The sequence below is a fragment of the Mesoplodon bidens genome, assembly GCF_964165515.1.
Source record: "Mesoplodon bidens genome assembly, chromosome: 5".
Lineage (NCBI taxonomy): Eukaryota > Metazoa > Chordata > Mammalia > Artiodactyla > Ziphiidae > Mesoplodon > Mesoplodon bidens.
The window spans coordinates 15,028,544-15,089,491 of NC_138161.1; the positions used below are offsets into that span (position 1 = coordinate 15,028,544).

A 60,948-nucleotide genomic window follows, 5' to 3' on the forward strand; every position below is an offset into this window, starting at 1 on the left:
AACCAATAACAAAGAAATAACTAGAAAGTCAACAAATACTTTTTTTTTCTTTTGTGGTATGCAGGCCTCTCACTGCTGTGGCCTCTTCCGTTGCAGAGCACAGGCTCCGGATGCGCAGGCTCAGTGGCCATGGCTCATGGACCCAGCTTCATCTTCCCAGACCGGGGAACAAACCCATGTCCCCTGCATCGACAGGTGGACTCTCAACCACTGCGCCACCAGGGAAGCCCAACAAATACTTTTAAATTAAACAACACATTTCTAAATAACCCATGGGTTAGAGAGGAAGTCTCAAAGTAAATTAAACATATTTTGAAATAAACAAAAGTGGAAATACAATATACCAAAATTTTGGAACACAGCTATTATAATACTTAGAGGGCATTTTTTACCATTAAATGAATATTTTACCAATGAAGAAAGCTCTAAAATGAGAAATCAATGTTTTCACTTTAGGAAACTATAGAAAAATGGGAAATTTACCCCAAACAGGCAGAAGGAAGGAAGTGATAAAAATCTGAGCAGGAATCAGTGAAATTGAAAACAGAAATACAATAGAGAAAATCAATGAAACAAAAATCTGGTACACAGAAAACATAAAGTAAACTGATAAATATCTAGGCATGCTAAACAAGGGAGGAGAAAGAGGGAGAAGACACAAATACAAAAATGAGAAATGAAAGATAAGAAATCACTACTGATCTCACAGATATTAAAAGGGAAGGAGGACAGAGCACATTCCAACTCATTTTATAAGGCCAACATTTCCCTGATGTCAAAACTGAAGAGAGAGTACAATACAAAAAAACTAAATAACAATTCACCTCATGAAACTAGATGAAAAAATCCTCAACAAATTTTAGCAATCCATCAGTCTATAAAAATAATATTATCCCGGGGCTTCCCTGGTGGCACAGTGGTTGAGAATCTGCCTGCTAATGCAGGGGACACAGGTTCGAGCCCTGGTCTGGGAGGATCCCACGTGCCACGGAGCAACTAGGCACGTGAGCCACAACTACTGAGCCTGCACGTCTGGAGCCTGTGCTCTGCAACAAGAGAGGCCACGATAGTGAGACGCCCATGCACCGCGATGAAGAGTGGCCCCCGCTTGTTACAACTAGAGAAAGCCTTCTCACAGAAACGAAGACACAACACAGCAAAAATCAATAAATAAATTACTAAAAATAAAAAATAATAATAATAATATCCCATGACAAATCCCAGGAATGCAAAGCTGGTTCAATATTTGTAAGTTAATGAAAGCAATATTAGCAGGCAAGAGAAGGGGGAAAACCCCTCATGATCATTTTTATTGATACAGAAAATATTTTGACAAAATTCTGCATACATTAATAAAAAAGACTCAGTGAATTAGGAAGGAGATAGTTTCACCTTGAAAAATGTATCTATAAAAATCCTGATTAAAATCATACTTGAGGGCCTCCCTGGTGGTACAGTGGTTGAGAGTCTGCCTGCCGATGCAGGGGACACGGGTTTGTGCCTTGGTCTGGGAAGATCCCACATGCCGTGGAGTGGCTGGGCCCGTGAGCCATGGCCGCTGAGCCTGCGCATCCGGAGCCTGTGCTCCGTGACAGGAGAAGCCACAACAGTGACAGGCCTGTGTACCACACACACACACACACACAAAATCATACTTGATGGTGAAAGACTGAATGTTTTCTTCCTAAGATTAAGAACAAGGAAAAAAGTCCAGTTTCAGTACCCATATTTGATATCAAACAGGAAGACTTAGTCAGTAAAATATGGCAGATGAAATAAAAGTCATATGTGTTAGAAAAAAGTAATAAAACTGTCACTGTTCATATATTTCATAATTGTGTATGTTGAAAATCCTAAAGTATCTACAAAACAACTTCAGAATTAATAAGTGAGTGTAGAAAGATCACATAGATTTCAACGAGTGTAGAAAGATCATATAAATTGCAATGGTTAAACAAAAGCAAATAAATAAAAGAATCAAGTTATACTATAAATAAGTTATCATACAAATAAATTAAATATCATATTTCCCCAGATCTTTTTCATCAATTGTGCAGTACATCCAATTAAAAAGGTACTAACATACAAAGAAGTGAATTTGTTAAAAAAAAAAAACCCCCCCAAAAAATCTACTTAACTCATAAACTACCTTAAACTAGGAATGAGGAAAATTTTTAGAGATGTGGCCTGAGCTTATACTTTAGTGGCTCTACGAAAATGGATCCACTGTCTTACCTTTTTCTAATTGGCTAAATTTTGAAGGTGAGGTGAGGGCAATTGAAGTGTAGGGGACTAGCTACTTCACTTTCTACTATTTCCAATAGAGAAGAGTCTAGTGCCAGCATGATACAACAGCAGCAAAAGTACAAAAAGAGCAGGATATTATGTCCCAAGGTAAGAGTAAAGAATAACCCCAGATTCCCCGAGGACCTCAGAGTAATACAAGACTCTGTCCAAAAGCTTCTGGACCTCATGGAAAACAACAAACACAAAAACAAACACAAACAAATTTAATTTGAAGTTCATATTACCAATGAGCTGCCATGTCAATTACCCTGGTGGCCTTGGTTATAGCCTTAATGTCTTTGGAAGCCTGTGATGTAGCTGTGGCAATGACTCTGGCTATATTGACTATGGTAGATTCAGCTAGTGCTATGGTCCCTCTTTTTAGAGAATATATTTGCCCTCTGGGGTCCACTAAAAAATCTTTCAATCACTAAAACATTAGAAACTTTCTATCACTCTAACTGGGGAACTTCTTTTTTTTTCTTCCTGTCTTCAAAGTCAGGCACATTTTTAACCTTATTAACTGCAAAGGCTACTAATGTCACACACCTTTACAGAAGGCCATTTGAAGAAAGCAGAGCAAAAAGACACTCCTCTTAGAAGAATATCATCAAAGAAACTGGATTTCCTTTCAGAATGGCTGCACTTTGAAACTGTTGCTACTTCATTGATCCCCGTGTGACAGCTCTATGCCTGTTTCCTAATAAAGTTTCTTCATTGGCATTGCAATGTTGTTTTCATTTTTATTTGCTTCTGTTAAAGATTTTTATATACACCCAAGTATGGGGTTTTCTTTGCAAAACCTAAGTATAATTTTCTGAAACATACATTTATATGTTAATATTTATGTCTATAGATATGATTATTTTTATTATTAATACTTCTCTAAAAGTTATGCTCACAGAAGTGTTTAAAATGAACATGTATTCTATAATATCTTGCTCAGAAGGATGCTCTCTATCTGATTTGACATCCAAGAGAATCAACAAACAAATATTCCTCATATCCTCTGAAATTTTGCCCTCTCATCCCACAACTATAAAGTTTAATTTATCATTCCCCAGTCTTAGTATAAATATAGTATGACTGTTAATCTTCATTGCTATATAGGAGAGGGGTCTTCCTTTGTGAAACATTTTCTCCTTGACTTACCTACATCTCCTAAAGGGAGACATCTTTGTGTTCTGTGGTTTTGAGTGGTATTCGTCTTTCTAGGAGTTGAAGGTAGTTTCACTTGTTGAACCCTGCCTAAGGTCCCATTTCTATGCCACTACAATAAGTAGAGAGCATTTTGTCTTTATTGAAACTTTTTCTTATTCATACATTTGGATTTAGATGCTGAATCAATTTTCTGCTTATTTTTTACCCCTGGTATTTACCTCTTAATATATCCTTGACAGATTTCTGATATGCTCTGGTCCCTATATTCAACTTTCAATTGCTTTTGTTTTCTACTTCCCGCTTTAGGGATTTATGTAGCTATCCTCATTTTTTAAACAATTCTTTTTCCCTATTACAACTGTAAACTATGAACCACATCAAATTTCTACTGTACATCATCCTTGTTCTCACTTCTACCTTTACCACAAGAGTATCCACTTACCTATATCCTTATATTCCTTGCCTTACTTTCCCAGTGGTATCAGTTTTTTGAAACTACAACCCTTGCTGAAATCCAACTCTTTGCCTACTCTGCATACAGGGGATTTGGGCTAGAGAAATACAGCCTTGTTGAATTGTCTTATGTTAAATTGATTATATTAAATCTTATTTAAGCATTCTGCCTTCCCCAGAAATTCTTCCCTATTTTCCTATTAAATTCACTCTCCCACTCTCTAAAATAATTATTTCATTCCTTATCTTTTTATCAAACTTCTGACAAAATCTGCCTTACTCCTCATCCAATTATGGTTTGTTTCAAATGTCACAAAAATTAGGAACAATAGAGAATTAAACATCCACCCATCATCATTGCATTTGTTTCTTATTTCGGCTGTAACAGATTCTCACAAATTTAGTGGTTTAAAACAATGCAAATTATTATCTTGTAGTTTCTGTAAGTCAAAGGTACATGTACAGAGTAGCTCAGGTGTCTATCTGTATAGAGTCTTACAAGGCAGAAATGCATTCATTTTTGGAAATTCTGAGGATAAATTTGCTTCAAAACCCCTGGTTGTTGGCAGAATTCAGTTCCCTGTGGTTATAGGGTTTAAATCCCCATTTCATTTCTCAGCCTCTAGAAGCTGCAGGTATTCCTTAGCTCACAGATTCCATTCCTCCATCTGCAAAACTAGAAATGGCAGATCAAATCCTCTTCAGAAGTCTAATACTTGAGTTCCATTTCTGACCTGCCTCTTCTGCCTTTCTCTTTTGACATATCTCTCTGATTTCTCTGCCTTTCTCTCCTGCTTTTAAAAGTTCATGTGGCAGAGTAATATTCCATTGTATATATATACCACACCTTCTTTATCCATTCATCTGTTGATAGACATTTATGTTACTTCCATGTCCTGGCTATTGTAAATAGTGCTGCAATGAACCTTGGGGTATTGCTCAGCCATAACAAAGAATGAAATAATGCCATTTGTAGCAACATGGATGGACCTAGAGATTATCATACTAAGTGAAGTAAGCCAGACAGAGAAAAACAAATATCATATGATATCACATATGTGGAATCTAAAAAAAAATGATACAAATGAACTTATTTACAAAAGAGAAACAGACTCACAGACATCAAAAAGAAACTTATGGGTACAGAAGGAGAAAGAGGGTTGACGAGGGATAAATTAGGAGGTTGGGATTAACATATATGCTCTACTTTATATAAAATAGATAACCAGCAAAGACCTACTGTATAGCACAGGGAACTATACTCAATACTTTGTAATAACCTATAAGGGAAAATAATCTGAATTACTCTGCTGTGACATCTGAAACTAACACAGTATTATAAATCAACTATACTTCAATTAAAAAATACTGTCTCAGTGCTGAAAAATATTTGTTTCCATTAAAAAAATAGTTCATGTGTTTACATTGGGCTCACCCAGATAATCCAGCATAATATCCGTATTCTAAGGTCAGCTGAATAATAACTAATTATATCTGCAAAGGGAATTCCCTGGTGGTACAGTAGTTAGGATTCCGCTTCCACTGCCGGGGCCAGGGTTTGACCCCTGGTCAGGGAACTAAGATGCTACAAGCCACGGTGTGGCAAAAAAAAAAAAAAAAAAAAAAAAAAAAACCCAAAAATTATATGTGCAAAGTCCTTTCACAGCAGTACATAGATTCATCTTCAATTAAATAACCAGTAGAGAGAAAATGCTTATGGTATGTCTTTAGAATTCTTTCCACTACAATCATTTCTCAACATATAATCTACCTTCTATATATTACAGTGCGTGGACAATCTTAACCTCTCTAAAAGCTATTCTTCCACTTGTGCAGTGGATACCAAGGCTCCTTTGCTGGATTCTTTTTCTGTTTCCTACCTTTACATGCTGTAAGTCCCCAGGGCTGAACTCTTACCTACTCTCTCTCCAATTATTCCATGCAGTATCATGCTGTAAACACCTTTTTAATAATTGTCTCTCCAGTTTATATCTTCGTTCCTAACCTCTTCCTTGTAGCTTGATGTTACATATCCTACTATCTATTCAACATTTTAAAGACATCTCATGCATGCACATCATAACTCTTGATATTTTAACATTCTGCCCCCATCTAGGCTTCCCTTTAAATATAATGTCACAGACATTCAACAAATTCTTGTCTCAAACCAAGAATGTTACCCTTTATTCCATTTTTATTTCTACTCATCATCTAAATCCTACCCACCAGCAAGCCCTTATAGAGTCCACTACTATCTCTTTCCTGAATTACTGCAATACCTTGGACTCTTCTACTCTTGAGCTCTTACAATTCATGCATCACACAGTAAGTAGCAAGATGTCAATCAGATCACCTTCTTCTCTTAATTAAACATCTTTGATAGCTTTCCATTACACCTACAATTCCATTAAAAATCATTATCAAGCCTCAGAACACCCTGGATAATCTAACTCCTGCCTAACTTTCTGACTTTATCTCCCCACACTCTCTCCTTTATTAACTGTAATCTAGCCACAATAACTTTCTCACTGCTTCATTATGCAAAAATAATTCCCACCTTAGAACATTTAGATGGAAATTGCCTTCTGCGTAGCTTATTCTTTGACTTATACACTTAACAAATGTATCTCCTTTAATTCATCTTTGTGTTCAAATATCTCTTCAAAGGGACTTTTCTTGATCATCTTATGTTAGTGGCATTTCCCCCTATGCTGCCACTCTGTATATAATTACTTTCTTTATACACATTATCTCTATTACATAACGTAATTTTTTGCCTTCTCCCTGGAATGTAATACTAATGAGGACAGGCATTTATTTTTAAGCTTTGCCTTTGAACATAGAATATTGGCATAAAGGGAGCTCTAAATAAATAATTATTGGAAAACTGATGGAATCCAGTTGGGATCCTGTCATGTCACTAAGTTGTTAGTTCTCAACTCTTGTTAAATTCTAGAATCTTCTGGGAGCTTTTAAAAATATTGATGCTTTGACCTGATTCCAATTCAATAAGAATTTCTGGATATGGGGTTGGCCACTCCCACTCATGAGAGAATATAAAAAACACCATTGTAGATGGTGGAATTATGAGCTTCTATAAATCTACTATGATAGCCTGAGCCCTGTCTCTCCCTGTCTCTGCCCCTAACTATGGATTGATGGCCATCGTGGATATGGCTTCATCTTCCACTGTTCCTCTTTTTTTGAAAGATTTTTTTTCTTTCTATTCTGCTGAAAAGCTTATATTAAGAAGATCAGATCTTTTATTTCATTAGCACAATATTATTTATTCTACTGAGTTCTTCAATCTTTTCAATGTTATTTTCATTTTGGAATTATTTAATTTTAACTACTTTATTTGGAGCCCACTTTTGGCCACAAAAAATAAAAACTCAACAAAAAAAAACTTACCTTGGAAATAGCTTCCATATAAAGGATTGATTTCTCTTATTATTGTGGCTCATTAACATGGTACTAACTTCCTTATTTATGATAATAATCCTGATCATATTTCCTATAAGCTTATTTTGTTACCATTGCAAATTTGGTTTCTTGTCCATGCATTAAGATGAACATGTTTTATGTAAGTTTTGGAGTATCTAAGCAACATATTTTCATATTGAGCAATTACTTTTCCTCCAGGATTAATTTTCTTAGGAAGAATTCTTTAGAAATTGTTCTCAGAATAAGTTAGCTGAGACACTTTCTTGAAAGAGAGCTTGTGCTCCTCACACCCTTGACAGGTATTCTAATTTTAGGTATGTGGCTTGGAAAATGCCTTAAAACTTGAATTTAGTTACTTTCCTTGACTTTCACTACTGTGACTTAGATCTTCATAATTTCTCCTTCCTTTCTATAAATTACACAGAACTGCAGAGTCCAGTACTAATGCTAAGAAAACATTGTTATATAATTTGTTATTTTGGTCACTTTAACTAACACAGATTTTTCACTGGTCTTATCATTTTATGAAGAGTCCTGCCCTCACTATCTTGCCATATTTTTTGAAATTTTGTTGGGAATAATTGTCATCAAGTAAGGTCAAGCTCATTGCAGCTGTACACAACTAGAGAAAATTCATATAAATGTTGCTTTCCCCCTTAGCTTCTAATTATTGAAAATTCATTTATTTAATTAAATCATTAACAACTTAGTCTTTCAGAAAAAATATATTATCAACATAGAGATAAGAAAACAGAAATAGGGTAAGTATTTTCTAAAAGTCAGCTAACAAGGGTACAGCAGTAGCAAGAATTAGAAAGAATCTGGAACTGAGGAATGTCAATTATGAAATGCATTAAATAAAATAAATTGTAATAAAATTTAAACCAAGCTTAAAGTCATAAAGCAGCTAAATATTTTTGTTTATTTTTCTTGGGAAATTAATAAAAAATAACAGGATAATGCTGACTATTCTTTTCAAGGTTGAATTGTAAACACCCATTTGTAGATGGTGTCCTTTGAACTCAGAAGGTGCCTCTTTTCTTTTCTTTTTTTTTTAACATCTTTATTGGAGTATAATTGCTTTACAATGGTGTGTTAGTTTCTGCTTTATAACAATGTGAATCAGCTATACATATACATATATCCCCATATCTCCTCCCTCTTGTGTCTCCCTCCCACCCTCCCTATCCCACCCCTCTAGGTTGTCACAAGGTACCGAGCTGACCTCCCTGTGCTATGTGGCTCCTTCCCACTAGCTAGCTATTTTACTTTTGGTAGTGTAGATATGTTCATGCCACTCTCTCACTTCGTCCCAGCTTACCCTTTCCCCTCCCTGTGTCCTCAAGTCAATTCTCTACGTCTGCATCTTTATTCCTGTCCTGCCCCTAGGTTCTTCATAACCTTTTTTTTTTTTAGATTCCATATATATGTGTTAGCATATGGTATTTGTTTTTCTCCTTCTGACTTACTTCACTCTGTATGACAGACTCTAGGTCCATCCACCTCACTGCAAATAACTCAATTTCGTTTCGTTTTATGGCTGAGTAATATTCCATTGTATATATGTGCCAAATCTTCTTTATCCATTCATCTGTCAATGGACACTTAGGTTGCTTCCATGTCTTGGCTATTGTAAATAGAGCTGCAGTGAATATTGTGGTACATGACTCTTTTTGAATTATGGCTTTCTCAGGGTATATTCCCAGTAGTGGGATTGCTTGGTCATATGGTAATTCTATTTTTAGTTTTTTAAGGAGCCTCCATAATGTTCTCCACAGCTCATGCAGCTCAATATCAAAAAAACAAACAACCCAATCCAAGAATGGGCAGAAGACCTAAATAGATGTTTCTCCAAAGAAGATATACAGATTGCCAACAAACACATGGAAGGATGCTCAACATCACTAATCATTAGAGAAATGCAAATCAAAACTACCATGAGGTATCACCTAACACCAGTCAGAGTGACCATCATCAAAAAATCTACAAACAATAAATGCTGGAGAGGGTGTGGAAAAAAGGGAACCCACTTGCACTGTTGGTGGGAGTGTAAAGTGATACAGAAGGTGCATCTTCATCATCAAAACTGAACTCTAGCCTCTGTGATCTACTGTGGTAAACAACTATGGAAGTCTAGACTATGATTGTTCTTGATATATTGGTGGCCTGGATTTAAAATGGGCAGTTTACTGATTTAGGCTATGGTCACTAACTACTTTCTTGCTATGGAGCAAATAGTTTCTTTACATTGCATTCAAAATTTGTTGATCTCTCAGTGTTTTGGACCTTTATTATTGTAGTCTATTTCTTCCTTTGTTTCTTCAGTGTCAGGCAAATCATGAATAGTCTTGACCTCTTTATTACAATTGCTCTCCTGATAGTCTACAATGGACCACTAATGAAGCAATCACACTGCAGACTGCATTCTCAGGACATGTGAAATAGGAGAGCCTATTTCTCTTATTTAGAATTCTACCCCCTAGAGAGAATTTCTTATATCATTGCCACATTATTAACATTGTTCTAACTTTCTTATTCCATGGAGAAAATATCTGTGTGTGTTTGTAATAAAATTGCTTTATTGACATAGCAAAAGTGGCTTAAATTTTATTTATTTCTCTAAACAGAGTTTTTTCACTTAAGTTTTGCCAGTATTTTTACAGTAAACAATGTTTCCTTTTGAATTATATTTCTTAGTAATGATTCCTTATAAAAGACTTAAATAAAGCTTCCTTATAATATGTCCTACCTTCTTAAAGTGATACAATCTTCTCATAATTAAAATATTTCAGAACTGATTAAATATAGATTTTCCCCCAAATGACAAAGGTATTGCCCTTTCATTTTACAGATAAGAACTCTCACATATCTTCTTTTTCTTGTTGTTTCAGTTTGTGCACATTTAAGCATCTTTGAAGGTATCTAAGAAGGGAATCTTCCATGGTTCTGTTTTTATTCCTTTGACATAATTACTTTTGTGATCTGAGAGAGGAGTAAAACAGACAGGGATTATTACTCAATGCTTGTACCCTTTGAACAACATTTCCCCATTTTTCTCCAACCCCAGTCTCTGGTAACCACCATTCTACTATGTTTCTATGAATTCTGCTCTTTTAGATTCTACATATAAGTGAAATCATACAGTATTTATCTTTCTCTGCCCAGACCCTTCTTGCACTGTAATCTGTGTACCTCCCAAATTTAATTAGTCTGTATATAAACTCTGCTCCTACACTGATCTACATGTGCACATCGAGGATACATGTGGTTAAGTCTTGCCTCAGAGCATTAGATAAAGTCATTGCTTCTTTCTAGTTTCTGTCTGTCTCTTTGATGTTTAATGAATCTTACACATCCTTCACATCCAGTGTGCCCCACCCCTTCCAGAATTCTTTGATGAATGAACCTAGCCCATGGAAATCTTAAGCTCTTTTAAGCTGCTTTTGAAATAGGAGTCGTGACCTTTCATTTTACATTTCTCTATACTCCCTCATGTGACTCAATCTATTCCCCACCCTCAGCCCTGCCTCCAGGCTACAATACTCAGAAAATCATAGACACACAAGACACAGATATTTTTAGACCACAACTAAAGGGCAGGCTTTCTAAGACCATGAGTGGCCATTTATATCTTTCCCTTTTATCATATACTTTGTTCAAAGCAAAGTGAAATAACTTTAATATTCCAGTTATTCAATCAAATTTATCATTTGATTGAATGAATCTTCATTTCACCTGTACTGCTTTCTGTGTGCAACCTAAGCTTTAAAATCTTCCATTCTTTACATAACTAAATAACTGCTCTATTTTCTATTAAATAAAAATTTCGGACTTCTCATTTTAGCTCTGACATGGCAAGAGCTTGGAAATTGTCACTCTGGTCTTTACAACAAGATAAAGCTGCACAAACTAAAGATCAATGACTTTTCTAGAATCTAGCAGAAAACTGAGTTTTCAGGACAAACCACTCCTAAAATCTGGAGAAATGGGGGAATCTGTAGTCACAGCTGAGATCTGCTTACCAACAGGAGAAGCCTCTGGAGTCATAAACTGTTACAAATACTCAAGCTCTCATTGTGACAAGTTACTAGAGGCTGAATATGGATTCGTACAAAAGTGGGAAACTCTAAGGGGCTTTTGCCTTAGAGGGGCCCACATTTTTATGGGCTTTATCTACAGGAACTCTACCAGGTTCACATTGTGAAAATTTGAGAAAGATCCCTTCTTTGCTCTGGCAGTGGGAGAGGAAGAGCAAGCTTTGTGAAAGATACTCAGAGTTTTTCCCATAACTGGAAAGGTCTCAACTCAAGGGGAATGAGCAGAGCCTTGTCTCTGAGCCCTGGGAAAAGGACAAAGCCTGTAATTTCTACATCTCATGTGATAACTTGCTCAGATATTGTTCTTTTTTTGATTTGACATCCTATAAAAACAAAATATTTAGGCATAAACTAATTCTTATGAATATAATAACACTTCCTTTGTAAAGTTATTAGTTTAATATAATAACTACTTTACCCTCAGTGTATCAGGGAAAGAATATTTTTAAACATATATACTCTTTAGAGACTGTTACATTTATGAGCTTGTAAGGAAGAGATGTCTGTACCTTTTTGCTCGGTCTTTGTTCAATGTGCCCTCTACCAGGAGTCTCCTTAGAAAACAATGACAGGGATACATGTTGTTTGAATCTTTTCCCTCTCCCCATCCTCTGCTGCCAGACACACACACACTGCCCATTCCAGCAACTTCAGTCTTTGTTTTTTGTTTTTTTTTAAATATGGCCTTGTGTCTTTTTTTTTTTAAATATATATTTATTTATTTATTTTTGGCTACGTTGGTTGGGTCTTCGTTGCTGCACGTGGGCTTTCTCTAGTTGCAGCAAGCAGGACTACTCTTTGTTGCTGTGTGCAGGCTTCTCATTACGGTGGCTTCTCTTGTTGCAGAGCACAGGCTCTAGATGCGTGGGCTTCAGTAGGTGTGGCACATGAACTCAGTAGTTGTGGCTCATGGGCTCTAGAGCACAGGCTCAATAGTTGTGGCACACGGGCTTCGTTGCTCCACAGCATGTGGGATCTTCCCAGACCAGGGCTCAAACCAGTGCTCCCTGCCTTGGCAGGCGGATTCTTAACTACTGTACCACCAGGGAATTCCCAGCAGCTTCAATTTTTATAAAAGAAATAGAAAGCCTGGGTTTTCTTTTTCCATGTTCAGACTTTCCTTATTATTTTAACATTTTAATATGTAACTTTTCAGGTTTTACCCTACTTTTTTCATAAGTTAAAAGAAATTGAGGCTTGAATCAATATTTCTATAATTTTTCCAACTCAGGTTGAGTAGTATTTGTTCCTCATTTAAGTCTTGAGAGGGATTTTATTGCAGGATTTTTTTTGGGGGGGGTTGGCTTCCTTCAAACCTGAGACTGTTATGGATTTTTATCTCATATTCTCATAATTAGGGTCTTAAGATCCCTTTCATCTTTAAATTATACATGATGGGACTCCCAATATAACTCTCATTTGATTAGGTAAGTTGCACAAGTTTTCATGGATCTCCAGTGATTCTTACTAATACTTCAGTAATGTGTTAATAAACTAATAATTGTGCTGACTTTTTTGTGATTTAGTGAACGGAGAAATGATTTGGAGGATGAGTTTCATTGATTCAAGCTAGAAATCAAAATCTTCAATTCAGTTATTAGCAGTTACCTACATAACACTAAATCCAACCTGACAGGACATTTTAAATAATGGGACTTAAATTCCAGGAAATAAATAATAAGTAAAAAATCACACACCCAATACCTTTTTTTAAAGAAAGAATCTTTATATCTATCAGGTATATACTGAAATATTTATGGACCTAAATAGCAGGGCATCTCAAAATGATGCAACAATGAAGGAAGCATGTGAGGCTACGTTTGAAATACAATTGACCTTGACTTGGTAATTCATTAAAATGAATGAATAATTAGTGGGAGTTGTTTATATTGTACTACTATATTTCTGTATTTAATTTTTTTCCGTAACCATATTTTCAGAAACAAATGTTTTATTTTGTGAGAAGGACTCTAGGACTTAAGGAATGTGGAGAGATGTATTGAATAGAACCGTACTTCGTGTAACCCCTACCAAGATGGTATTTTAAACAAATTAGAGAAGGGCAGAGTTGAAGAAGTGAAGAGCACGTGCATTGTCATGGGGAGGGATAAGAAACATATTTTCCATAAGATAAAGAAGGAATTGGAGCTTTAGGATCATTGTTGGATTATTAGAGCGAATATAGTAAATGGACATCTTTAAATAATGAAAATGATTTTCATTTCATACTGCCATAAATTAAAAAAAATAGCAACACAGAACAAATGTTTAAAAGAAAATAATTGAAATGCAGATAAAATACTGTCATCTTGGCACATGCCCAAGAAGTCCCAGCTCAAACACTGTGCCCATATATGGGGTCTGGACTAGAAAGGAAAGCAGCTTGAGGAGATTTATTTCAAGAATGTCATGCAGAATACAGTAAACAGGAAATCAAATTCTAGAGGGACAAAGGGGATTCCTAAGGTGATAAAGACAATTCCCTTAATGCTAACTGATTATCAGATGAAAGAGCAGTAAGTATGGATTTGAACAGTGCAGAAGCTGCTGAAAAATGGCAGAATAAGTGGTGGTAGTAGCCAAATTTGATTATGTGGCCCAACAAGAACAAGAGCTGGACATCAAGAAGAATGAGAGATTGTGGCTTCTGGATGATTCTAAGTCCTTGTGGCATGTTCGAAATTCCATGGATAAAACGGGTTTTGTGCCTTCTAACTACATGGAAAGGAAAAACAGTGCTCGGAAAGCATTGATTGTAAAAAACTTAAAGGATACATTAGGCATTGGAAAAGTGAAAAGAAAACCTAGTGTGCCAGATTCTGCATCTCCTGCTGATGATAGCTTTGTTGACCCAGGGGAATGTCTGTATGACCTCAACGTGCCAGTTTATGTAAAATTTAACTACATGGCAGAGAGAGAGGATGAATTGTCATTGATAAAAGGGACAAAGATGATCATCATGGAGAAATGCAGTGATGGATGCTGGTGGGGTAGCTACAATGGACATGTTGGATGGTTCCCTTCAAACTACGTGACTGAGGAAGATGACAGTCCTTCGGGTGACCATGTGGGTTCTTTGTCAGAGAAATTAGCAACAGTTGTCAGTAACCTAAATACTTGGCAAGTGTTACATCTGGTACAGGCTCTTTACCATTCAGCTCATCCAGTGATGAAGAACTTAATTTTGAGAAAGGCGATGTAATGGATGTTATTGAAAAACTTGAAAATGACCCTGAGTGGTGGAAATGCAGGAAGATCAATAGAATGGTTGTTCTGGTGCTGAAAAACTATGTTACCATTATGCAGAATAATCCATTAACCTCAGGTTTGGAACCATCACCTCCACCGTGTGGTTACATTAGGCTTTCACTCACTGGAAGTTTGCTGGCAATCCATGGTATTATGGGAAAGTCACCAGGCACCAAGCAGAAATGGCATTAAATGAAAGAGGGCATGAAGTTGATTTCCTTGTTCATGATAGTGAATCTTCACCAAATGATTTTTCAGTATCACTAAAAGCACAAGGGTAAAACAAGCATTTTAAAGTCCAACTAAAAGAGACTGTCTACTGCATTGGGCAGCATAAATTCAGCACCATGGAAGAACTTGTAGAACATTATAAAAAGACATCACTTTTTACAAGTGAACAAGGAGAAAAATTATATCTTATCAAGCATTTATCATGATACTGCTGACCAGAAGTGACTGAGATAATTCGTCATGTAATTGAAGACAGAAAATATCAGTCCAGTCATGCTTGATTGGAAATTGCTGTTTCTAACTCTATATGAAAATTGACTATAATACATAAGTATTTTTATTATAACTCAGTCCACACATATATAATACAGATGCCAAACATCTGCATAGAGCAATTCCTTATCCTTGGTTTTCTGTTTTATTATGTTTTTGCTCTTTTTCTCTTTGCTTCTAATATTAAGGTTGTATATTTTGAAAACTAATACAGATCAAAAGTCTTTATATGGAAGAATTTCTTTATTGCCTTTCCTTTATTTCCTTGTAAGGGAACCACCTTAGTTACTCCTGCAATGGTTCTCTTCATATAAAATTATTATATCAATTATATCAATATATGGCATATGTTAAAATAAATTTCTTGGAGAGTTGTTTAAAAAAAAGAATGTCATGCATACTGATCATATGAGTGATGATAAAGAAGAAGAATGTGATTTGTGTTCACATTTTCAGGGCTCGAGGCCTGAATAAAGTTCCTGCTCATGATCTTATGAGCAGAGAAATAGACATATGTATGAGTAAAAGACAAGAAACTTTTACCTCAGAATATTTGCATCTACACTGCCACTTTGATTGCCAAATGAAGATACCTCGTTGACAGAATATTATGATTGATGTTTTCATCATGTAATTTCTACTTATAAATTATTTGTAGGGCTTCCCTGGTGGAGCAGTGGTTGGGAGTCTGCCTGCCAATGCAGGGGACACGGGTTCGTGTCCCGGTCCGGGATGATCCCACATGCCGCAGAGCAGCTGGGTCCGTGGGCCATGGCCACTGAACCTGCACGTCCGCAGCCTGTGTTCCACAACGGGAGAGACCACAACAGTGAGAGGCCCACGTACCGCAAAAAAAAAAAAAAAAAATTATTTGTAATTATGAAGAAATGCCTCAAAATTTACTTTCTGCACAGCGGATAATTGCATCTTAAATACAGAGTAAAGGAATCAAAGTGACTTTCCAAAGTTGGTCTTGGCACCAAAATATTTATTTTTTTAGAGTTTTCTTTTTATTGCTATAATTTGGTTGCATTCATGTGTTATCATTCTCAGATATTTACAAATATATTTTCCCTCCAATTGGCTGTTGACTGACTAGAATTCCAAGGAAATGGATTTTGTCATAATTACTTGGTAGTGAGAAATTTGGGGCCTGATACTGTTTATTTATTTAATTTTTAATAAAGTTAACTTAAAGGAGGATAGCACATTACATTTAAACAAGGAAAAATAATAAGTATGTCTTGTAAGTTTCATATTTCTCTCTAAAATCTGCACAAATGCTACTGATATTTAATAATATACCTTACGTTCATCCTTTCTAGTCCATTTTTCTTATTTCATACTATGACGGGATATTGTAAGAGCTTCTCCAGTGGTCCTCTTGCTTTCAAGAATTCATCATACAATCCACATTTAAGAGAAAATATATATTCCTAAAACATCGCTTCTCTGAGCCCATAGCCCAAAACAAAACTATAGAATATAAAGTATGGTCCACCCTGCAGGTAAGTTAAAATGTTTCCCAACCATCAATTATTCTTTATTTAAACTCTGTGCTCCAACCACAATGCTTTGCTCATTGAGGACACACCTTGCTTAACTTTGTATCTGATCATAAGCTAAAACCAGTTTCTGTGTTGGAAACTCCTCTTCTCACTTTGTAAAATTCTTATACACATCCTCTAGATGCAGATCATTTTACATTTCTACAGAATTCTTACTTGCAAGACATTGCAGTCACCATAATAGTTAATTCCTCTAAATTACCCTTGAAATCAGTATAAGTATCCATCACTTTATTCCTCCATATACTGCTTTATGGTATTTATAAGAAAAAACACATATGTCTTCATTCACATACACCAAATAACACACACATACATACAACATAAAGAGACAAGCACACAAGCACACACACAATTGAGAATACAATTAAGTTGTGGGATTTAAAGTCAATGGAGTCATCATTTATATATTTATCATCTTCCTTCCCGAAGGTTTATCATTGTTTCTTTCTCATAATATAATGTAAATATGAATATTTTATGGAGTATATTTGTTTTAATTGATTTTTTTACAATTTGAAGTATATAAATATTTATATCCCTTCATATAAATACTTCTCTATTTACAAAAAACTCATACAATATGAATTTGTGTTTCAGGAAAAAAGAAATTAAAAAAATATCAGCAAATACATATGTTGTTTCCTTTTACAAGGTATTGTGTTAGGTGTCAGCTTCATGTCTTTGAAGTGCTTTTAGACTAGTTCCAGTAACCAGTCAAAAGATGAAAAATTTTGTAAAAGGCAGGGTCAACTTAAAAGAGTAGATGTATGTTTGTAGGTGTTTGTGGACTAGAATTGTTGAAGAAAGCTATGAGGAGAGGGAGTTATTTTAGAGTGAGAAAGGATGTCTGATACAAAGCTTAGAGTGAGAAAGGCAACTGAAGTTTCAAGAAACAATTGGAGAGGGCTCAGCTAGGTAGAGTGGAGGTTTATTGCCACTTGTAGTGGCAAGAAACTGGAGGAAGTAGGCTTAGATTATTTTATGACAAGACTTGAATGTTATCTTTACACGTATGAAGGTGCTTAGAAGGTTATCATACAAATATGCAGCAAGAAAGAAAAGCCACATATTTGTGCATATTTCCTGTCTAAAAATATGTGTTCTCAATCATTTATGGATTATTTAATAATTTTACCCTAGTTTATTTCATCATAAATAATAAGGAAAAATCATCATTGAAAGAACCCTATCTGAGGCAAAATGGAGATATTGACAAAGATCAAAATCTCAAATTATCTAAAATAAGGGAGCCTGATCATTATGATGTAGGTATAGAAATATGTAAAAACATAAGCTTTGAAGATATGAAAATAATTATTAACACAAAGCCTGTTTCTGAAGGATGAAAATTCAATTCAATTCAAAGAAAAAATATATTTGTGCATCTCTGGAACTACCCTTTGTAAAGAAAGGTATGGCTTAATAGTACTGTGTTTCACCAAAGATGGATTTTCAAAGAGAATGACACTTGTGTGTTGTGGTTTACCACACCCACACGGAGGGAGTATAAGAGGCAGGGTGCAGCTGGTGATATTCATTCTCAGGAAAGTCACCTTCAACATCCAACCAAAGCTTCAACCCCTGACACAATGAGCTACCACTGCAGCAACTACTATGGCGGCCTTGGCTATGGCCTTGGTGGTTTTGGAGGCCTGGGCTATTATGGTCTTGGAGGATATGGTGGTTATGGCTGTGGCTACTTCGATCCTATTTTCTATAGAAGATACTGGTCCTCTGGATTTTTCTGAAAATGTTTTTCTGTTACTCACTCATTATTTTAAAATAATTTTAAATAAATTAGTCATTTTTTCCTTCAAAGCAAGCAGTGAAATTTTTGAGAGGCCACTGAAGATATTGCAATAAAGATTGACACTTTGAATCAATGGAGACATATGAATCTAAACCAGAGTTTCATCACTCATGCTGGACGTTCTCATTCCTGCAACATTACTGACATGTAGTAGCTTCTTTCTTAATCTATTCTGTGATAATTCTGGACATAGTTTCTTTTTAATAATCATTTTTCACAAGCATAAAAACTTGGGTTTATTTTCTTTCATTCATTTTGACATAATTGATTTTCAAGATTTGTAATAATAAAGTTTTTGCATCAAAGCTTTTTTCCAAGTGGAATTATTTACTTCCTACTATGTTCCCTTATACATGACACTCACTGATGTTTAAGATTATAACTTCTTCCAGTGATACACGTTTTGCTTAGTTCATGTTTCCATTTGATTGGAAATCTCACAGAACCAAATAGTTTTAGACCTTCTGATTCCAATGAAGATACTTTTTCTCTACAAAATTCAGCGGTCCATGGAACACCTGTTTTATTTTCAATATTGTATCAATAAGCTTGTATCATTAAACATATACATTTTGACATCTATTAAAATAAATTTTATTCTTCATTTATCTATCCATTTGGAATGAAACATGTTGAGGCAGGACCATCTTTCTGTTATTTTTGTATTCCATTCAATTTAGTAGACACTTTACTTTATTTCTATGGCATTCTAAAAGCAATGGTAACTACTGGGACTATTAAGATGAACAAGCTTAAATCCATTATTTCAAGAAAGATTAAATATTATGCAATTTTTGAGGAGAGAAAATACATGACAGAAAAGTCTGTTTTAATACAATAATTTTTAACCTTAACATTGGATGAAAACTCTTCACATATCTGTATAACTGAATCACTGTGCTGTACACCTGAAACTAACACAATATTGTAAATCAACTATACTTCAATAAAAAAAGAAGATATCTGTATTAAAAAAAAAGATGTGAGGCCTCAGTTAAGTACTGAAAGATGTATTTCATCTTTGGCAAATAAGAAGGTTGAAAGAAACAAGACGTGTCTATTAGCATGAGAAATGGTGTCCAGACAGGCATAAGCCATGCAACTTATGCTGTATAATTATGGTGTAGTATAACTTTCTTCATCAGTAAGTACACCATAAAATTTGTAATCCTTTGGATCATATTATAAAGCCTTCCACAATCTGACACCAAGATACCATCAAAGCTTAGGTTCTATAAAGGTTAAAGACTGTAATTTTTATAAAAAGAGATAGTAAGCATGCACAAAAATTTCCTTTATGCATTAATCAGGGAACCAAGAAAATGGCAAAACTGGTTCAAAAAAATATGTGAAAAAACAAGGTATTCATTAGCAGTGAACAAAAGAAATACTGAGATAGCTAAGTTAGACCAAAAAATGATTAATTTGCAAGTGGGCAATAAACAGTAATCTTTGTAGTTTTCTACGCTCATGAAAACAGCCTCATCATACTTCCTCAGTTTTATAGTTGGAAAATGCTGGGCCTTAATACATTATTCAAATAAAGTTTTATTCCACTAGAGTCAGATGACTTTCAGGTGAGTTATTTGGAAAATATCCTGTGATATACAGACACCTAGTTTCAGCTCTGGCATGTAAAGAGCTTGGAAGTCTTCACTGAGACTCAATTAATTTTCCTAGATTCTTCAGAGAACTAAAGTTACTGGGACAATTACCACTCCAAAACTAGAAAGACGTGTACCTTCAGAAAAACACAGCTACCAAAATCTGCTTACCTGGAGCAGAAGTTGAGCAAGTCATAAACTGATGGGAACAGTTAAATGGTGATATTTTTGTGAATTTCTATACAAACATAAATGAGAAACTGCTGGGGGAGCAGTGTGTGGAAGTCCTCATACTTTTTTTGAGTTTCCCTCCAAGAACCTCACCAGGTTTTCACTATGAAAATGGGAAAGATCTCTTCTTGATTCTAGAAGGGAGAGGGAAGAGTAACCATAGTTAAAATATGCCCAGAGTCTTCTGGATAAAAAAGGCCTAATCTCCAGGAGAAAAATAAACAAAAACTCAAAACCAAAAATTTTGCAAGAGTGTAATTCTGAAACTTTGCCCCAGATGAGGGAAAGAAATTCTCATGACTACAGCTTCCTCCAACCTTCTTGCCTTACCTAAAGTAGACTGAGGAGAACAAATAACAAGAAATAGATGAAGGAAATAGATCTAATTCCAAGGAAATAGATGGAGAATGCATCAGTCAAGGAAGAGAGTAGGGAGAAGTGGGAGGGAAACTATATACCTGAAGAAAAATTTAAGAAGGTCATACCACTAAGACCAGTCTCTGTAAAAATAATTGATACTTAATCAGAAGATTGTAGAATGATCCTTTTCCCCACGTCTTATCACCAAACTATTATTGGGTTGACCAAAAGGTTTGTTTGGGTTTTTCTGTAAGATGTTACAGAAAACAAACAAAACTTTTGGCCAACAAAATACATTGAAGGGCTTCAGTGTAATAAATTAAAATGGATTCAAATTGAAAGGGGTGTAATACACAGATTCTCTCTGAGGAGGGGTACATAGGGAAAACCAAGGTCTAGAAGGATGACATCACTTTTAATGTGAATGATATAAATGCACCAATGAAAATACGAAGATTGTCAACACAGATTAAAAGCAAACAAAAAAATAAAAAACAACACCCAAGACTCAACTGCATGTTATCTGCAAGGAAAAACCCACTTTCAGTATCAAGACTCAGATATAGTAAAAGTATGGAGAAAATACACTATGCAAACACAAATCTAAAGAATATTGGGGTTCCTGTATTAATTTCAGGCAAAAATACTTCAGAACAAGGAAAATGATCAAGAACAAAGAAGGCATAATTCTAAACTCTATGCACTTAACAAAAGAATGTGAAAATATATGAGGCAAAAGCCAATAAGATTTAAAAGGGAAATAGACAAATTAAGTAATGTAGCTGAGAATTTAACACCCTTCTCTCAATAACTGATAGATAAATCAAACAAAAAAAATCAATAAGGATATAGATGACATGTGTTTATATCTTTTCATAATCAGTTTGATACAATTCATATTCACAAAATATTCCAACCATTAAAAGCAGAATACATATTCTTTTAAAGCTTGCTAGGTGCATTCATCAAGATAAACCATATTCTGAGCCATTAAATACACTTTAATAAATTTAAAAGGATAGAAATCATAAAAAATTATGTTCTTAGACCACAAAGGAATTAAACTAAAAATCAATAGCAGAAAGATAACTGGAAAATCCCACATGTTTGGAAAGTAAACGGCATACTTCTAAACAAACATAAATTAAAAATATGTCTCAAGAGAATTTGAAAAGATATTTTAAACTTAATTAAAATGAAAATGCAACTTATTAAAAGGTGTGAAATCAGCAAAAGCAGTACTTAGAGGGAAATTTATAGCATTAAATTTATATGACAGAGGGCAAAAAAGGTCTAAATCAATAACCTTACTTCTACCTTAGGAAACTAGGGAAAGAAGAGCAATTTAAGGTCAAAGTAAGCAAAAGAAAATATAGAATAACATTGGAGCAGAAATCAATAAACTTGAAAATGGAGATCAACAAATCCAAAAACTAATTTTTTGAAAAGTTCAATAATTAATAGATTTCTAGCCAAGACAAAAAAAGATAAGACACACATTACTAACGTTAGAAATGAAATAGGGGTCATGACCACAGATCCAATGGATATTAAAATGATAGTAAGTGTTCTACAAACAATTCTACACCCATAAATTTAGATAAAATGGACAAATTACTTTAAGATACAAACTATCAAAACTCACACAAGGAGAAATAGATAATTAAATAGCCCTATATCTATTAAATTAATTAAAGCAATAATTAAAAACCTTCCAAAAGAGAAAACACCTGACCCAGTGCTTTTCCAGTTTCACTAGGGTATTCTAACAAACACGTAAGGAAAAAATATTACAAATTCTCCACAATCACTTCCAGAAAATAGTATCTGAGAAAACATTTACAAACTCATTCTGCTGGGGCATTATCCTCATATCAAAATCAGACAAGGGGCTTCCCTGGTGGCGCAGTGGTTGAGAGTCTGCCTGCTAATGCAGGGGACACGGGTTCGAGCCCTGGTCTGGGAAGATCCCACATGCCGCGGCGCAACTAGGCCCGTGAGCCACAACTGCTGAGCCTGCGCGTCTGGAGCCTGTGCTCCACAACAGGAGAGGCCGCGGTGGTGGGAGGCCCGCGCGCCGCGATGGGGAGTGGCCCCCGCTAGCCACGACTAGAGAAAGCCCTCGCACAGAAACGAAGACCCAACACAGCCAAAATTAAATAAACAAATAAATGAATAAATAAAAAGCTAAGCATTTGAAGCTCTTTTAAAAAAAAAAATCAGACAAGAATATTAGCAGAAAAGAAAATTATAAAACAATGTCTCTCATGGAATTTGTTGTAAGAATCCTCAAGCAAATCTAATCTAAAAATTTATTTTAAGAAAATGAATGAGGTAGAATACATTCTAAGTATGTAAGGCTGGTTTAACATTTGAAAATCAGTTTATGTAGTCCACCATATCAATGAACTGTTAACCAAAATTTCAGAAAAAAAGACTTGATTGAAATAAAGAGACATTTATTTTGGGTTGGTTAAGACTGTAGCCCGGTAACACAGGTTCAAGAAGCACTTGAATTGTGGTTCACTGGACTACAAAATAGAGGAAGCTTATAAGGGCAAAGACTGCAAGGCTCCAGTTACATGTTATTTGTCCAGAATTATGATTGGAGAGGCAAGAAGTAAGAGTGCTTGTTAAGCAAGGATTAGTTGGGGTCTGAAATGGTTGCATATTTGCAACAAGGTTATAGCTAACAGATGTTGTACTAAAAATGGCTGGTGGTTACCTTGGGTTTGGTACAGTTCAGAAAGTTCAAGTTCTCAGTGGTGCAGAAACGTACCTGAGACCAGAAACCCAGTGGCTGCCCGACTCAATTTTGTATGCCTGAGCTATGATTATCCCATTATGATTTAAATCTGTCATCAAAGCAAAAACAAATAAACAAAGAAGCAAAACCATATGCTCATGTAAATGGATGTGGGGCATGCAATTCTCAATTATGCTTAAAAACTCACCTCCAACTAGGAACAGAGTAAAACTTCTTCAACTTGAAAAATAACAGGTAAGGAAAAAAACCTCTACTGCTAACTTAATCTTTAGAAACTAGAGACTGTCAACTAAAAAATTATTTACAACCTAAAAACTGAGTTATGCTTTATTCAGCTGGAATTTTTAAGGCTTCAAGCCCGAGGGACAGCATCTCAAGTAACCCTGAGCGAACTGCTCTGAGGAGACGAAGGGGAGAACCAGGATACATAGGAGTTTTGCAATAAAGGGCATATAGTCTGAACATCAAAATATTATTGTTAATTAAAGAAAACCAGATATGTCAAGTTAAGGAATTTAGCACTTTGTATGGGAAGATGCAAGAGTCTGGGCTCACTGAAATCATTCGTTTGATATGAACCTCAGCTATCTGGGACCAGTATCCTGTGTTTTCACATCCTGAGTTCCCTCAGGGCTCACCAGCTCACCTTTTGCTGGTGGCTGCAACCTCTAATGACTGTGACGTCCTTTGTTTACTGATATTGAAATGGTTAGGTGTCATTTCCAGAGGCTCCGAGGAGCTTGGTCCTTTATGCCTCAGTGCAGAAAGAATTCAGTGAGTGGCAAAATCATAGATAAGTGATTTATTAGAATAGGACGCTTGTGAGTCTTACAAGTGGGTGAGCGACAAGGTGCTGCCCCCCGAAAACTTAGTGGGCTACAATTTTATAATCAAAGGAAGAGAGGGAAGGGGGCAAAGACCATTTTCTTCTTCATTCTTGAGTAGACATCATGCTTTCATCGTTAGCTCCTCCTCCAGATTGGGTTTCTTGTCCCTACATGGTCAGGCCAGGACTGTCATGGCACTATGGAAATTATTATTTTTTATGTGTGCAGAGAGCATGTCCTAAGGGTCATTAAATTACTGAGCTTACTGGGCAAGATGTAGGTCTCATGACACCATTGTTTTGCTATTTGGGAGCATGTCTCTTGTCTCTGTCGCATGGTTTTTGTTGCTAATCAAGCCTTCTTTGTTTTGTGGTTAAGTAAACCTGTTTTCTTGAGTAATCATCAATTACAGGGGTCTCCTACACTTTTTTCCTTACTTACAATCCCCTAGCGGGATTAACTATTTAAATACTTACTTTGTTCCTTTACTCTGTACATATCATATGGCAGGAAATATTCCATTTCTCAATATATTAATTCTAAGATTGGGTTATTTTATACAGATTGACTCAGTTGTTTTCCCTTTAGGAGATCAAATGGATCCACATTAGGTATGAATATTCACATGCTTTTTTCCTACAGCAATTAACTTTGATAAAAGTTTTGAGACACTTTCAAAATTGCCTTTGTTCAAATGAGTTATCCTCATTCATGTTGGTTCTAAATTACAGACTTGTAGTATGTTATTAAACTACTGCTATTTCCCCTAAGCTTAAACAAACAAACAGACTTTGTTAAATTTCTTGTGATATCTCAAAGAGACATGTTTCTCCCATTCCCCACCAATTCTGATCTTACTTTCATTCATTTCACAGGAGTATGGAATAAGTTACAAAATGGAATAGTAGTTTAGAGGGAATAAGTTATTACTAGGATGACTCTCACTTCAAGGATTAAAAGGATAAATAACACATATTCTCCTTAAATATCTCATTGGGAGATAACCTCCTGGTGTATTGGCAGTATATTTACTTAAATATAAAGACTGGGTAAGGCTGATCACATCCCCTCTTCTTGGATACCTCTGTGGGCTTTTCCATATCTACAGCAGGAGTCAGTGACAAACTTTTTCTGTAAAGGGCCAGACAGTAAATATTTTAGGTTTTTCTGGTCAAATATTCTCTAACACAGCTACTCAATCCTGTTGTTGTAGTAGGAAAGTAGTCACAGAAAATATACAAATGAAGAGTGTACTTGTTCGATAAAACTTTATTTACAATTACAAACACTGGCAGGATTTAGCCCATGGGCTATAGTTTTTATATTATCCGACCTAAAAGATAAAATAAAAATACTTTAATAGGCATGTAAGGTTTTTAGGAATAAAGGTTTTCTTTTTTTTACCTTATGTTATACCAATACCTCCCCACCCCCCTGCCGCTTTTGATTCCAACATCATTAAACTTTATTCTACATACAAAGTATTGTGGTTCTATAGCATGCTACTTAAAGTTCCTTCAGTATAGAAGGTCATTTTTCCTTTTTTCTTCTACCTGTTTAATTCTTAGTTTCTCTTTCTGAAAAAAACTTATGCAATCATGTTTATAGGAGATTTGCTGGTTTGAGCTTCTTAAGATATGAATGACTTCTGGGGTGACCAACCATCCCAATTTACTTGGGACTGAGGGTTTTCAGTGCCCAAACTGGCACAGTCCCAGGAAAACCAGGACAATTGATCACCCCAGCTGTTTCCACGTTCTGCTCTCTTAAATATTTAAATTTAACACTCTTATTAAATTTAAGAGATTTTATATTCTACCACAACTATGACAATATTGAATTATAAAACATATATTTCATTTTCTATTTATTTTCCATAATAGTGAATTCTATAAGTACAGTAAAAACTAGGTACTATTCATCATTTATTGTCCAAAAATATCATATAGTTCTTAAATATTGCATGACTATATATATACATATATATAAATTAGAATGAGGTTAATAGAAAGAGTGGAAAGAAGAAAAGAGGAAGGCAAAAGAAAAAAGGAAGGAAGGAAGGGATAGCTCTGTGTAAATAAAGTATACATAAAAAGTAATTTTTTCTTTAATAACTGAAAACCACAATACAATTATAAAATTATTTAGCCTTACAAATGTAAAGATAGATTTTGGTAGAAATCTTTAATTACTTGTAATTACTTGGAATTAAGGATTACAAGTAGTCTTTAATTACTTGTTATTACTTTTTGATATAAGAAATTGAAGTAGTATTGACAGAAGAATATGAAAATATACTACTTCTTGCTATTACCAGAACATAATTGTAAATATTAAATACTGGTCTTGTTGATTGCCCACTAAAATGCCAAGATCAAAATTCTCACCCATGAAATACATTTGTGTTACCAAAAGATTAAAACATGATGCAGAAAATAAATGGTAAAATGTAGCATCAGATAGTTTACAAAATTTGAATGAAATAAATGTTAAAAAGCATATATATTACTAAATAATTGCCCTCTTATGTTAAATTAATTATAATTTTATTAGCATTGCAACTTCAGTGACTAACAGGTCTAAGAGACGTCTTGAACATCGAAGAGATAGAAATCATTTGCATCATTTAATATGATGAAAAATTAGTGGCCAATAAAATAGATTGGGCTGTGGCTTCTGTGGCCAGGGGTGTTGCTAATCTGTGGATGTGGCAGCTTTTGTGAATAGGTGGTGGTGGATATGAATGCTGCCATCCAGCTTGTTATGGAAGACACCTCTGGTTTCTACTAAGTTTTAGGACCTAAGATTCTTGGGAGAATGATCTAACAACAAAATTAAACTTTTCAAGTGTTTCATCCTATCAATTCTATTTCCAACTTGTAACAAGCAGAGAAGATGAATTGCAAGTTTACAAACTTGTTGGCATAAGATTTAAGAGCTGTCTGTATATGTACAGCTGTTCAATAGCAATTTGGACTTATTCTATAAATATTGGGTATTTTAACACAACAGTTATCTCTCCTTGCACTCTCAAGATAATGATTTTTCATCTGAAATTCCTTTTGTGTATTTTATACTGGGAGAGATCTCTATAATCACTTTTCAATACGTGTGTTTAAGATGGCATTATAATATGGTTTTAACTTTCATCATTTATCTTAATAAATTTCCTTTGTTTTATGGTATTTGAAATGAAGGCAACTGTTTCTCTTCCTGAAGACAACATTTATTCCTATTATTAAATCAGTGGAAAACAAATAACACAAATTAAGTTTGAGAGGAAGAGATTGCTGATCTTTCCTGGTTTGCTTTTTTATTCTCTATTCTGTTTGTGAGTGAGAATCCAGACTTCCAGTCCTAAGTGTCATAAGTTATCACTGAAGTACTTATTAGACAGTAAATATGGCCTCAATGGCTTTTTGAATTTTTAATCAAAATTTATATTGGTGTTAACTGCAATTTATGGCAATGATCTTGTGTGCTAAAATCCCTGGGTTGAGATTCTGGTTATAAACATTCTTGATTTTAATTTCTTTAGCCACCTATACTCTGGTTATATCCACAGATAGTATTCTGAATCACCAAAGGGAAATTGATATCAACGAGCTGTGTGAGAGCTTTATACTGAACCAGTGAATCAAAGAGTCTACCCATCCTATCACACAGACCCTGTTATTTGTCTTTTAATTAGCTGACTCACGACTTATTTATAGGGTGAGGACTACTTAAGCTGCTCAGCCAGAAATTTTGATTGATTTTCTTTCTCCAAATCTTTGCTATTTCCACCTTTTAAAAGCATTTTTACAGAGTCTATTTGGTACTCTGCACCAAAACCTTAATTAGGAAATTAATTGAATGTCATACTAATTTAAATTAGAAACATTTAAAAATTAACCTGATAGGAAATTTTCTGCAAATCACAATTAATCTAAATCATAGTCCATTGAGTAAAAAGAACATAACTTTTTTTTCATTTTAGCACTTCTAGTGGATGAGTTATAACTGTGGTTTTAATTTGCCTTTTCCTGATAACTCTGATAGCTGATGATGTCAAACATTTCATTTACTTATTGGACGTTGGTATGTCTTTGTTTCAGTGTGCCTAGGTTTTTAGTGATATTTTATCTTTGGACATTCGAGTTGTAAGAGATCTTATGATGAATATATCAATCTCTACCTGTATCTCTATTCCCTGTGTCTAATCTATATCTATATTATATCATTTATATCTATATGTATATCTATCTATATCTATATTTATATTTTATTTCTTCCAGCCTGTGGATGGCTGTTGAGGACGTAGATTTCACAATTTTTATTTTATAGTCAGTGTTTTCTGTGTCTAAAACAAAACAAAACAAAAACATCTAGAGGCTTTAGAATTTTAGTTCTTATGCTCGGGTCTATAATACATTTTGAATTAATTTTTATGTATATGAATAAATTAAGCCATTATTTTTTCTGTTTTCATATGAGTATTTCATTGTTTCAGTACTATTTAATGAAAAGTCTTTTGTTTGTTCTGGAATCTTTGTAGAAGAAAAAGTCAAATTCTAGACTTCTTAATATTTTCCATTCTTTTATTTGTGTATCCTCACTTGAATATCACACATTCTTGATTATACTAGTTTAATGTCTTAAAATCAGTTAAGGCAATTTTTTAAAGATTGTATTGGATATTCTAGGTCACTTGGATTTCCTTATACGTTTTAGAATACTTTGTAAATATATATTTTGTACAGGCTTTTTGATTAAGATTTTATTTAATATATAATTTTGAGGTATTCAATCTATTGTCAATGCACAAACATTATATATATATATATATATATATATATAAATTTATTACAGCATTAATTTGTAACTATCAAGGATTGGTCTTGTGCATCTCTCTTTAAAATAATCTCTAAGTATTTTATGTGTTCTGATAATATTTTAAATGATATTTTTGCATTTTATTTTCTAATTTTTTTTTTTTTTTTTTTTTTTTTTTTGCGGTACGCAGGTCTCTCACTGTTGTGGCCTCTCCCGTTGTGGAGCACAGGCTCCGGACGCGCAGGCTCAGCGGCCATGGCTCACGGGCCCAGCCGTTCCGCGGCCTGTGGGATCTTCCCAGACTGGGGCTTGAACGCGTGTCTCCTGCATCAACAGGCGGACTCTCAACCACTGCGCCACCAGGGAAGCCCTATTTTCTAATTTTTAATGTATAATTTCATACTGGATTGTAGATTGAGTTTATTTTTTCAAAGATATTTTTATATTTTATTTTCCAATTTTTCATGTATAATTGTATTATTCATTTGTATATAATTAAACTTAAGCTTATTTTATAAAAGAATTAGTGTAAAATTAATATTATTTATTGCACTAATTAGAATTATTTAGATAGTTGCTAACATTCATCATTAAAGCAATATGGACTTAGTGTTTTCTTTATTAGAAGTCTATTTTTTTCCTACAAATTTATTTTCTTAAGAAATATAATCTTTAAAGTCTTTATTTTTTCTTGTTTCAGTTTTAGGAAACTTTATTTTGAAGAATTTGTTAACTTCTTCCAAGCAGTATGCAGTTTAGAAATCAGTACAGAGCGCTTGATTTTTATCTTATTTGGTATTAAGAAAGCCTTTGGGGGACTTCCCTGGTGATGCAGTGGTTAAGAACCTGCCTGCCAATGCAGGGGACTTGGGTTCAAACCCTGGTCCGGGAAGATCCCACATGCCATGGAGCAACTAAGCCCATGAGTCACAACTACAGAACTTGTGCTCTAGAGCACATGAGCCACAACTACTGAGCCCGTGTGCCACAACTACTGAAGCCCATGCACCTAGAGTCCATGCTCTGCAACAAAGAAGCCACTGCAGTGAGAAGCCCACACACCGCAACAAAGAGTAGCCCTGCTCGCCGCAACTAGAGCAAGCCCGTGTGCAGCAATGAAGAACCAACACAGTCAAAAATAAATAAATAAATAAATAAATTTTAAAAAAAAGAAAGCCTTTGGGAAATCAGGTAGTTTGTTTTCTATTGTATTAATCCTGTCCTGGGTGGAACCAGCACTAGCACAAATGTTTTGAGCAATTGGTCATTATATATGTAATCATAATATTGATATAGCTCAATAAAATCCAAAATTGAGACAGTAGAATAAAGCAATGGCATGAAGTATTTTGTGACTTTTTAAGTCACCATAATTATCTTGAAGCTCTGTGGTAATCTCACCTCAGAGAACTTCAAATATGTTTCTAGTCATTTAGTAGCAGGTTCTCAAAAATGAATCATATGGATATCAGGCAGTGGAATATCAAATATCCCATTAACATTATGTGTAAACCCTTAACAAATATTTCCTTCATTTGCTCATCCTTCGATGGAGATGAATTTTAAAAATGTGTCCAAATTTTTTTAAAAATCTGTAATATTAAAGATATCCATAATTAATCTCTGAAAGAAATCACTATTGTATGCTCACATTGTCTACAACTTTATTCCTCTTCCCAGTTTCTACACAAGAAGATCAATAGAGCCATTTATTTATTTTCAGCATGGTATCATAATCCTGGATTCCAGAAAGGAGTCCTAAATTTCCAGAATGCCCTCTTGAGTTTTTTGAGGTTATTATGGAAAAGGATTGTCAACATTTATTTAACTGGGGCACTGTCAGTTTTGACTAGGCTTAAATATAGGGGAGAAGGAACATTTATTTGTTTTGTTTTCTCTCTCTTCTTTCTATCTCTTCTCAGGTTTGGAAATGCTTTCTTTAAGGAAGCATCAAGGTTTTAAATATTGTCCGTTAAATATTAAGAAATAGGTCTATGCTGGACACTTTAAACAAGATTAGCTCTACTGGACACTTTAAACAAGATTAGTTCTAAGTTGGCTTCAAACTGCACACAATCAAGTAGAACTTGTTTGTATATCAGTATTTTTAGATATTTGACATCTAAATGATTTTAATTTCAAATGAGACATGGATTTAGGAGTATAATTAGTGCCTTGATTACCTCAAATGATAAGAACTAGTCATTATTATGGAAAAATAAAGACAGAGAGCCTTCACAGCAAAGGAGTATCATCTTCACAGTGTTGTCAGCCACTAAACTGGACTGGAGAGATTCTCAGAAGCCTAAATGAGGTGGAGGTTATGCCATCCCTTATGTTAGAACAGTCTTGAAGTTGCAAATAATAGTTCTTATTATAGACACAATTTAATCAGAGGAATCCTAATTGAGCTAAAGAGTTAATTTAAAAGTTTTACTATGATGGGAGATGACTCCATGCATATTAAACAAAACAAATAGCCAATACAAGTTGTTTCATAAAATTTCTTCTGAAGAATGAAAATGAGGTAGTTCTGAATGATTTACTACACCTGTAAGTTAGGGTATAAAAACTTCAGCACAGGTGTTGAGATCCATACACAGGAAACACACCTTCAATAGCAAACCAAGACTTCAGCCCCTGATACCATCCATACACAGGAAACACACCTTCAATAGCAAACCAAAACTTCAGCCCCTGATACCATGAGCTATTACTGCAACTACTACAGAGGCCTGGGCTATGGCTATGGCTATGGTTGTGGATGTGGCAGCTTCCACAGACTGGGCTATGGCTTCAGAGGTTATGGATGTGACTCGGGTTATGGAAGCTTCAGATATGGCTGTCATCACTACCTATTTTTCTGTGGAACATATGGATTCTCTAGCTTCTCTTAAAATTCTTCTTTATGAATCTAATATCTGGCTCCATAAGTAGACTTGTTTAATCTGATTTCAATCATTGGGTCAATCAAGATTATGCTGGGTCCATTTGTTCAATATAATTAGTGCCTAAGACTTTTAGTACATTTATAATTACATCAGGTCTCCTCAATTTCCTTAATAAAGTCTCTTAATTTGAAACAGCAAATATAGCTTTGGTTTAATTCATTTATTCTCAATTATATACACATATAACTCAGTACAAATATTAGTCAACATTGAAGGAATATTTTAATATACTTTCTTGAATTTTTATTTCCTGAATTTTAATCAGATAATACTTAGAGTTTATTTCAAAAACAATAAAAAAATTCAACTTTAACAATTTTGTGTAACATATCTATGGTAACAAATAAAAATGATTTATATGTTTTACATTTGACGCAATTTTGTTTATCAATGCAGTACAAAATATGTAAATAATCTATCCCTTTTTTCAAAACTTGTCCTTTTGTGGTAATTAAAGAACAGTGGTAGACTCCAAACTTCTAGGAAAGAAAAATATTTGTTAAATGAATTTCTTGATTATATATATCATATTTCTCTATTTCCTGTTATTTCACTTGGTATTCTCGTGAAAATAGTTATTTTATAATCTTACTAAAAGTGTTACAAACTAGTTAATTAAAATATATGTAGTATTAAAAATATAAATTGGTTTAGATTTTTGTTGTTACTGTTCTTCTGTGGCATGTAATGATATTCTTTTTCACTATCATCACCATCATCATCATGACATTAAATTCTTTTGCAACTGTAAATGAATGAAAACAGTTATAACCAATAAATATATTACTCTGCAGCTTTACTTGATGAGAATCATCAAAAGAGTTTTTTTTTTTTTAAAGTGTAATTTCAACCAATTAACACACACCAAAAAGCAAACATTTTATTGCTGGTGTTTCACATAATTGGGTATATAAATGATACAATATAAATATATTGTTTCAAATTTGAATGGCATGTTCAGGTAATATGAACAATATGAATATGAATAATTCATATACAGTGAAGTTTGTTGTTGTTTAAGTTGGTGAAATCTAATAAGGACAACAGAAAGAGGAGCTGGACCTAGCATTAAGATTGTATAGTGCATATATGTCCATGCCTCTCTTTCGCTTTGTCACAGCTTACCCTTCCCCCTCCCCATATCCTCAAGTCCATTCTCAAGTAGGTCTGTGTCTTTATTCTCGTTTTGCCCCTAGGTTCTTCATGACATTTTTTTTTAAATTCCGTATATATGTGTTAGCATACGGTATTTGTCTTTCTCTTTCTGACTAACTTCACTCTGTATGACAGACTCTAGGTCTATCCACCTCATTACAAATAGCTCAGTTTCGTTTCTTTTTATGGCTGAGTAATATTCCATTGTATATATGTGCCACATCTTCTTTATCCATTCATCCGATGATGGACACTTAGGTTGTTTCCAGCTCCGGGCTATTGTGAATAGAGCTGCAATGAACATTTTGGTACATGTCTCTTTTTGAATTATGGTTTTCTCAGGGTATATGCCCAGTAGTGGGATTGCTGGGTCATATGGTAGTTCTATTTGTAGTTTTTTAAGGAACCTCCATACCGTTCTCCATAGTGGCTGTACCAATTCACATTCCCACCAGCAGTGCAAGAGTGTTCCCTTTTCTCCACACCCTCTCCAGCATTTATTGTTTCTAGATTCCTTGATGATGGCCATTCTGACTGGTGTGAGATGATATCTCATTGTAGTTTTGATTTGCATTTCTCTAATGATTAATGATGTTGAGCATTCTTTCATGTGTTTGTTGGCAGTCTGTATATCTTCTTTGGAGAAATGCCTATTTAAGTCTTCTGCCCATTTTTGGATTGGGTTGTCTGTTTTTTTGCTATTGAGCTGCATGAGCTGTTTATAAATTTTGGAGATTAATCCTTTGTCAGTTGCTTCATTTGCAAATATTTTCTCCCATTCTGAGGGTTGTCTTTTGGTCTTCTTTATGGTTTCCTTTGCTGTGCAAAAGCTTTGAAGTTTCATTAGGTCCCATTTGTTTATCTTTGTTTTTATTTCCATTTCTCTAGGAGGTGGGTCCAAAAGGATCTTGCTGTGATTTATGTCATAGATAGATAGTGGGAAGCAGCCGCAGAGCACAGGGAGATCAGCTCGGTGCTTTGTGACCGCCTGGAGGGGTGGGATGGGGAGGGTGGGAGGGAGGGAGATGCATGAGGGAAGGGATGTGGGAACAGATGTATATGTATGACTGATTCACTTTGTTATAAAGCAGAAACTAATTAAAAAAAAAAGAGAAATCTAGAAACAATAAATGCTGGAGAGGGTGTGGAGAAAAGGGAACACTCTTGCACTGCTGGTGGGAATGTGAATTGGTACAGCCACTATGGAGAACGGTATGGAGGTTCCTTAAAAAACTACAAATAGAACTACGATATGACCCAGCAATCCCACTACTGGGCATATACCCTGAGAAAACCATAATTCAAAAAGAGACATGTACCAAAATGTTCATTGCAGCTCTATTCACAATAGCCCGGAGCTGGAAACAACCTAAGTGTCCATCATCGGATGAATGGATAAAGAAGATGTGGCACATATATACAATGGAATATTACTCAGCCATAAAAAGAAACGAAACTGAGCTATTTGTAATGAGGTGGATAGACCTAGAGTCTGTCATACAGAGTGAAGTTAGTCAGAAAGAGAAAGACAAATACCGTATGCTAACACATATATACGGAATTTAAAAAAAAAATGTCATGAAGAACCTAGGGGCAAAACGGGAATGAAGACGCAGACCTACTTGAGAATGGACTTGAGGATATGGGGAGGGGGAAGGGTGGGCTGTGACAAGGCGAAAGAGAGGCATGGACGTGTATACACTACCAAACGTAAGGTAGATAGATAGTGGGAAGCAGCCGCAGAGCACAGGGAGATCAGCTCGGTGCTTTGTGACCGCCTGGAGGGGTGGGATGGGGAGGGTGGGAGGGAGGGAGATGCATGAGGGAAGGGATGTGGGAACAGATGTATATGTATGACTGATTCACTTTGTTATAAAGCAGAAACTAATTAAAAAAATAAATAAATAAACTTAAAAAAAAATGGATAACCAGTGGACCTACTATATAGCACAGGGGACTCTGCTCAATGTTATGTGGCAGCCTGGATGGGAGGGGAGTTTGGGGGAGAATGGGTACATGCATATGTATAGCCGAGTCCCTTTGCTGTGCATCTGAAACTATCACAACATTGTTAATCGGCTATACTCCAATATAAAATAAAAAGTAAAAAAAAAAAAAAAAAAAAAAAAAAAAAAAAAAAAAGATTGTATAGTGCTGCCCCCTATAGTACAGCTAGGGAAATTGCAAATGGTTAAATGGCTTGCCTAGAGTCACAAACCCAAGTGTCAGAACCAAGATCAGAAAACAGTTCCCCTGAATTCTGGTGTTCTGCTCCATTATGCTGATTCTTTTTCATTGTATACTTTAAAAATTTGAATACCATCTGGAAAGTTCTCATCATATTTTCATGAACAGCTATAATTTTATAGCTAAATTTATGGGTATTAATTTCCTCTTAGATTAACTACCTCTTATTGTGTTTCCTTTTACATTTTTATTGTTACAATTTTATTTTATTGTATGTAATCTCCTACTTCTCAATTTCTAATTTAGTTTTGCTTCGAGGCAAATGAATAATTTTAAAGCTCAATTATGAAGATCATGACTTTTTATTAGATTTAGATTTGTTTAAACTATATGAAGATAGAAAAAAATAAAACTCGGCCAGTTCTGGTCACTTGTCCAATCATATGTTATGCTTTCATAGGATAGGTTATGCTAGTTAAAATTTGGTCATTCCATTAAAGGAACTTTGACCCATATAACCAAATTTCATTTGAAACTATTCTATTTTCACACAGGTCAGTATCTTCACAGCCTGAGGATGTTGTTGCAAAGTTGCAAAGAAAAATAATTATTAGAAAATTAGAATGAGAAATATGCATGTGTGGCACTCCTAGTATAATATAATATTTTTGTAACCTACATTTTCATATTTTATTTATTTGTGTCTGAATTTTAAGAAAAACTATGGAATGTATAACAAAAGTTTCCATTACATATAAGTAAAGACCATTACTCACCCTAAAAGAAAACATATTTTCTTCTTAGCCATCCATTTTCATAAAATTGTTTAACATAAATTTCAAAGGAAACTTCCTAAAAGTGAAATGAAGGAAAAAAAAAAGATCATCATTCAGTCTATTTAGGGCCTAACAATGAAGCATAAAAGCAATATTTCTCTAAAGAAATATATAACACTCATTTTCCAATGGCTACTTTCATTTTGATCATTTTTTTCACTTAGAAAAAAACAAGGCAAATATTTATTCTATAGAGTCTATAATATTTTAGTGTTGATATTTTATTGCCAATGATCATGAATCGAATTGGTTTTGTGCAAAACTCTCACATTTTATTCCTTGAAACTATTTTCATTTTTATTTGACTGTTGAAGTTTTCCATTTATGTTTTGTTTAGTGTTTTATCTCAGGACGATGCATCCTTTTTATTCTAAACAAACAAGACTCTCCATTAAGCACTCTCACACGATATGGCTGAGTTATATGGGCAAAATGTGATATCCTTAACTCAGTCTGAATTAGCTGGGATTCTATGTCTTCAAAAGGACTCACTGAGAATGAAAATTGGGTTTATCAACTCTTTCTAGTCCAGAATGAGAAGTCATGAAACAGTATTTGGATAAAAGACACATGGCACATGGATTATGGCATACTGAGTCATGTTGTCGTTTCAAAAGGTAGCTTGCTAAGGGGCAGTCAGAGAGTTGCACAGATCGTGGTAGCCATGATAGTAAATGTAATTTACTTATACTTTATTTATTAGTTCTATTAACAATTTTTAATTCCCTACTCTGTTGTTTAGGATTGAAAACATCCATTTGAAGAAATTCCTCTTTGATAAAATACTTGGAAATCTTATAAAAGTTCAACTACATGTTCAAGACCATGTAAATTAAACAACTTTTTACTGACTCAAGTCAAGAGTCAGGTGCTACATGAAGATTAATCCAGTGTAGGGTCAACTTTGGACCTCATTGATTAGCTCAGTGAAATTAGCAGAGGAACTCCATGAAGTCCAAGCCGAAAGTCCTCACATATATTTCTTGTTTCTTAGTCCTTTCTGTGTTATTTTGACATTGTGTTCTCATTTTCAAAAATTTGAAGATATTTTCAATATTAAGATACTATTTTAACATTCAGAAGGACCTAGGAGTTTGTTGTATGTTTTAAAAGATAAGACCTTAATGAACAATTAACGGATTAGTAGTGAGTGGTAAGAAATCGCCTGAAGATGAATGGGTAGCGGACACACATATAAACAAAGGGAAAGATATTATGGTAAATATAAAGAAGAGGTAGAAAGAAAGACATTTATTGGAATAGCAAGTGGAAGACTGGAGTAGGGGGAAATATTGTCAACTTTAAAAATTTACCTGGTTGTTCCTTGTGAGTATTGAGAGGAAGGGAAGAAGAATGAGAACTAAAGGGAGAATGAAAATAGAGATCATATATGGATAACTGAAGAAGGGTAAAGAAAGGGAGAAAGAGTCTGGCTTGTGCAAAAACATAGATGCACATGCAATCTGCAATTTTAGTAGGACTTTGAATAGAACCAATTATGGAGGAAAGTTTTAGGATTTGAAATGAAAATTGAACTACTACTCCGATAAGCCAGCTTTTTTTTTTTTTTTTTAAGCCAGCTTTTGAGATGAATTTTGTGCCCTCAATTTCTGAAATTAATTGTTCCATGTTTTGCAACCAAAAGCTTCTGAAGATGGTGTGTAAAACCAAAAATTATAAAGGTTATTATGAGTTAAATGATAAAAATCAACATATGACTTCTTTTTAAAAATTTAAGATGTTTTCATATATTCTAAATAGAGGCACTTTCTTCAGTCCTCACCCCATAAGTTTGCTTTCTAAAAAATATAGATTTAACATCTATAAATTGAACAAAATATCTGTGAATTTAGTTGGAGATGCAGTTATTCATTCAGGAGATGACAGAACAGAGGAAATGTTTAATTATAAAGAAAAGCCATCAAATGTAAATGGTGTAGTATACCTGATAATAAACAATTCAACTTAGAGTTTGGAAAGCACAAATTTTGACGAGTCAGACACTTCTTCCCATAAAATCAAAGCAACAGGCTCAAGGACATCTTAAATAAGAAGCTAAGTAACCTGAAATATTTTAATGAGAATGAGGACCTCTCTCTGTGCCAGGAGACAGCAGAATAATGAGTTATAACATTACAGGTAATATGCAGAATGACACATAGGAAGGCTATAGAGGTAATATGCAGAATGACACATGATTTATCACATGCTCTAACCAGGGTATATAAGCTTCCCTCTACACATGCTGAGATCCACACTCAAGATCTTGTCTTGAACAGCAAACCAAACTCACCACCCCTGACACCATGAGCTACCACAGCAACTGCTATGGAGGCCTGAGTTATGGCTATGGCAGCTTTGGTGGACTGGGGTATGGCTATGGTTGTGGATGTGGCAGCTTCTGCAGACTGGGCTATGGTTGTGGTTTCAAAGGCTATGGATATGACTCTGGTTATGGAAGCTTTGGATATGGCTGCCATCGCTACCCATTCTTCTATGGAAGATATGGATTTTCTAGCTTCTGTTGAAATCCTACCCCAGGAGCCCAATATTTGAGGCCATAAAATAATTATCTAAGTCTGACTACAATAACTATACCAAACAAGATCACCCAGGACCAAGCCAAGATCAAAAGTATTTAGTGTCTAAGATTTTAGGAATATTTATCATTTCATAATTGTCTGCTTCATGTTTCTTGTTGTCTCTTATTCATGCTTTCTCAACTGTGGGATTTCTCTAATCCTTTCGCAATAAATTTTCCTAAGTTAAAACAGCATACATGGCTATTATTATTTTTTTAATTTAATTCACAATATCAGTGTGATTATTTGTAATTGCACCTAATTGACAATGAAAAAAATAAACTACTCCATGAAGAGCTAAAGTAATAGGAGATCTTACACTCACCCATATGGCTAGATAGATACACGTAAATCATAACCCTCAGTTGAAATAAAGATCTTTTTCTCTGAATGCTAAACCAGATCTTATTCAATACTTTTATTGAGATAACCTTGATATTTAAAACTAGCACTGAAATGTCAACTTTATATACTTTCATATTTAAAGTGAAGTTAACATGAAGAATAAATGTTTTTCTGTTTTGTTCAAAATTGCTATTTATTTAGCTCTTTTAGTGATAAGAAAATATGATGATAGAATAAAACATCTCTCTAAATATACACTGAAAAATGAACTTCTTTTTGTGAATCTCTATCATGTTTTCCTCATGGTCTGCCATGGTGTGACATGGCACTGTTCTTCAGTATTATCAACACACTGAAATATTTTTCAGTTCATCAGAGAAATTTAAAAATCACTGTTATTCCTTGGGAAGTAATCTGTATTAAGGCTATGGCTGATCAGAAGCTTTATACATTCTAGCAAGTGTCTTAAAATGCTGACCTTCAAAAAGTGGGTCATTTCTTGTTAGTACTTCAAATAAATATTTGACCATGAAAAACACATAACAAAATATCAGCATTTTGCCAAAAAAAGTTATATATTTAGGTAATGAAACAAAAGTGAATATCTTTTGTTTGAGTTATTAAATTCAATAAAACCAAGGCAATAATATAAGGACAGAATTGTGAAGCTGGCTGGGGTACTGTAAAACTTAGCAAAACAGCACCTTAGATGGGAAGATACCTCCAAAAAGTAAAATGAATTGTTAAGGATCAAAAATGGAATAAGCGGTACAGCCTAAGACGAGAACCAGTTTTACTGAATACTAGACAGTCTGCTTCACCATGCTTCCTATCCCATTCCTTGAGAACTTCCCTTTTAAGTGCTATCAAATAAAACATCTTGAAAGTTCTGGCCATGTGTCTTTGAAGAGCTAAATCATCACAGCTTGTTGACCACCTCTATTTATTTTGATTTGCAAATATTCCGACACAGAATCTTGAACTATCAATTTCTTTTTTTTTAACATCTTTATTGGAGTATAATTGCTTTACAATGGTGTGTTAGTTTCTGCTTTACAAAAAGTGAATAAGATATACATATACATATGTCCCCATACCACTTCCCTCTTCCATCTCCCTCCCTCCCACCATCCCTATCTAACCTCTCTAGGTGGTCACAAAGCACGAAGCTGATCTCCCTGTGCTATGCGGCTGCTTCCCACTAGCTATCTATTTTACATTTGGTAGTGTATATATGTCCTTGCTGCTCTCTCACTTTGTCCCAGCTTACCCTTCCCCCTCTCCGTACCCTCAAGTCCATTCTCTAGTAAGTCTGCATCTTTATTCCCGTCCTGCCAATAAGTTCTTCATGACCATTTTTTTTTTAGATTCCATATATACGTGTTAGCATACAGTATTTGTTTTTCTCTTTCTGACTTACTTCACTCTGTATGACAGTCTCTAGGTCGAACCACCTCACTACAAGTAACTCAATTTCATTCTTTTTATGGATGAGTAATATTCCACTGTATATATGTGCCACATATTCTTTATCCATTCATCTGCTGATAGACACTAAGGTAGCTTCCATGTCTTGGCTACAGTAAATAGAGCTGCAATGAACATTTTCATACATGACCTTTTTGAATTATGCTTTTCTCAGGGTGTATGCCCAGTAGTGGGATTGCTGGGTTGTATGATAGTTCTATTTCAGTTTTTTAAGGAACCTCCATACTGGCTGTATCAGTTTACATTCCCACCAACAGTGCAAGAGGGTTCCCTTTTCTCCACACCCTCTCCAGCATTTATAGTCTGTAGATTTTTTGATGATGGCCATTCTGACAGGTGTGAGATGATATCTCATTGTAGTTTTGATTTGCATTTCTCTAATGATTAATGATGTTGAGCATTCTTTCATGTGTTTGTTGGCAGTCTGTATATCTTCTTTGGAGAAATGTCTATTTAGGTCTTCTGCCCATTTCTGGATTGGGTTCTTTGATTTTTTGATGTTGAGCTGCATGACCTGCTTATAAATTTTGGAGATTAATTATTTGTTAGTTGTTTCATTTGCAAATATTTTCTCCTATCCTGAGGGTTGTCTTTTCGTCTTATTAATGGTTTCCTTTGCTGTGCAAAAGCCTTGAAGTTTCATTAGGTCCCACTTGTTTATTTTTGTTATTTTTCTTTTTCCTTTTCTCTAGAAGGTGACTCAAAAAGGATCTTGCTGTGATTTATGTGATAGAGTGTCCTGTCTATGTTTTCCTCAAAGAGTTTGATGGTAGCTGGCCTTATATTAAGGTCTTTAATCCATTTTGAGTTTATTTTTGTGTATGGTGTTAGTTAGTGTTCTAATTTCATTCTTTTACATGTAGCTGTCCAGTTTCCCCAGCACCACTTTTGAAGAGGCTGTCTTTTCTCCACTGTATATTCTTGCCTCCTTTATCAAAGATAAGGTGACCATATGTGTGTGATTTTATCTCTGGGATTTCTATCCTGTTCCATTGATCTAAATTTCTGTTTTTGTGCCAGTACCATACTGCCTTGATTACTGTAGCTTTGTAGTATAGTCCGAAGTCAGGGAGCCTGATTCTTCCAGCTCCGTTTTTCTTTCTCAAGATTGCTTTGGCTATTCGGGGTCTTCTGTGTTTCCTTACATATTGTGAAAATATTTGTTCTAGTTCTGTGAAAAATGCCAGTGGTAGTTTAATAGGGAGTGCATTGAATCTGTAGATTGCTTTGGGTAGTATAGTCATTTTCACAATGTTGATTCTTCCAATCCAAGAACATGGTATACCTCTCCATCTATTTGTATCATCTTTAATTTCTTTCATCAGTGTCTTATAATTTTCTGCATACAGGAGTTTTGTCTCCTTAGGTAGGTCTATTTCTAGATATTTTATTCTTTTTGTTGCAGTGGTAAATGGGAGTGTTTTCTTAATTTCACTTTCAGGTTTTTCATGATTAGTGTATAGGAATGCCAGAGATTTCTGTGCATTAATTTTGTATCTTGCTACTTTACCAAATTCATTGAGTAGCTCTAGTAGTTTTCTGGTAACATCTTTAGGATTCTCTATGTATAGTATCATGTCATCTGCAAACAGGGACAGCTTTATTTCTTCTTTTCTGATTTGGATTCATTTTATTTCTTTTTCCCCTCTGTTTGCTGTTGCTAGGACTTCCAAAACTATGTTGAATAATAGTGGTGAGAGTGGGCAACCTGGTTTTGTTCCTGACCTTAGTGGAAATAGTTTCCATTTTTCACCACTGAGGATGATGTTGGCTGGAGGTTTGTCATATATGGCCTCTATTATGTTGAGGTAAGTTCCCTCTATGCCTACTTTCTGGAGGGATTTTATCATAAATCGGTGTTGAATTTTGTCAAAAGCTTTCTCTGCATCTATTGAGATGATCATATGGTTTTTCTCCTTCAATTTGTTAATATGGAGTATCACATTGATTGGTGTATATTGAAGAATCCTTGTATTCCTAGGATAAAACCCACTTGATCATGGTGTATTATCCTTTTAATGTGCTGTTGGATTCTGTTTGCTATTATTTTATTGAGGATTTTTACATCTATGTTCATCAGTGATATTGGCCTGTAGTCTTCTTTCTTTGTGACATCTTTGTCTGGTTTTGGTATCAGGGTGATGGAATTAGTTTTGGAGTGTTCCTCCTTTGCTATTGTTTGGAGGAGTTTGAGAAGGATAGGTGTTAGCTCTTCTCTAAATGTTTGATAGAATTTGCCTGTGAGGCCATCTGTTCCTGGGCTTTTGTTTGTTGGAAGATTTTTAATTACAGTTTCAATTTCAGTGCTTGTGATTGGTCTGTTCATATTTCCTATTTCTTGCTGGTTCAGTCTTAGAAGGTTGTGCATTTCTAAGAATTTGTTCATTTCTTCCAGGTTGTCCATTTTATTGGCATATAGTTGCTTGTAGTAATCTCTCATGATCATTTGTATTTCTTGAATGTCAGTTGTTCTCCTTTTTCATTTCTAATTTTATTGATTTGCATCTTCTCCCTTTTTTTCTTGATGAGTCTGCTAATGGTTTATCAATTTTGTTTACCTTCTTAAAGAACAAGCTTTTATTTTTATTGTTCTTTACTATCATTTCCTTCATTTCTTTTTCATTTATTTCTGATATGTTTTTATGGTTTCTTTTCTTCTGCTAACTTTGGGTTTCTTTTGTTCTTCTTTCTCTAATTGCTTTAAGTGTAAGGTTAGGTTGTTCATTTGAGATGTTTCTTGTTTCTTAAGGTAGGATTGTATTGCCATAAACTTCCTTCTTAGAACTGCTTTTGCTGCATCCCATAGTTTTTGGGTCATCGGGTTTTAATTGCCATTTGTTTCTAAATATTTTTTGACTTCCTCTTTGATTTCTTCAGTGATCTCTTGGTTATTAAGTAGTGTGTGTATAGCCTCCATTTGTTTGTATTTATTACAGATTTTTGCCTGTAATTGATATCTAGTCTCATAGCATTGTGGTCAGAAATGATACTTGATACGATTTCAATTTTCTTAAATTTACCAAGGCTTGATTTGTGACCCAAGATATGATCTATCCTGGAGAGTGTTCCATGTGCACTCGAGAAGAATGTGTATTCTGCTGTTTTTGTATGGAAAGTCCTATAAATATCAATTAAGTCCATCTTGTTTAATGTATCATTTAAAGCTTGTGTTTCCTTATTTATTTTCATTTTTGATGATCTGTCCATTGGTAAAAGTGGGGTGTTAAACTCCCTTACTATGATTGTGTTACTGTCTATTTCCCCTTTCATGACTGTTAGTATTTGCCTTATGTATTGAGGTGCTCCTATATTGGGTGCATAATTATTTACAATTGTTATATCTTCTTCTTGGATTGATCCCTCGATCATTATGTAGTGTTCTTCTTTGTCTATTGTAATAGTTTTTGTTTTAAAGTCTATTTTGTCTGATATGAGAATTGCTACTCCAGCTTTCTTTTGATTTCCATTTGCATGGAATGTTTTTTCCCATCCCCTTACTTTCAGTCTGTATGTTTCCCTTGGTATGTAGTTGGTCTCTTCTAGACAGCATATATACAGGTCTTGTTTTTGTATCCATTCAGCCAGTCTATTTATTTTGGTTGGAGCCTTTAATCCATTCACATTTAAAGTAATTATCGATATGTATGTTCCTATTAACATTTCCTTAACTGTTTTGGGTTTAGTATTGTAGGTCTTTTACTTCTGTTGTGTTTCTTGCCTAGAGAAGTTCCCTTAGCATTTTTTGTAAAGCTGGTTTGGTGGTGCTGAATTCTCTTAGCTTTTGCTTGTCTGTAAAGCTTTTAATTTCTCCAGCAAATCTGAGTGAGATCCTTGCTGGGTGGAGTAATCTTTGCTGTAGATTTTTCTCCTTCATCACCCTAAATATGTCTTGCCACTCCCTTCTGGCTTGCAGAGTTTCTGCTGAACGTTCAGCTGTTAACCTTATGGGGATTCCTTTATGTGTTACTTGTCATTTTCCCTTGCTGCTTTTAATATTTTTTCTTTGTATTTAAATTTTGATAGTTTGATTAATATGTGTCTTAGCATGTTACTCCTTGGATTTATCCTGTATGGGACTCTCAGTGCTTCCTGGACTTGATTAACTATTTCCTTTCCCATATTAGGGAAGTTCTCAACTATAATCTCTTCAAATATTTTCTCAGTCCCTTTCTTTTTCTCTTCTTCTTCTGGGACCCCTATAATTCGAATGTTGGTGCATTTAATATTGTCCCAGAAATCTCTGAGACTGTCCTCAATTCTTTTCATTCTTTTTTCTTTCTTCTGCTCTGCAATAGTTATTTCCACTATTTTATCTTCCAGGTCACTTATCCATTCTTCTGCCTCAGCTATTGTGCTATTGATTCCTTCTAGAAAATTTTAAATTTCATTTAATGTGTTTTTCATCACTGTTTGTTTGCTCTTTATTTCTTCTAGGTCCTTGTTAAATGTTTCTTCTATTTTCTCCATTCTATTTCCAAGATATTGAATCATCTTTACTATCATTATTCTGAATTGTTTTTCAGGTAGGCTGCCTATTTTTCCTTCATTTTTTAGGTCTGGTGGGTTTTTGGCTTGCTCCTTCATCTGTCGTGTGTTTTTCTGTCTTCTCATTTTGCTTAACTTACTGTGTTTGGGGTGTCCTTTTCGCAGGCTACAGGTTTGTAGTTTCCATTGTTTTTGGTGTCTGTCCCCAGTGGCTAAGGTTGGTTCAGTGGCTTGTGTAGGCTTTCTTGTCGAGGGGACTAGTGCCTGTGTTCTAGTGGATGAGGCTTGATCTTGTCTTTCTGGTGAGCAGGTCCACATCTGGTAGTGTGTTTTGGGATGTCTGTGGCCTTATTGTGATTTTAGGCAGCCTCTGTGCTAATGGATGGGGTTGTGTTCCTGTCTTGCTAGTTGTTTGGCAAATGGTGTCCAGCACTGTAACTTGCTGGTCCTTGAGTGGAGTTGAGTCTTGGCATTGAGACAGAGGTCTCTGGGAGATTTTTTGCTGTTTGGTATTACATGGAGCTCGGAGGTCTCTTGTGGACCAGTTTCCTGAACTTGGCCTTCCCACCTCAGTGGCACAGCCCTGATGCCTGGCTAGAGCACCAAGAGCCTGTCCTCCACACGGCTCAGAATAAAAGGGAGGAAAGAAAGAAAGAAAGACGAAGGTAAAATAAAATAAGATAAAGTTATGAAAATAAAAAAAATAAAAAATAATTATTAAGAAAAAATGATTTTCTAAGTAATAAAAAACAAAAACAAACAAAAAAACAGATAGATAGAACCCTAGGACAAATGGTGAAAGCAAAGCTATACAGACAAAATCACACACAGAAGCATACACATACACACTCACAAAAAGAGAAAAAGGGAAAAAATGTATATATCATTGCTCCCAAAGTCTACCTCCTCAATTTGGGATGATTTGTTGTCTATTCAGGTATTCCACAGATGCAGGGTACATCAGGTTTATTGTGGAGATTTAATCCTCTGCTTCTGAGGCTGCTGGGAGAGATTTCCCTTTCTCTTCTTTATTCACTCAGCTCCTGGGGAGCTCAGCTTTGGATTTGGCCCCGCCTCTGCATGTAGGTCACTTGAGGGCGTGTGTTCTTCTCTCAGACAGGACGGGGTTAAAGGAGCAGCTGATTCGGGGGCTCTGGCTCACTCAGGCCCGGGGGAGGGAGGGGTACGGAATGCGGGGTGAGCCTGCAGCGGCAGAGGACAGTGTGATGTTGCACCAGCACCAGCCTGAGGCGCGCTGTGTGTTCTCCCTGGGAATTTGTTCCTGGACCCTGGGACCCTGGCAGTGGTGGGCTGCACAGGGTCCTGCGAGGGGAGGTGTGGAGCATGACCTGTGCTCACACACAGGCTTCTTGGTGGCTGCGGCAGCAGCCTTAGCATCCCACGCCCATCTCTGGGGTCTGAGCTTTTAGCCGCAGCTCATGCCCGTCTCTGGATCTCCTTTAAGCAGTGCTCTTAATCCCCTCTCCTTGCACACCAGGGAACAAAGAGGCAAGAAAAAGTCTCTTGCCTCTTCGGCAGGTCCAGACTTTTTCCTGGACTCCTTCCTGGGTAGCTGTGGCGCACTAACCCCCTGCCGGCTGTGTTCACGCCACCAACCCCAGTCCTCTCCCTCCGTTCTGACTGAAGCCCGATCCTCAGCTCCCAGCCCCGTCCGCCCTGGTGGGCGAGCAGACAAGCCTCTCAGGCTGGTGAGTGCCGGTCGGCACCGATCCTCTGTGCGGGAATCTCTCCGCTTTGCCCTCCGCACACCTGTGGCTGTGCTCTCTTCCATGGCTCCGAAGCTCTCCCACTCCGCCACCCGCAGTCTGAGCCTGTGAAGGGGTTTCTTAGTTTGTGGAAACCTTTCCTCTTTCACGGCTCCCTCCCACGGGTGCAGGTCCCGTCCCTATACTTTTGTCTCTGCTTTTTCTTTTTTTTTTTTGCCCTACCCAGTACGTTGGGAGGTCTGAGGTCTTCTTCCAGAGTTCAGTAGGTGTTCTGTAGGAGTTGTTCCACGTGTTGGTGTATTTCTGATGTATCTGTGGGGAGAAAGGTGATCTCCGTGTCTTACTCTTCTGCCATTTTGAAGCTCCTCCTCCAAACTATCAATTTCTAATTGAGCTTCTTTGTAAAAATAGGTTCTAGTGAATAGTGTTAAGTCCAACTCTACTTTTAAAAAAATATTATAATGCATTTGATAAGCTTAGACTTGTTTACTGAACATATAGATGGATTTACTCAGCCAGATCATATCCTTTTAGTCAACTCAGCAGAGGAGTCGTAGCTTCATAGTAAATAGGTCAGGGTAGATATATTTCAGTGTCACCTTTGGAGGATGATAATCTTCAGTTTGACTGAATAAAACATAATTTCATATGAAAATATTTTATCCCCTAACTGGACAATAGAATCATAGTCTAAAGAAAGACTTTATGTAACTAAAGAAAAACTATAATCAGTATAACTATTTGGAGAAGATACTTAACATTCTTAGTATAATGTAGCTTCATTATTATACCTCTTACTGGTAAATTATATTGATTTGTGTTGGAATTAACAGAAGAGTTCTAAAATCTTTTTTTAGGGAAAAGCTGTTACTGGTCTGAAGAAAATGCATCACAGAATCATCAGCATCACAACTGAGGGAAGATATGACAGAATTACATGGTCAGTGTGTGACATCATTAAACCTGTTTGAGTTATTTCTGATTTTATGGTTTCCTGTTGACTTAATGAGAATGAAATATTGAAATTAACAACTGTCTTTTCATCTAGGATGAACAATAAAAAATGGAACAAGTTCTGAAGAGAGAAGACAAAGGAATTAAAAAAATAAGAGGTGAGGTAGCCAAGAGTTTCTTAAGTAAGACAAAAAAGCATTAAACATAAAATTAAAAAAATTAATAAACTGGACTCATTCTATTAAGAAATTCTGTTCATACATAGACATCACTTTAAAGTGCAAAAACAACCCACATACAGAGAGAAAATACTTTTAAAACGGATTTGACAAAATACTTGTACCCAAGTACTCTACAAATCAATACTAAAATATTACAATCTTAATTAAAAATGAACAAAATAATTGAACACTTCCAAAATGTTATCTAGCTGATCAATAAGTGTATATAATGGTCCCTAGTATTATTACTCATCAGGTAAAAGCCAAACTAAAACAATACTCAGCTACTACTACTTTCTCACAAGAATGATCAAAGTTAAGTAGTCTTAAAATAGTAAGTGTCAAAGATTTAGAGCAAGTGGAACTCTCTTACATTGCTGGTGGGACTGTAAACCTGAAAATCATTTTGGAAAACTATTGACAAGGTCTACAAAAACTGCTGTCAAAATCTAGAAGGATGGTTATCTCTAGAGAGTGAGGACAAAAAAATAAAAAGAAAAAAAGAAGCAGTAGAGACACTTTAGGCGTTAGGGCATGCTTAGTATGGGTAGTGTATGCCTATTTATAAGAATTCATCAAATTTTACACTGAAATTTATATATAATATATAATTCATTATTATGCTTAAAAAAAAAACCCAGCTCAGGGGCTTCCCTGGTGGTTGAGAGTCCGCCTGCCAATGCAGGGGACATGGGTTCGTGCCCCGGTTCGGGAAGATCCCACATGCCGTGGAGCGGCTGGGCCCATGAGCCATGGCCGCTGAGCCTGCGCATCCAGAGCCTGTGCTCCATAATGGAGAGGCCACAACAGTGAGAGGCCCGCGTACCGCAAAAAAAAAAAAAAAAAACCTGCAAATGAAATGATGGTTATATGTTCCTCTAAATTCAGAAAGCCATTTGAGCTTATTCCTCCTTTAAATCTTTATTGTTTAGATGCCGTCACAGAGTTACCCATACCTGTCAGAAGCGTGATGCTTAATTTTAAAGACCTTAGAATTCATTAATCCTTTCAACACATATTTGTTGTGTTCTTATTATGTGGTATCTATTAAGAGAGGTAAATAAATCCAGTTGGGAGAATGCATTATTTGAAGATTACTTAAAAGACTAAAAGAACCTGAACAATACACTTGAGATTATATAAAGTTCACACGAACTTAAGGACTAGAGCCGAATATTAAACGCAAAACTAGATAAATTTAACCAGGTTTGGGATCAGGTTCAGCTATAAGTGACTAACTTCTTAGAGTCAGCTGAGGGACTTTTGCTCTCAATTGTCTTTTTCCACCCCTTATCTTTTAACATAACATCTACAATTTGGAGATACTGAAGACATTTCCAATATTAATGGTATCTTATTGAATTTGATAGAGTCCTTGGATTTGTATTATTTTTTTAAAATCAGAAACCTTAACAAACATTTAATATCTTAGTGAGGCTAGGATGGTATTTCCTGAGAATAAGGGAACCAAAAAAACAAATAAATAGGGCTTCCCTGGTGGCGTAGTGGTTGAGAGTCCTCCTGCCGATGCAGGGGACGCGGGTTCGTGCCCCGGTCTGGGAGGATCCCACATGCCGCGGAGCGGCTGGGCCCGTGAGCCATGGCCGCTGAGCCTGCGCGTCGGGAGCCTGTGCTCCGCAACGGGAGAGCCCACAACAGTGAGAGGCCCGCGTACTGAAAAAAACAAAAAAACAAAAAAAACAAAAAAAAAAAACAAAAAAAAACAAATAAATAAAGCACAGAAAAAGCAAAGGGAATAAAAGGGAAAGCTGTTTTCATAAAAGTAAAGATACAAGAAGAAGGAAAAGGAAGAGATTAACTAATTAACTATAGACTGAGTGAAAATTGATGGGTGCCAAAGAGAAATTTTATGTACCTCACAATTTTACCTAGCCACCATAGCCTAATGGCTAATTGAAGGACAGAGGCTAGATGATACATAAAAAGAGATTGTAACATATATGTTAGAATGGCTAAAATTTAAAACACTAAAAACAATTAATGCTGGCTTGATTGTGGAGCAACAGAAACTATCATTCATTGCTGATGAGAATGAAAAATGGTACAGAAACTTTGGAAGACAGTCTGGCAGTTTTTCACAAAGCTAAAAATGGTTTTATGGAAAAGATTCAGTAATCATTTTCCCTGGTATTTACCCAAATGGCTTGAAAATTTATGTCCACACAAAAACCTGAACAGAGATGTTTATAGAAGTTTTATTTCTATTTGCCAAAACTTGGAGGCAATCAAGATGTCCTTCAAAAGGTGAAAGGATAAATAAACTGTGGTACATCCAGACAATGGAATATTATTCAGGGATAAAAAGAAATGAGCTATCAAGCCACAGAAGGATAAGGAGGAATCATAAAGGCTTATTGCTAAGTGAAAGAAGTCAATGTGAAAAGGCAAAATACTGTATGATTCCACTATGACATTCTGGAAAATAAAAAACTATGGAGACAGTCAGAAGTTTAGTATTTGCAGGAGTTTGGAAGGATGGAGGGAAGAATAGAGGCGGAAAAGGGGATTTTTAGGGCAGTGAAACTATTCTGTATGGTTCTGTAATAGAGGTTAATGACATTATGCATTTGTCAAAACCCACAGAACAGTACAACACAGAGTGAACACTAATCTAAACTACAGATTTTAATTATTAATATATTAATATTGGTGTGCATGTGTGTGTATGGGGGGTGGCATATAGGAATTCTGTATTTCCTGCTCAATTAATCTGAAAACTTAAAACTATTCTTCAAGTAAAGTTTATTAATTAAAAAAAGGATATTGTATAAGATAGATATATGGATGAATTAACAGGAGGAAATGGTGTATGTAAAGACAGGGAGGAAGATGTATACTTTGGAGACAACTTGGATAGATGACATGCCAGAGAATAGGGTCAGGATTTGAGAAGATAACTTTTAATATACTATTAAAGCTACTTTTGAAATAAATTTTTGATTCCTGTGATTTGCCATCAGTTTCTGAACAATTTTATCCCATGGTTGTCAAAGCCCATGGAAGGGTACAACAGAAAGAATGAAGAGTAAACTATGGATTTTAATTAATAATTATATGCCATTATTGGCTCATCAACGTAAAAAGCAAAAATGTTTTTTATTTTTTAAAGTAGCATGAAAAGTAAAAAGTATGTCAGTTATGATGGTTAATGTTCTAAAACTAAATAAAAAGTAGATTTATTTTTCTAAAGTTCCTTGCTAGTGTTCACAACAGTCAAGCTGGTTCTTTCCAGCTCTCAAATGTTTCTGTTTTCTTATTTCTGAAAGAAATAAATCATTCAGTTTTGAGACAGAGGAAAATGTGCTTTAAAATGATATTATCGATTACAGAACTTTGACCAATTTCTTTGGTTTAATTTTCTTAAGTGAAGTATCTAAAGAAAACCAGAGATGACGAAATATTTAATTGAAAACCACAACACGATCAGACCTGATTGGTATGCCTGACTATGAAGAATAGTATTTGGGGTCTGATATGTCTAGACTTTGAAGATACAGCATTCCTTCTTATAAAGTGGTGCAATAACTTTTTTCACCTGCTTTCTTTAGGTATAATTGACAAATATAATTGTGTATGTTCAAAGTGTGCCAAGTGATGATGTAATAAAGTGATGCAATAACTTTAAGAGACACCCTAACTAGGTAACAAAGTGATCCCAAATATTTTACTGAGTGTGAGACCTTCTCCCTGTGTCAGGGGACAAAGAATTAATGAGTTGTTCCAAGTATATATAATGTAAACATGACATAATGGAGGGTATACACATGATTTATCACATGCTCTGACCAGGGTATATAAGCATCCTTCTACACATGCTGACATCCATACTTAGGTTCTTGCTTTGAATAGAAAACCAAACTCACCACCCCTGACACCAAGAGCCATTACAGCAACTATTATGGAGGCCTGGGCTATGGCTATGGAGGCTTTGGTGGTCTGAGCTATGGCTAAGGTTGTGGATGTGACAGCTTCCACAGACTGGGCTATGGCTGTGGCTTCAGAGGCTATGGATATGGCTCTGGTTATGGAAGCTTTGGATATGGCTGCCATCACTACCCATCATTCTGTGGATGATAGACATGGATTTTCTAGCTTCCACTGAAATCTTACCCTAGTAGCCCTATATCTGAAATTACAGGGGACTTTCCAAATCTGATCTCAAAAATTGGACCACAAAGATCATACTGGAGTTATCTGCACAGAAGTATCTAGCTTCTCAGAATTTTGGACAATTTTTCAATACACTCCTATACCTCCATCATAATCCTAGAATCATCTATTTTTTCTTTGAAAACTAACTGGATTATCTGTTTACCTTTCAGTAAAACATTAAATTTGAAAACAAAATATGTTTTTTGTCTTGTTCATGAAACTCAATTATATGGAAGTGATGATGGTTCCATTCTACTCAATTTTCAGTAAGGGATGGTATCTCCTTGGCTTAGAATCATTTTTTTTCCCATATACCTCACAAATATCCATACAGATAGAAAGACTGATATAAAGACTAATTATAGACTAATATGAAAAGATGTTTTCAAAACTGTTAGTGATTTAATATTTTTACATCTCTTGCTTTGTTTAGATAATATTCAGATTTAAGTCAACAACAAAAAGCAATGCCGATTTAACATATCTATATATTTATTTATCAAATAAGTGTGTTTTATTTAACTTAACTCACATTTCTCAATTCAGTACAAATGCATAATGAATCCTTCCATTTATTCAAAATCTATTTGGCTTTTTATTGTAAATGCAAATACATGGTAATAGATCAAACCATCACTAGGCTAATTATGAAAGTAAACCTCCTTTCCAAATTTTTTATATTTAGTATAATCCACCCTGTGTATCATAGTCTTCTACACATTATTTTCTTTGATATTTTCATCAAGCAGCTGATCTATAAGTAAATAATGAATTAGGGTAATGTTTTTCATATGAGGTCATTTAACTCAAAACATTTTAACTAAGACTTTTCTGTTAGCTTTCCTATATTCTTACTGAATCTTCATGACTTGACATGGTATTCTTCTTTACTACCATCATTATATTGGCCATTTTTTTCAACCTAAAAAGGGAAACAACAAGATATAATCGTGAACTAATTTATTTTTTAGCTTAAGCTGATAGCAAAGCACAGCTATACACAAGGAGCTTTCCTATAAATCTGAATTTCCCCTTATAAAAATGGACAGGAGGGGACATTTCATTGGTGAAATGAGAAAAATATGTAATCAAATACCAATTTTTTCCTAAAATCAAATGATATACTCAGGTAATAATATAAAATTAAGATTTTTTTATTGAGGTATACTTGACATATAACATTCTATCGGTTTCAGGTATAAAACATAATGATTCAATATTTGTATACAATATTTGTATACGCCACAATAAGTCTAGTTAGCATCCATCACTACACACAGTTTCATTTTTTTCCTGTGATAAGAACTTTTAACATTACTCTCTTAGCAACTTTCAAATATGCGATATAGTATTATTAACTGTAGTGACTATGCTGTACATTACATCACCATGATTTACTTAGTTTGTAACTAAAAGTTTGCAGCTATTGACCTCCCTCACTCATTTTGTCCACTCCCGACCCCCTCACTTCTGGCAGCCACCAATCTATTCTCTGTATCTATGAGGGGATATTTTGTTTAAACTGGTCAAAATTGGTCAAATATATTTGATTCAGTCAGATAGCAGTATCATAAACAAACATTAAATATCAGCAGTGCTTTGTACCTCATTTCTCAGCTTAAAAAATTCTCTGAAAAGTAATTGGCTTCTATAGAATTATATATTAGCTCTAGTGATAGCATCAGGACGAAGGCCAAGATCTGATGCCAGAAGATTCTAGGTGCCAGAATGCAGCCGCCTTCTTCAGTGTATTTTCCCCACTCATGCAAGCAAATCGGAGTATCTTGAAAGCTTTGCTCAGCTTCCATGAACTTAGCTGAATTTATGGGGGATGTGAAAGAGGACTCACCTTCTTGGATAGAATTACCATTTTTATAACATTTTATTCTTATAGAACATATAAAATATAAAACTCAATTTCAATGTTAGCTTTATCTAGATTTCACCTATACCTATATGTATATCTATTATATTTATACATGTATACCTATATTTATACAAGATCAAAGTCTTCCTTTGAAAGTTACATACTTAATCTACATAAAGAGAAATTTGCTCAGGCATCAGTTATCACCTATCCTTTCAGTCAATTCAGTCTGGGTGTTGTAGAGTCTCAGTGTACAGAGCAGGTGAGATAAAGTTGTGTGGCTCCATTTTGCACACTTAATGAGGTAATAGTTCCACAGTCTATGGACATGCCCTATACGTCTAAAAATAAAAATAGCCATAAATGTCATTAGACTGAGAAACAATCTAGTGTGCATGATACACCTAGTGAAATACATTATCATATTTTATTACATCCTATTTTATGATTTAATTAATTATGTCTAAGAAACACATTTTGAATTTATAGTAGAATTGCCATTAGCTTCCTAATAAAAGCTTCAATTTGGCCAGTGGAAGAATATATTTTCATCATTTAACACATCAACACAGGATCTGAGCTTCACAATCAACTGATTGTCTTCTTGTAGAAAGCTCCCCAAAGATTAACAAAGAACTGTGCAAGTCTTTGAGTCCACTGAATTAACAACAACAACAATAAAAAACTCAAAAAAATCTCAAAAGAAATAAACATTTTTCAGTTTTCAAAGATAATTAATATCCAAAGGATATTACAATTGTTTTATTTTTTAACCCAGAAAAAAATCAATAAAAAAATTTGGTTCATATATTTCACAACATAGTTTCACAATTTTTTGTTCTTAATTATATATTTACGTAATATTTTCTTTGAAAATACACAAATAAGTCATGGTATATTTCATTATTGAGTTTTTTAAAAAAATTGTAAAATCTATTGGATTTTATCTCATGTGAGCATAGCTATTTTCATTGGAAATAAGAACATAAATTAGCCCTCATCACAGACAATCTAGCAAATTTACTTAATCATTCATGGGATTCTTAAACTTGGTAGATTTATTTGTGATCATTTGACTTCAAAATGACTCACTGAGGAAAAAAGATAGTTTTTGCCAACTATTTTCTTTTTCAAAATAAAAAATAAAGATGGAATAACGTTCCCTAAAGGAAAAAAACAGGATTTAACAGTAGGATTAATTATTCCTTTGAGTTAAATATTCCTTTAAGACCTGAAAGCCATTTGAGTCCATAATTCAACTTAGAGAATTATTACAAGTTGTGTGTCATGCAGAATTTATTTTTTCATTAATTCAACAAATATTTTTTGTTTGGAAAAACAGTAAACAAATCCAGTTAGGGAAATGTATTATCAAAAATGTTATAAAAACACTAACTCTAAAAGATATTTGCGGGGAATTCCCTGGTGGGCTAGTGGTTAGGATTCTGGGCTTTCACTGCTGGGGCCCGGGTTCAACATTTAGTCGGGGAACTGAGATCCTGCAAGTTGTGCAGCAGGACAAAAAAAAAAAAAGACATTTGCACTCCCATGTTCACTGCAGCATTTTTTACAATAGTCCAGGTATGGAATCAACCTAAGAGACAAGTGATGGATAAATGGATAAAGAAAATGTGTTACATATATATGTGTGTCCAAGATATGGTCACATCCAGTGGGGCTTAAACTTGGAATGGGTTTACTATCTTCACAGAGTGAACTGAGAAACAGCAGAAGACTGGCCCACTACTTCATATACCTGATTCCTCTCTCAGTCTTTTCATCACTGTACATTCATTTTTGGAGATTTCAAGGCAACAGGATTTTAAGAAGCCCTGTTAAAAAATATTGTATGATTTTAAGAGCATACAAACATATATATATATATATATATATATATATATATATATATATATATATATATATATATATATATCTTAAATATAAAACCTTAATGAATAAGTAATTATAAAAAATTTGCTGATTACCTGAGAAAAAGTAAGGGTCTGGTACACACAGAATAGGAAAATAAAAATTTAAGAGCAAAAATATTATGATAAAATTAAAGACGTGAGTAGAGGGATAAAATATTGATTGGAAAAAGTGGATAAGAACAAAAGACCTAGCTGGTGCAAGCATGTATTGAGAATGAACGTAGAATGAGATTTAAAGAGATGTTTAATAAGAGAATGATATATAGATTATGAAGAAGTGTAGAGAAGAGAAGAAAAATGGTAACTGTATAGCACAGAGCCAAGATCATCTGCATTTTTAGATCATATTTTGGGTATTGTCCATTCTGGAAAAGTGGGTAATTGTGTAAAGGGAATACTTTTTAATGGCTTTCAGACTGGTTTTGAAAGTGAGTTTGTCTTGTGCGTGTATATATATATATTATATATATATGTATATGTATATACAAATGGGAAATAAATTTGATATTTATCTGGAGACTTTTATAGATTTAAAAACTTTAATCTTGATCAGCTTATTTAAATCTAGGTGAAATTAATACACAACAATCCAAAGAATGCTATGAAAATGAGAAAATATTTAATGAGAAAACTCCATCAAATATGAATGATGTAATATGCTTAATAATGAAGAATTCTATTCAGGGAATTTTTATTTTGTGACTTTGAAGACAGATTTTTTTTTTCTCATTAAAAAAGACTGTAATGAGTTCAAGGGCCTTTTGACCAGGCAGCTAAGCAATCTCAAAAATTTTAATGAGTGTGTGCCTCTCCTTGTGTCAGCAAACAGATTAACAATTTGCCTCAAGTAAATGAATAATCTGGAATGATACAAAAGAATGGCCACATGTTTCAGGAATAGAATAGGTAAAATACAAAATTTCCTAACTTGTTTTCCAAAAACTGAATAATATCTTCAGGTAATGATATAAACCAAATAATATTTGGTATAAACTGGGCAAATATAATTTTAAAAAAGGAATAAATTAAATCATAGAGTTAAAAAACTGAAAGGGATGTTAGAACTCTATAATGCTGCCTCATAATCTTGCAGGCAGGTTATCTCAGAATAAGTGATTTTCCCTTGAAAATTAGTGGTAAGACTAGGGTCTGAACCCTGTTGTCCTGAGTCCCAGGACAACTATACTATGTTGGCTCTCTCTTTATGTATTCTCTCTTTGAAGGTTGTCAAATAGACCATTTAAAATGTTCTGTTCATAGTTACAACAAGAGCTAAATTATGACAACTGATTTTTGAAGAGTGGTCCCTTTACCTTGATTAACACCTGTGCTTCTTTAACATTTTTATTGTTCTGAGATAGAGATTGTACTTATAATTTTCTAGTCTATCTGCTGTTGAATGTAACTAAACAATGTGCAATGTTAAAACTCAAGTCTAAGTAAAAGCAAGACACAAAAAAACAGAAAAAACCATGACTTCTTCTTTTAGTCATTGCTACCTAAGAGTTGTATGTAGCTTCACAGTGGGCTGAGCAGGAGAAATAAAGGCAAGTTACTCTATTGAAGGATCAGACTATGTACTTTGACCCAGGAGGACAAAATTTCTATTTTCCTTTCATTTGGTTAATAACTCTAGGGACAGTATCTATGGGGCTTCCAAGGAGTAAGTAATCAATACACTCAAACAATATTATTATTGTTGTTAACATTCTTAGTATAATCAATATTATCATAATTCTGTGCTAAGATTGCATTGATCTATGTCTTAGGTGAGAGAAAATGTTTTGAATTTATAACAAAATACTTCTTTACTTCCAGGGAAAATGTGAGAACATTTTTCACTCCATGAACAGAAACTTAGGTCATGAGTTAAAACTTTAAAAAAAATAATGACAATCCAAATCTGCTTTTGATCCACTGATTGGACAGAAAAATAATAACTCCCCAAAGAAATTTCCAACATGACTTTTTCTCTTGTGCATGTGGAGGAAAAAAAAACAGATTTGTTCCATATTTTTCAAACTGTTTTTTCTTGCTTTTGCAACTAATGGACATTTATGAAATATGCATACCTTTGTCACATGTTTTCTTTTTTGAAAACACATTTAGCATTATTGTTATTGAAGATTTTCATTGTATCCCATATTCTTTCCATATATAAAGAGAGACAGTCATACATTTAAAAAAATAGCTCATAATCATGGTTGCATGCTCTGACAGAGTTACTCAAGAAGAATGTGAAATCCTTAAAGTTATGTAATTTATTCATATCTCTAAATTATTCATTAAAAATAAAAATATTCTTATTTTCAATTGGCTGATTTTCTGGAATGAGGAATAAAAATGGAATAAAGTAGGATTAGAGTAGTATGGAGTTTAAAGCCTTATACTGGGTTAAATGTTAGCCTGTAACCAGAAAGCCTGTTGGAACTCATGTCAACCTTAAAATATTTCTAGAATAGCCAGTGAATTGCTCAGGTTATGATACGTATGTTCCTTGTTTTAATGTTAGTTAAAGTCTTATAATTCTTTAAAAAATAACTGTTGCTATGCTTTATTTAGATACTAGGGTCAGCTTAGTGAACAAACCTGTCAAAAAATGTCATCCAAATATTACTTATAAATCTCAGCAAAAGCTTAGCAATATGGTTATAGTCATATAAGACATGTTTTGTGAGTCTCAAGTTTCAAGATATGGGCACATTTACCTAGGGCTTATTCAGGTATGGGATCAACTTTGGGTGTTAGTAGCTACCTCTCTGGACTGAGGTGAGGGACTCTGTGAATATCAGGCCAAACGATTCCAAAGAGTGTCTCCTTATTCTCTGTCCATTTTTACAATTATGCTGCATATTTAGATAATTTAAGTATTCCAGATTGTACAAGTCCTTTTAAAATTCAGATGATTTTAGGAGTTGAAATATGTTTTAAACAAGTATCAATATCTTGTAGAAAGGTCTAGTTGATATCTTAGGAAAAGCTAGTAACAAAAAATTGGCACAGACTAGGTAAAGAGAAGACAAAGGCAAATGTAATATATTGCCTATGAGATCTAGATGGAAGGAATGCAGTGTTGAGTTGAGTATGTAGGTTGGAGCCCAAACCATTTTTCTCTATTCACACTTTTACCTGGATGAAAAATGAATCATGGAGGGAGGAAGTTGGATGATGTTCAAAGTGGAATTAGAAAAAAATGTAAAGTACATGGATAAATGATGAAGAGTAGAGAAAGAGAGAAAATGATGTGTGGAGGTGAGTATAATCTGCATTTGGAGCAGCAGTGAGACTAGAACTTATTCTGGAGAAACGGTTCAGGATATTAAAAAAAATAACTGCGTGAAGGTTTTTCACAAGATGGATTTTTGATCACTCTGATAGTCTCTCCATTTCTGAGTCCAATTCTGCTATGTTTTTAAACCAAAACAAATATGCTGGTGTGTAAAAACAAAATAAATCTATCATAGTACATGGTCAAAGTTCTAAAACTCTAGAAACCAAGTGAGCTTTTGTCGTCATTTTCTGGTATACACAGCAAGCGAACCAAATCTTTCTGCACTTAGAATGTTCTTTTATCTTCTGAAGAGAGGTGCATCCTTTGTGTCTCATGCTGCAAAATATGTGTGCCTTTTGACAAAATTGATCAATTTAAGAGTCTTGATATTTCTTAGAATCAGTTATGACAACCCTCAAATGCCCGTGATGAGAAGATAATTAGAAATTCAACAACATTTAATATAACTGATGTTAAGTGACTGGTGATAAAGAATTCAATTTAAGTTTTGGTATGCCTATGCTTTAAAGAAAAAACAATTCATTTTAAGAAAATTAATGCACCTATCTCAGGAACAACCTAACTAGGGAGCCAAGCTGGTTAACACATTCTTAATGAGTATGGTCAGGGCATCATAGATTTAGGAGTTGTCTTAGGCAAGTATAATTCATGAATGAAACCAAAGGATGGGCACCTGTTTTATCACATTCTCTGACCATGGTATATAAGCCTCCCTGTAAAGATGTTGACATTAACACTCTGTCTTTCATGGAACAGCAAACTAACTCACCACCTTTGATACCATGAGTCATTACAGCAACTATACGGAGGCTTGGGTTTCAGCTATGTAGGCTTTGGTGGCCTGGGCTATGGCCATGGCTGTGGGCATGGCAGCTTCCAAAGACTGGGCCATGGCTGTGGCTTCAGAGGCTATGGATATGGCTCTGGTTATGGAAGCTACAGTTACAGCTGCTGTCACCATCCATCGTGCTATGGAGGATATGGATTCCTTAGTTTTTACTAAAGAAAATGGAAATTGGATGCAGAGGGAAAACCTCCAAATTTGTTTGGTCTTATTTTGTGCTTTCATCCCCAAAACACCCACCCTATTTTATCCAGGATCAATTAATAGTATTTATCAATGGTTACACTGCCCCTAGGAATATTTGGTGAATTTTTACCTCTAAAGTTGCCATCTAAATGCACAGTCAATATGTATCACCATTCTAATTTGATATCCTCATTTTGGTTTACTCTTCTTGCCACCATTACCATGATGTTCTCTTTCCAGCAAGACCACAGAGAAAACTTGTATTTTGCTTTTGTCTAATAAACTGATACTTTAATGAAATATAAATGTTTCTTTCTGATGCTTTTATTTTTATTATTTTAACTCCTTCTTTTGCAACTAATCTAAAAAATTTACTTATGAAGCAGTGAGAGCTGTGGTTACATGTTATAGTATGATGCAAATGTTTCTAGTTCACCACATTATATAAGCTTGAGAACACCTAGGGTGTCAGTTAACACTAAATGAAATTAACGTGTCCCTGTTTACTCACTTAGGATATCAGCCCCCTCAAATGTCCCTCAAAT

General features: G+C 34.8%; 2 protein-coding genes and 1 pseudogene across 3 annotated transcripts; all 3 read left to right on the plus strand.

Annotated features, from left to right (window-relative positions):
* The first annotated feature begins 14,141 nt into the window (after window positions 1-14,141).
* On the plus strand, window positions 14,142-15,141 carry LOC308618101 (SH2/SH3 adapter protein NCK1-like; annotated as a pseudogene). The gene has a single exon. The product of its transcript is annotated as an SH2/SH3 adapter protein NCK1-like (transcript).
* A 3,213-nt stretch (window positions 15,142-18,354) lies between these two features.
* LOC308617890 (uncharacterized protein) lies at window positions 18,355-38,836 on the plus strand (the record flags this gene model as incomplete). The annotated part of the gene is made up of 2 exons (XM_081235321.1): window positions 18,355-18,507; window positions 38,588-38,836. 2 exons carry the CDS (start codon window positions 18,355-18,357, stop codon window positions 38,834-38,836), a joined length of 402 nt encoding a protein of 133 aa, XP_081091447.1.
* Window positions 38,837-48,339: 9,503 nt separating this feature from the next.
* Window positions 48,340-60,376, plus strand: LOC308617891 (keratin-associated protein 19-3-like; the record flags this gene model as incomplete). Its single annotated transcript, XM_081235322.1, is given in 4 exon segments — window positions 48,340-48,366; window positions 51,981-52,079; window positions 52,083-52,159; window positions 60,280-60,376. Coding segments are annotated over 4 exon segments (300 nt in total).
* Between the last annotated feature and the right edge of the window lie 572 nt (window positions 60,377-60,948).